The 72,089-nt window shown below is 43.2% G+C and overlaps 3 protein-coding genes across 4 annotated transcripts in view; 1 reads left to right on the top strand and 2 right to left on the bottom strand.

Annotated features, from left to right (window-relative positions):
* Positions 1-22,561: 22,561 nt before the first annotated feature.
* On the bottom strand, positions 22,562-23,374 carry LOC148139332 (putative G protein-coupled receptor 139). The gene has a single exon (XM_087980844.1). The coding sequence runs from the start codon at positions 23,372-23,374 to the stop codon at positions 22,562-22,564; it is 813 nt and encodes a 270-aa protein (XP_087836970.1).
* Positions 23,375-35,698: 12,324 nt separating this feature from the next.
* On the bottom strand, positions 35,699-45,194 carry LOC148139331 (putative G protein-coupled receptor 139). The gene is made up of 3 exons (XM_087980843.1): positions 45,125-45,194; positions 39,836-40,726; positions 35,699-35,733 (listed from the first exon to the last, which is right to left on the bottom strand). The coding sequence occupies exons 1-3, from the start codon at positions 45,192-45,194 to the stop codon at positions 35,699-35,701; spliced, it is 996 nt and encodes a 331-aa protein (XP_087836969.1).
* A 22,370-nt stretch (positions 45,195-67,564) lies between these two features.
* The window catches only part of LOC122544185 (urokinase plasminogen activator surface receptor-like), a 16,523-nt gene continuing 11,998 nt past the window's right edge, over positions 67,565-72,089 (top strand). The window contains exons 1-2 of one of the 2 annotated variants that reach the window (XM_043683235.2): positions 67,565-67,711; positions 70,830-71,042. In XM_043683235.2, the coding sequence (XP_043539170.2) occupies positions 70,976-71,042 (67 nt within the window). In that variant the 5' untranslated portion in view covers positions 67,565-67,711; positions 70,830-70,975. Of the gene's footprint in view, positions 67,712-70,826; positions 71,043-72,089 lie in introns of both variants that reach the window. The other variant, XM_087981051.1, reaches the window with a different exon arrangement.

Below are 72,089 nucleotides of genomic sequence, written 5' to 3'. Positions count from 1 at the left end.
AGTATAGTACAGGCCCTTCAGCCCTCCATGTTGTGCTAATCTTTCATCCTACTCTAAGATCTGACTAACCCACATATCCTTCATTGCACTATCTTCCAAGCACCTATCAAAGAGTCACTTAAATGTCAACCTACATCTGGTTTGGAACAGGTAAATTGCTTAGCAACATGCAAATCAGAACCATTCCAAATAAATATGTTTAAATGGTCACCAGTTCTAATTGAGTTTGAGACTGGCAAGGTTGTATCAGTGAGTGCAGAACCAGTCTTTAACAAAATTTGCTCTGAACTCCAAACCTTAAGTGTGAAAGACTTCAGTAAGAACCTATACCAGGGAACCTTTCCAGATTAAAGATACAACTTCTGTTTCTGTCTCAAAAGAGAATCAGCCAGTTCAGTTACTGCTGATTGGAGTAAAAGGTCTGGGCCCAAGCTTGATGGGGCGAAATTGTTTGAAATAGATTCGGCTTGATTGCCTCCACATTTTCTGGTTAGACGATGGTTGTCTGAGTGAAGTCCTAATTAAATATCTGGATGTTTTGCAGGAATGTTTAGGGAGAAAGAGTAACTGGGAGAGAATAGGGACCACTTAAGATCAACAAGGCAGTTGCTGTGAAAACTGCATGAGATGGGTGAGATACTAAACAAGTATTTTGCATTTGTATTTACTGTGGAGAACGATATGGAAGCAAGAGAACTTGGAGAACTAAACAGTGATTTCTTGAAGAATGCTCATATTACAGAGGAGGAGGTGCCAGACATCGTAAAACACATAGATCACTGAGACCTGATCAGGGTGTTCCAGAACATTGTGGGAAGCTAGGGAAGTGATTGCTGGGCCTCTTGCTGAGATATTTGCAGCATCAATAGTCACAGATGAGTTTCCATGAGACTGGAGAATGTCAAACGTACCGCTTTTGTTTCAGAAAAGTGGTAAGGAAAAGCTAGGGAACTACAGACCGGTGTGAGCCTGACGATAGTGTTGGGTAAGGTGTTTGAAGGGATTCTGAGGGTCGGGATTTGGAAAGGCAGGGATCGATTTGAGATTTTCAACATGGCTTTGTGCATGGGAAATTGTGTCTTACTAACTTGAAGAAATGACAAAGAAGATTGATGAAGGCACAGTAATGGATGTTGTCTCCATGGACTTTAGCAAGTTGTTCGGCAAGATTCCGCATGGTGGACTAGTTAGCATGTTTAGAGCTATCCATTTGGATACAAAAGTGGTTTGTAGGTAGGAAACAGAGGGTGATGGTGGAGGGTTGTTTTTTGGACTGGAGAACTGTGACCAGCGATGTGAGACAAGGATCAGTGCTGGACCCACTGCTTTTTGTCATTGGTATAAATGATTTGGATTTGAATATAGGAGGAATAGTTAGTAAGTTTGCAGATGAAATCAAAATGGTCGGTGTATTGAATCGTGAAGGAGGTTACCTCAGAGTACAATAGGACCTTGATCAGAGGGGCTGATGGGCCAAAAAGAGGCAAACAGAGTTTAATTTGGATAAATGTGAGGTATTGCATTTTGGTAAGGCAAATCAGCACAGGATTTCCAGTTAATGTGCAGGTCCTGGGGAGTGTTGCCAAACAAAGAGGCCTTCGGGTGGAGGTTCACAGTTCCTTGGAGGTGGAGTCAGAGGTAGACAGGGTGGTGAAGAAAGCATGTGGTGCACTTGTTTTTCTCTGGTTTGATTAGATGCTTTGGCAGTCTGGCCATTCACAGAAAGCAGTCAGGGAGTTTTAAAGCTGCTGGACCCAAAGAAGCAGGTCCATGTTGGTACTCTCTCTTTGACATCTCTCCTGTTTCAACTGGTGACTTTGTGACCTCTTTACCACACAGTCAAGAAACATCCCAGGATATGTGTCCCACATTAGTTCAGTTACCTGAGTTTTCACTGACTTTGCAACAACAGGACGCAGCACTCCTACCTGTGCACCAGCTAGATCGTCAGCAAGGGCAAATTGTTTTCCTGGAGATGAGAGTTTTTCTAGTAGTCCTACCACAACACCTCCACTCTTCACCAGGCACTCCAACTTCACTCGACATAATTGAGCAGTTCTTGTCTCACTGTGAATTCCTGTTACTCATACCTTTTCGAGCAGTAGTCCTTCAGAGGTACACATCTCCTCATTTTTCAACATCACAGATTGAGAGGATCCTGTTTCTCTTAATACTGTAACCTCTTTACCTGCTGCTCCTGGCCTATGTGAGTAAACTTTACCTTCGCAGTATATGGTTTAAGAAGATCAGGCACATCCTCCTTAACCAACCTCCAACCAGCTTGTATATTCTGGTGCAGCTATCTAGCCTCCACTGTGCTTTCTGTTACCACTCCAACAAAATTCACTGGCTTATCCTGTTTTCCTTCATCTGGCTTCCCAGTGATTTTCCCAGCCTATCAACACTGTGATTTCATGTGGCCCACTTTATTGCAGTGAAAACACGGGGGCGTTTTAACTTCTCTGTCCCCTTCAAGGGTTTCATTTTTACCCTGTGGTAAGTTATCCTTACAATCTTCACCGAGATCTACATTTACCTTTCCACGTGAGGATTGCTCTTTTCCCCAATTTCTATCCCTTGCAGATGGAAACTGATGTCGGAAGCCTATCTTTGAGCTATGGACCATCTCATAACCAGCAGCCATTTCAGCTGCTAATCTTGCTGGTTTAACTCTCTGCTCTTCCACATGAGTTCTCATTACATCAGAAAGTGAGTTTTTGAATTCCTATGTGCCAATTTCTGAAGTTCATACTCTCTTTTTCTATGTCTACTGCTTTTGAAGTCTGTAATTCAAACCCTTTTGTTTCTGTTGCCCTTTCCTCGTCTTTTGCCTCTCACTCAAGCTGCTTCATTTCCAATTGAATTTTAGCCACGTCTAAAGATTCTGATGGCATTTCCCGCAAATTTAAATGTTGAACTATTGCTGTAATTATCTCTCCTTTCCTCACGGAAGGAGGCAGCTCCAACTCCAGCTTGTCTGCTAATCCCTGCAGCTTGGCCTTAATCACCTTTTGTAAAACCCCCAAAGTCACTTCTTCCACCCCCAGGAAGACATTTGGTGACTTCAAGAGCCATTGCTATCCCAAGCACTGTTTAAACCAAGTGAATTCAACACTCAGAACAAGAGACCTAACACTCACTGCCTTCAAATCCAACAACGTTAATCCCAAATAGGTAATATAGAACAAATCCCACAAAGAGCCCCCATCCTGTAATGGACCAGGCCAGATCCCCTAAAAATGCTTCAAGAAAGTGGCCCAGACCCTAACTTTGCTCGTTGTTTTAAGCCAATGTAAAGTGGATATTCCAGGAGAGGTCAAAGAGCACATATAGGAAGGTTGACGTGGAATTAGCAGAGATACTGCTTGATCAAATGGTTGAGACAAACCAGGAGCAGATAAATGACATAGCGGACCTCTTTACCTCTGACAAGTTAACTGAGTTACAGCAGAAAGATGAAAACTTACAGCAATCGTATCAAAAGGCATACACAGAATCTGGATATATCCCTGAATGTTATTATGTTAAAAATGATATTTTAATGAGAAAATGGAGACCATCACATGTTCAGGCATATGAGAAATGGACAGAAGTTCATCAAGTCATATTGCCAGTGTGTTATAGAAAGGAGGTGTTGTGAGTAGCACACGAGCTTCCACTCGGGGGTCATTCAGGCGTGAGAAAAACTCAAAACAAAAATACAATAACATTTTTACTGCTCTGGATTGCACAATGATACATTTGAATTTGGCCAGATGTGTTATACATGTCAGGTAACTGAAAAACCACAGGCAGCAATAAAACCCACACCTTTACTACCGATTCCTGCATTTGAGTAACCTTTTACTATGGTCTTAAAATAGATTGTGTAGAACACTTACATCAAACATAAAGCACAAATCAATATTTGTTAACAGTAATGGATGTGTACACTAGATATCCAGAATCCATTCCGTTACACCATGTCACAACTAAAAGGATTGTAGAAGAATTACTCAAATTTTTCACTAGATATAGACTACCCACAGAAATACAATCAAACAAGGGTGAAACTTCACATCAAAATTATTCAAGGACGTTATGGACAGCTGAGGAATAAAACCATGCAGAATCGCAGGGTGCACTAGAACAGGGCCATCAGACATTAAAGACCATGTTGATGGCTTATAGTCAAGACTACCCACATGATTGGGATAATGGAATTCCACTTGCACTTTTTGCATTCAGAGGTGGACCAAATGAATCGACCAAATTCAGTCCATTTGAATTAACTTTTGGGCATGATGTGACAGCACTGTTAAAATTGTTTAAGGAGAATTGATAAGTCCGAATTCAGAAACCACATATTTGGAGTATGCGTCAAATTTTCGGGAACAATTAAATAGAGTGGAGGAGTTGGCTCGACAGCATTTGAAAGTATCACAGCATACAATGAAAAAAATCCAAAACTCACAATTTTGCTACCGGGGATAATGTGTTAGTGTTACTTCCAGTAATAGGTGAACTTTTAACAGCGGGGTTCAGTCGACCTATCAAGTCAAAAGGAAATTGAATGAGGTATACTGTTTGATAAGGACTCCAGAGAGAATGAAATGTCATAAAGTGTGTCGTGTGTATATGCTCAAATGGTATTTTGACAGTGAAGGAAAGCAAGAGGAGACTGTGTTATTGCTAACAACACAGAGGGCAGAACCAAGTTCAGAGGATTCTGAATTGGACATTCCTCAAACTGAATTGGACAGTGAGGAAATTGTAAAAAATAATGGTGTAAACTATTGAGCTGGCTTCCAGAGGAAAATCAAAATGACCTGTAAGATTTATTACTATCACAAGGGGAGATTTGTGGAAATAAGCTGGAAAGTACTAACCTAAGTATGCATGATGTAGATGTGGGAAATGCTGTTTCGATTAAGCAACATCTTACGGGCACAGTTTTGACAGGAGATTGAATGCATCGTCCAAGATGACATAAACAAAGTGAGTTACAGTGACTGGAGCTTACTCATAGCAAAGGTGCCAAAACCAAAGAGTACCCAAGGTTAGGTGTGGACTATTGCAAAGTCACAGGAGAAAGTGAGGACTGCAGATGCTGGGGATCAGAGCTTAAAAATGTGTTGCTGGAAAAGCGCAGCAGGTCAGGCAGCAACAAAGGAGAAGGAGAATCGACGTTTCGGGCATAAGCCCTTCTTCAGGAATGAGGAGGGTGTGCCAAGCAGGCTAAGATAAAAGGTAGGGAGGAGGGACTTGGGAGAGGGGCATTGGGAATGTGATAGGTGGAAGGAGGTTAAGGTGAGGGTGATAATCCAGAGAGGGGGTGGGGGCGGAGAGGTCGTGAAGAAGATTGCAAGTCAAGAAGGCAGTGCAGCGCATGCATCGGGCGCAGCGGATGCAGTAAATGATGTGTGTGGAGGTGCAGGTGAATTTCTGATGGATATTGAAGGATCCCTTGGGGCCTTGGAGGGAAGTGAGGGGGGAAGGTGTGGGTGCAAGAAAGACCACTCCCTCCGCGACTCACTTGTCAGATCCACACCGCAACCGCAACCGCAAAAAATGCAAAACTTGCACCCACTGCACCCGCTGCACCCGATGTGGCCTCCTATACATTGGGGAGACAGCCGCCTACTTGCGAAACGTTTCAGAGAACACCTCTGGGACACCCGCACCAACCAACCCAACCGCCCCGTGGCTGAACACTTTAACTCCCCCTCCCACTCCACCAAGGACATGCAGGTCCTTGGCCTCCTCCATCGCCAGACCATGGAAACACGACGCCTGGAGGAAGAGCGCCTCATCTTCCGCCTAGGAACCCTCCAACCACAAGGGATGAATGCAGATTTCTCCAGCTTCCTCATTTCCCCTCCCCCCACCTTTTCTCAGTCCCAACCCTCATACTCAGCACCGCCTTCTTGACCTGCAATCTTCTTCATGACCTCTCCGCCCCCACCCCCACTCCGGCCTATCACCCTCACCTTAACCTCCTTCCACCTATCGCATTCCAAACGCCCCTCCCCTAAGTCCCTCCTCCCTACATTTTATCTTAGCCTGCTTGGCACACCTTCCTCATTCCTGAAGAAGGGCTTATGCCCGAAATGTCGATTCTCCTTCTCCTTTGATGCTGCCTGACCTGCTGCGCTTTTCCAGCAACACATTTTTAAGCTATTGCAAAGTCATTGCAGTTACAAAGACTGATGCATATCCGATCCTGCATTTGAAAGACTGTTTCGAAAAGGCACAACAAGCAACTTATATTTCTAAGTTGGACTTTCTCAGAGGACACTTTCAGGTACATTTGTCAGAAAGAGCGAAGACAATTTCGGCTTTCGTAACGCTGAATGCACTGTATCTGTTTAAAGTCATGTCGTTTGGTATAAAAATGTTGTAGCCACATTACAGAGACTAACCAATAAGACCATTGCTGGATTACCCAACTGTCTCATGTATAGAGATGACCTGGTGATTTTTAGTCACACATGGAAGAAACATTTGCAGCGTTTATCAGTCTTGCTCGACCGACTTCGGCAGGCAGGCTTGGTGGTAAATGCGGCTAAAAGTGAATTTGACAAAGCCCAAGTCACCTTCCTTAGCCATGTTATTGGACATGGACAAATGGCTCCACGGGATTCAAAACCAAGGTAACTGGGGAGTTTCCCATAGCATCATCAATAAAAAAGCAGTACTACGGTTCCTGGGATTGAGTGGATTTTATCAAACATTTGTACCAAGTGATGTGGGAGCCGGTGCTGTGCTCTTGAGGAAGACATCAAGAAGATAGAAAGACCAATTGGGTATTTCTCCAGGAAACTGAACATTCATCAACAGAAGTATTCGACAGTTGAGAAGGACACTTTGAGCTTGGTGTTGGCGTTGCAACACTTCAATGTTTATGTTGCCAGTGACATATCTGAGACAATCATATACACCAACCATAATAGATTGACGTTTGGAGAAATTTAAGGACAAAATTCCAGGCTGTTTAGATGGAGTTTGTTGTTACAGCCAATCAGTTTGAAAACTGTGCGTTTGGCAGGATGAGAGAATGTGATTGTTGACTCATTGTCGAGACCTGAATGGGAAATGGAGGTGTTTGGTGGCAGGAGTAAAACAGAATTAGCAGTGAATGTTTGCATGATTATTGTCAATATAGTGTATATGTGTGGTGTGGAGTACTAACAACTTAGGATTAAGGGGTTTTAAAATGAAGCCATCTTTGAATATTGATGGTTCATCTTTTTTTAAGGAGGGAAGTGTGATGGTGCTGCTCCTTTAACAAGGTTATGTTTTCCTTGGATATTTTTTCATTTTGTGAAAGACACAGGTCTGAAAGTTTGGGTTGAGATGTGTTTTATGGTCAATTTGATGACAGCTAACAGATATTGCCTCAGGGAAAAGGCTTTTAAGTTAAATAAAATCTTGTAAAATGAAAGGGGAGTGTCCAGTTCTCCCAGCTCAGCTTTCCTCTGGTTTGATGTTTTTTGGGCAGTCTGGCTGTTTACTGACGGCAATCTGGCAATTTTGAAGCTGGACACAAAGAAACAGGTCCAGTTGAGTCCTCTCTCTCTGACTTCTGTTCTGGAAAACCCTGGATTTGATTCTACCTTATGTTCCAAAGGATGTTTATGGGGATTTTGTAAGGATTTGGAATGGCATCATTAAATTGGGATAATCTGTTGAGTCTTTGGATAGGGTTAAGTTATTCTGTTTTCTGATCTCTTTTGTTTGTGTTTCATTTGGTAATCTTATTAATAAATGCTGTTTTGTTTAAAAGTATTGATAATGTTGCAGCTGTGTGGAGTATTCCCAGTCAAATGGGAAATATTCCATTACACTCCTGATTTGTGCCGTGTGGGTGGTAGACAGGTTTTGCGAGTCAGGAATCGGTTTTGTCGCTGTAGACGTCTGAAATTCTGACCTCCAGTCCCAGCTGCTCCAGAGGTGTGCCATTACACATCTGCACAGGTTGGTTTTAAAGAGAATGTTGAAATGATCTGTGCTATCCAAATGATTCATTGCACTGTGCAGAGCAAAGTGTCATGTCAGCTCCTTCAAACCTATTATAGACCCAGCGAGGCAGGCTGATTTGGGATGGACAAACTTTACTGTATACCTGAAACTGAATTAATCTCAGGAGAGGAGTTGAAGGGATGGGTGATGGTGTGATCAATTGTGTCCGCGGCTCTCCTTGTAATTTGCTCAAAGGACTGGAACTACAATTAACCAGGCAGGGCTCCTGTGTCACAATGGGACTATCCCAGAGCCTCTGAGATGGAAGGGTCCAACTGCTCCAGAGGCAGATCATACCATCTCTGAACAGGTTCCTCACCATGGCTTCACAAAATCTGTCTTTTAACAGAGGGAATCAGATATGTGACTTTGAGTGTGGGGCTAACCTGGGAATTAAACTTTGCAGTCTCATGATTACCCAGTTGCCACAGTTACAAAGAAGTTGTTGAGGAACAGTTGTTTTAATCAGGTGGAAGTGTTGGGTTATGACTCCTTATCGGATAGGAAAAATCAATCTGCGATTATTGGTGAGTAACTTGTTTGTTCCTTTTACTTTGCTGACAGGACTGACACTCCCTCATCGCAGTCACTTAACTTTGGTTCCCAGCAGCCCCATGGTATGAGTCATGGATCATGTTCGGAATTGAAATGAGTCAGTTATTGGAGCTGTAAATAAAGTAGATATTGTAGTGCATTGCAATGGGATTTCATAAAACAGAGATGGACAGAGTATATTTAAGCTGTATCCATTTATCATCAAATGGCCTTTGAATGTGTGAAGACACATTAGAAGTACGACTGGTTTCCTTACCTGGTTGTAACATTTACCATCCTTGGTATCAACCAATGTGCGACCTGCCTGGCCTGCAGTTTCTCCTGTTTGGCTGGTTTTGGTTTGGTTGCACTGATTAATGCAGGGCTGCAGCTTTGCACAGATGAACATGCTTCAGGGAAAGCTCAGAGCTGTCAGTGTTCATGGCTGTTGTTAGTAATTGTGGATCAACAAAAGCTCCCAATCCTTAGAAGGGAGCATGCTCCAGAGAGCTGTGAAAAAGGAGCGACTGGGAAAGGGAACTTTTGGATGAGAATGTACAAGGCATGGTTAATAAGTTTGCAGATGACACTAAAATAGGTGGTATCATGGACAGTGAGGAAGGTTAGTAGAAATTGCAACAAGATCTTGATCAGCTGAGTTAAAAATCAAAGTTGAAACTTTATTGCTGGAACAGCACAGCAGGTCAGGCAGCATCCAGGGAACAGGAGATTCGACGTTTCGGGCACAGGCCCTTCCTCAGGAATGAGCAGAGAGTGTTCAGCAGGAGAAGATAAAAGGTAGGGAGGAGGGACTTGGAGGAGGGGCGTTGGAAATGTGATAGGTGGAAAGAGGTCAAGGTGAGGGTGATAGGTCGGAGTAGGGTGGAGGCGGAGAGGTCAAGAAGAAGACTGCAGGTCAGGAAGGCGGTGCCGGGCTGGAGGGATCCGGCTGAGACAAGGTGGGGGGAGGGGGGATGAAGAAACTGGTGAAGTCCAAGTTCATCCCCTGCGGTTGGAGGGTTCCCAGTCGGAAGATAAGACGCTCCTCCTCCGACCGTCGCGTTGTTGTGGTTTGGCGGTGGATGAGTCCAATGACCTGCATATCCTCGGTGGAGTGGGAGGGGGAGTTGAAATGCTGTGCTACAGGTTGGTTGGGTTGGTTCGTCCGGGTGGCCCAGAGGTGCTCTCTAAATCGCTCCGCAAGTAGGCGGCCTGTCTCCCCAATATAGAGGAGGCCACACCGGCTGCAGCGGATGCAGTAGATGATGTGGGTGGAGGTGCAGGTGAATCTGTGGCGGATATGGAAGTTTCCTTTGGGGCCTTGGAGAGAAGTGAGGGGGGAGGTGTGGGCGCAAGTGTTGCACCTCCTGCGGTTGCAAGGGAAGGTGCCGGGAGTGGAGGTTGGGTCGGTGGGGGGTGTGGATCTGACAAGGGAGTCGCGGAGGGAGTGGTCTCTACGGAAAGCTGATAGGGGAGGGGAGGGAAATATATCCTTGGTGCTGGGGTCTGTTTGGAGGTGGCGGAAGTGACGGCGGATGATGCGCTGTACATGGAGATTGGTGGGTGGTAGGTGAGGACCAGTGGGGTTCTGTCCTGGTGGCGGTTGGAGGGGCGGGGCTCAAGGGCGGAGGAGCGGGAAGTGGAGGAGATGCGGTGGAGGGCACCGTCGACCACGTCGGGGGGGAATCTGCAGACCTCACTTTCTCCTCTGAGTTAAAAATCACACAACACCAGGTTATAGTCCAACAGGTTTAATTGGAAGCACACTAGCTTTCGGAGCGAAGCTCCTTCATCAGGTGATTGTGGAGGACTCGATCGTAACACAGAATTTATAGCAAAAATTTGCAGTGTGATGTAACTGAAATTATACATTGAAAAATTGATTGTCTGTTAAGCCTTTCATCTGTTAGAATACAGTGATAGTTTCACTTCTTTCATGTGTAAATCACAAAACCCTTTTTTTAAAGTTGCATTCTCGGGTTGGCTGTTAACAATGGTGATAGCTGGACAATCTGTTGAAGGTGTTAGCCCCCTGTGTTCTCTGTCTATGACCTGATGTTTAGATTGATTCAGCTGAGGAAGTGGACCGAAAAATGGCAAATGGAGTTTAATGTAGATTAGTGTGAGGTGTTGCATTTTGGAAAGTCAAAGCAAGGATGAGTGTCATAGTGAATATTCAGGCCTTAAGGAGTATAGTGTAACAGAGGGACCTTGGAGTTCAGGTGCATGGTTCACTGAAATTGGAGTCACAGGTAGACAAGGCAGTGAAGAAGCCTTTTGCCACACTGACCTTCATCAGTCAGGGAAGATTAGTTGCAGTTGTACAGGACATTGATGAGGCTGCACTTAGAGAATGATGTTTAGTTTTGGTCACCTTGCTGAAGGGAGGAAGTTATTAAACTGGAAAGAATACAGAAGAAATTTTCAAGCATGTTGCCAGCACTGAAGAGTCTGAGTGATCGGAAGTGTTTGGACAAGCTCGGGCATTTTTCTTTAGAGTGGAGGAAATTGAGGGGAATATTATAGAAGTGTATAAGATTATAAGAAGCATGGAGAGAGTGAATGCACTGAGTCATTTTCCCAGGCTTGGGGAATTAAGGACTGGAGGATATCGATTCAAGGTTGGAGGGGAAAGACTAAAAGGGAACCTGAGGGGTAAATGTTTTACATGGAAAATTGTACGAATAAGGAACGAGCTGCCAGCAGACGTAGTTGTAGCAGATACATTGACAACATTTAAAAGGCATTTGGACAAAAACATGGATTGGAAAGGTTTAGAAGGATATGGGCCAAGTGTGGATGGACAATTGGTTGGCATGGAGTATTTTGGATTGGTGGGCCTTTTTCCATGCTATCAGACGCTACGCCTCTATTACACAATCTTGTGTTAACCCATCACTGCATGGTTTAAATGAAGCTCGCCTTAAATTTGTTACTTTGACAAGCTGTTACTATGTGTCTGGAGCGAAATACATTCAATTTAAGGTCTTTTTGTTAAAGGTAATTTATTGACAATTATCATTCTTGCCCGAGGGAGATGTGGGCTCAATAAATGTATCATGAGCTATATCATAACGATGGCAGCATCAGATCTCCTGGTGGTCTTCTTCAGTGTGGTAATGTTGTTCATCTTTGCTGCATTGTACACCTTGATGCCCCACACTGTCCCTTGCACTGTCCGGGAGGTGATGATATGTGTGGCCCTAGGCTGTTCCATCTGGTTTACAGTCACTTTCACTTTTGATCACTTTGTTTCTATTTGTTGCCAGCAATTCAAACTCAAATATTCCAACACTACAACTGTGAGGGTGGTGATAAATACTGTGTGTATGTTGAGTTTAGCAACTAATATACCCTACTACTTCTCCTTTGAATCCTATGAATCGTACATACCTGTTGGTTGTGTACAAAGTCCCGAGGGTTACACTCTTCCTGGGTGGCTGGCATTCTTCTGGTTCCACAATAATTCAACCCCACTGCTGGCTGTCTGTCTGATTTTGGTGCTTAATGTGCTGACCATCAGACATGTTTTAACATCAAGTAAAGTCAGGAGGAAGGTCTGTGGTCACGGCAAGGCTGAGAAACATGGAAATCCAGAGATGGAGAGTCGGAGGAAATCAATGATTTTACTTTGCTGTCGGTGGGGGATCTTCATCCTTTTGTGGCTGACAGAACTGATTATGATTCTGGATTAGTGGTGCTGGAAGAGCACAGCAGTTCAGGCAGTATCCGAGGAGCAGCAAAATCGACATTTTGGGCAAAAGCCCTTCATCAGGAATAAAGGCAGAGAGCCTGAAGCGTGGAGAGATTAGCTAGAGGAGGGTGGGGGTGGGGAGAAAGTAGCATGGAGTACAATAGGTGAGTGGGGGTGGGGATGAACGTGATAGGGCAGGGAGGAGGGTGGAGTGGATAGGTGGAAAAGAAGATCGGTAGGACAAGTCATGGGGACAGTGCTGAGCTGGAAGTTTGGAACTAGGGTGAGGTGGGGGAAGGGGAAATGAGGAAACTGTTGAAGTCCACATTGATGCTCTGGGGTTGAAGTGTTCCAAGCCAGAAGATGAGGCGTCCTTCCTCCAGGCGTCGGGTGGTGAGGGAGCGGCGGTGAAGGAGGCCCAGGACCTCCATGTCCTCAGCTGAGTGGGAGGGGGAGGGGGAGTTGAAATGTTGGGCCACAGGGCGGTGTGGTTGAATGGTGGTTTTTACCTAGAACTGATTATGATGATGTCCTTCAATATCACCAGTTCCAATATCGTGGTAAATTGGGGCCACCCTCTCAACTACACCTCAGTTTCCATCCTCCTACTGAGCTAGTTTAAACCTACCCAAATAGCACCAGCAAATTTCCCACCCAGGGTATTAGTAACCTCTGGTTCAAGTGAAGACCATCCTGTTTGTAGAGGTCCCACCTTCCCCAGAATGAGCTCCAATTATCCATGTACCTGAAACCCTCCCTCCTGTACCATCCCTGCAGCCATGTGTTCAGCTGATATCTCTCCCTATTCCTTGCCTCGCTATCACGTGGCATGGGTAACAAACCGGAGATAACAACTCTGTTTGTTTTAGCTCTCAGCTTCCACCCCAGATCCTGAAATCCTGGCTTACATTCCTTTCCCTCTTTCTACCTATGTTGTTACCCACATGAATCACGACTTGGGGCTGGTCACCCTCTCCCTTCACGACCCCAGAGACATGATCCGAGACATGGGGAGTGGCACGGTGGCACGGTGGTTCGCACTGCTGCCTCACAGCGCCAGAGACCCGGGCGACTGACTGTGTGGAGTTTGCACATTCTCTCTGTGTCTGCGTGGGTTTCCTCCGGGTGCTCCGGTTTCCTCCCACAGTCCAAAGATGTGCAGGTCAGGTGAATTGGCCATGCTACATTGTCTGTAGTGTTAGGTAAGGGGTAAATGTAGGGGTATGTGTGGTTTGCGCATCGGCGGGTCAGTGTGGACTCATTGGGTCGAAGGGCCTGTATCCACACTGTAAAGTAATCTAAAGTAATCTAATCTAAAAAACATCACCGACCCTGGCACCTGGGCGGCAACACACCAACCGCGAGTGTTATTTGTTCCTAACAAACCTTCGATCTGACCCTCTAACTATTGAGTCTCCAGTGACTAACACCTCCTTCTTTCCTTCCTTCCATTCTGTGCAACAGGAACAGACTCTGTGCCAGAGACCAGCATGCCATTGCATGCACCTGTAAGGTCCCCCCCCCCCCCCCCAACAGTATCTATCATGGTATACTTGTCTTTCAGGGGAACAACCACAGGGAATCCCTGCACTGATTGCTATTCCCCCTTCGAACAGTCACCCAGCTTTCATCGTGCCTAGGAGTAACTGCTTCCCTGTAACTCTTATCTATCACAGCCTCTGCCTCCTGAATGTTCCAAAGTTCATCCAGGTCCTGCTCCAGTTCCCTAACACAGTCTTGAAGGAGCGAGACTTGGGTGCACTTCCTGCAGATGTACTTGGATGGGACAATAACGGCATCCCTCACCTCAAACAGCATGCAGGAGGAACATTCCTCTCCCTGTACTGCCCCCCCCCCCCCCCCCCCCCACTCATCACCTTATTAGAACATAAAAAAGGGAAGAGAAGCTTACCACATGGAAACATAAATACTTTACATTAACAATGAGAAGGATAAATGGCAGGAAGGTGAGATAATATGGATCTGAAGTAATGGTGGAGCATAACTGTGGAAGAACAGTTTGTACTGTATGATAATAACTATCCAAAAACAAAAGAAATGATAGCACTTTCAAAAAAAATAATATTAATGGGTAATTTTTTGACCAGAGGGACAGAATAAATAAAAAGAAAATAATGTATGTCCAAATAGCTGTGAATCATCAATGGTTTTGCCTTATTTAAGTGACATACAGGCAGTGAGAGAACACAGCTAAATGAATAAAAAGCACAATGCCAACTCTATGAGCCTGAGAGTAAAGTGAAGACTTTTAGAACGGAGATAAGGAAAAGCCTCTTCAGCCAGAGAGTGGTGAATCTATGGAATTCTGGACTTTGTACACAACCAACAGGTATGTATGATTCATAGGATTCAAAGGAGAAGTGATATGTGATGTTAGTTGCTAAACTCAATGTTAACTTCTACCTATCACCATCCTTGCATTTTTAATAGTGGAATATTTAAGTTTGAACTGCTGGGAACAAACAGAAACAAAGCGATCAAAAGTGAAAGCGACTCTTAACCGTGCAGAACAGTCTTGGGTCACATTCAGCATCGCTTCCTGAAGAGTACAAGGGACAATGTGGGGCATGTAGGTGTACACAACAGTGAAGATGAATGACATTATCACACTGAAGAAGATGACCACTAGATCTGCTGCTGCCATTGCAATGAGATAGCTGGTGGTACGTTTATTGAGCCCACATCTTCCTCAGGGAAGAATGATAATTGACAATGAATTACCTTTAACAATAAACATGAAAATAGAATGTATTTGTGTCCAGACACATAACAATACCTTGTCAATATAACAGATACAAGACTAGCTTAGTTGAAGAAAGGAGTGATGGATTAAAACAGGATTGTATTTCCTTTACCAGTTGCTCCTTTTCACAGCTCTCTGGAGTATGCTCTGTTCCAAGGAGTGGGAAGGGAGTTGATCCACAATCACTAACAACAGCAATGAACTTTGACAGCTTTGAGCATTTCCTGAAGCTTGATCATCTGTGTAAAGCTGCAGCCCTGCATTAATCAGTGCAGCCAAAACAAAACCAACCAACCAGGAAAAACTGCAGGCCAGGCAGGTCGCGCATTGTTTGATACTAAGGTTGGTAAATGATACAACCAAGTAAGGAGATTACAGTTGCATTTCTAATGTACATTCACACATTCAAATACCATTTGATGATAAATGGATACAGCTTAAATATACTCTGTCCATCTCTGTTTTATGAAATCCCATTGCAATGTGATGAACCTGTTCAGAGTTGGTATGATCTGCCTCTGGAGCAGTTGGACCCTCCCACCTCAGAGCCACTGGGACAGTCCCATTGTGCCACAGCAGCCCTCCCCAGTTAATTGTAGTTCCAGTCCTTTGAGCAAATTGCATGAAGAGCTGCTGACCCAATTGATCACACCATCACCCACCTCTTTAACTCCTTTCCTGAGATTAATTCAGTTTAAGGTATACAGTCAAGTTTGTCAATGCCACATCAGCCTGTCTTGCTGGGTCTGTAATAGGTTCGAAGGAGCTGAAAGGATACTTTGCTCTGCACAGTGCAATGAATCATTTCGATAGCACAGGTCATTACTACATTCTCTTTTAAACCAACCTGTGCAGATGTGTAATGGCACACCTCTGGAGCAGCTGGGATTGGATTCACTGTTAAAATATAATGGCTACAACAGCAGGTCAGAACCTCAGAAAACTATAGCGACAATTCAATTTCTGACTCTTAAAAGCCTGCCCACCATCTACCAGGCACAAATCATTAGTATGATAGAATTTTCCCCAATTGCCTGGGCATACTCCCCACAGTTGCGACAACACTCAAGAAGCTGGCCATCATCCAGGACAAAGCAGTACGCTTGATCGGCACCCCATACACAAACATCCACTCCCTACACCACCAACATTCAGCAGCAGCAGTGTTCACTATCTACAAGATGTACTGCTGAAATTCACCAAAGCCCCTCAGACAGCACCTGAGAAACCCACAAACATGGGCAGCAGATATGTGGAAACGTCACCCCTGCAAACTTCTTCCCAAACCACTCACTATCCTGATGTGGAAATATTGCAATGTTCCTTCATTGTTGCTGGGTCAAAAACCTGGTTCTCCCTCTCTAAAGCTATTGTAGCTTCACCTACAACACGTGGTCTGTAACGGTCCAAGAAGGCAAGTTACCATTACCTTCTCAAAGGGGCAATTAGGGACAAGCAATAATTGTTGTCTCAGCCACTGACACCCGCATTCATGAGCGAGTGAAAAATGATGAAATAAAGTCGTAAAATAGAGTCATAGAGCAGTACAGTACAGAAATACACCCTTTGGTCCAACTCACTCATGCTGACCAGATATCCAAAAATAATGTAGTCCCATATACCAGCATTAAGGTCATATCCCTCTATACGCTTTCTATTCATATATCTATCCAGATACCTTTTAAATGTTGTAATTGGACCAGCCTCCACCACTTCCTTTGGCAGCTCATTCCATGCACGCAGCACCTTCTGTGTGAAAACATTGTCCCTTAGGTCCCTTTTAAATCGTTCCCCTCTCACCCTAAATCAATGCCTTCTAGTTCTGGACTCCCTCAGCCCTGGGAAAAAGACTTTGTCTATTTAGCCTATCCATGTCCCTCATGATGTTATAAGACTCTATAAGGTCACCCCTCAGCCTCTGACGCTCAGGGGAAAACAGCCCCAGCCTATTCAGCCTTTCCCTATAACTCAAACCCTCCAACCCTGGCACCATCCTTGTAAATCTTTTCTGAACCTTTTCAAGTTTCATAACATTCTTTTTAGAGCAGTGAGACTGGAACTGAATGCAGTATTCCAAAAGTGGCCTAACCAACTGCAACATGACCTCCCAATTCTGAAAATTAATCACTGACCAATAAAGGCAAGATACCAAATGCATTCTACACCATCCTATCTACCTGCGACTCCATTTTCAAGGAACTATGTACCTTCACTCTAAGGTCTCTTTGCTTAGCAACTCCCCCGGACCTTACCATTAAGTTATAAGTCCTGCTCTGAGTTGCCTTCCCAAAATACAGCACCTCACAGTTTTCTAAGTTCAACTCTATCCACCACTCCTCAGCCCATTGACCCATCGGATCAAAGTCCTCTTAAACTCTGAGATAACCTTCTTTGCTTTCCACGACAATACCAATTTTGGTGTCATCTGCAAACTTACTAAACATCCCTGTGATGTTCATGTCCAAATCATTTATATAAATGATGAAAAGCTGTGGACCCAGCACCCATCCTTGTGGCACACCACTGGCCATAGGCCTCCAGTCTGAAAAGCAAGCCGCCACCACCACCCTCTGTCTCCTACCTTTGAGCCAGTTCCTTATCCAAATGGCTAGTTCTCCCTGTATTCCACATGATCCAACTTTGCTGGCTAGTCTCACGCAGAACCTTGTCAAACGCATTACAGAAGCCTATATTGACAACGTCCACCATTCTGCCATCACCAATGCTCTTCGTTGCTCCTTCAAAAAACTCAGTCCAGCCGTGCTGATTATTCTTAATCAGTCCTTGCCTTTCCAAATAGATGTAATTCCTGTCCCTCAGTGTCCCCTCCAACAACTTGCCTACTACTGATGTCAGTCTCACCCGTCTATATTGGGAGAAAGTGAGGATTGCAGGTGCTGGAGATCAGAGTGAAGCCTCAATCCTGATGAAGGGCATATACCCAAAAGGTTGATTCTCCTGCTCCTCGGATGCCACCTCACCTGATGTGCTTTTCCAGTACCTCATCTGTGATGACCGATGATACAAATACCTCAGTAAGGGGCCCAGCAATCACTTCACTCGCTTCCCACAGAGTTCTTGTGTACACTTGGTCAGGTCCTGTGGATGTATCCACCTTTATGTATTTTAAGATCTCTGCTGTCAGGAATTATACCACTGCTGCACACACCTCCCCATTGGTAACACAAGTCACAGTCCCTCTGACCTATCATGCTGGCAAACACAATTTGTCTGATCTACCAGTGAAGGGGACAGAGGCTCAGATATCCCAGTTCCCAGACAGCATGCTAGTCCTCTTGCCTTGATATTCCTCGGATGCCCATAGACATTCTGACAGGTCACAGACACACATTAGACTGCACACTAACTGTGCATTTGAGCAGAAGGCAGTGATGTCTGTGACAATGCTATGGCCTTACATTTTTGTCAATTTTGTCAATTCTTTCTTAATGAAGAAAGGTTGAGAGAGAGGTGTTGAGCAGTCTACTCAGGACCACTAGAGTAAACAGCTTGTGAGGCCTTGGAGTTTTCCCTAAAGTTGAAACAATAGAAGCACCCTGAATGGGTGGGGCCATCTCCCACAGAACCAGGATGTTTAGTTTTAATTTTTCAGCAGCAGTTGTTGGGGTTTTACAGCTGGATGTGAAAGCTATAGTCCCCCTCTCGGTTATAGCTGAAAGCTGGGGAATATATTCTGCTGCTAGAATGGTATGTGAAATAAACTGTATTACTGAATTTGCCTTTGTGAAGGGTGTCTTCATAAGATATTACTGAAATCAGAACAGTTACTGTTTCATAGTTCAATAATCTAGTTTTCTCTTAGGTCTTCCAGTAGAGTTAAGTTATTTGAATTTCTTCTGTCTTTTGTTGTATTTGAACAATAATGTATGAAGAAGGTGTGTGTTGCTTCAAATCTGATAGTTTGATCAAATTGCATCAAGAATGTAATGCCTGGCACGTGCCTTCAAAATAAGAAAATGTCAGAGTCTATGCTATCTTCTTAATATATTTTGAGGGGTCTTAGTGTGGTTCATAACAAATTAAAGCTGTTTTTGAAATCAAACGTCGAGCTCTATGTTGTGCTTAGGATTGCTGGACTCAAAGGTGGTGGGTGGTAAGTGTTGGCATTCATTTTGTTTCAGTCTGACAATTGGTTGAACAGGATGTGTCTTGTGTAATAATAGCTCTTTCAGACACTAAGAGGTTTTTGGGTGTAGAAGAAGTCACTTTGGGAATTTTACAGAAAGTAAACAAGGCAAAATATTCGGAGTTGGCAAACAAGTTGGAGTTGGAGTTTCCTCTGTCCGTGAGGAAAGGGGAGGCAATTGTGGCAAGCACACAGCATTCCCAATTGTCAAGGATGCCATTGGAATGTATGGAAATGGATAAAATTCAGTTGAAAATGAAGCAGGTGGTGACCTTGCATAGGGTGTGTTTATGGGATGTTACTGTATTGGAACAATTACTGTTTTATAGTTAATCTACTATTATGTTCAGTTTTCTAACAGAGTTAAAGTGTTACTAATTCTTATTCTTTTTGTTTGTATTTTCAACTGCAGGATAAGAATAACATGAAATATATTTAACTATACAGAATTCTTGAAGGGTTGAACAGGTGAAATGTTAGGAGGATGCTACCCTTCATGGGAGAGCTGAGGAGTAGCGGGCATAGGCTCAGAATAAAGGGGAGCCAATTACAGACTGAGATGAGGAAGAATTTCTTTTCTCAGAGCATTGAGAGTGGTTGGAACTCCTTGCCTCAAAGAGCTGTGGGCTCAGTATCCTTGTGTATATTTAAGACTGAGACAGGTAGATTCTTGATCAGTCGGAGTATCAAAGGTCACAGGGAAAGGACAGGAATGTGGACGTAAGAGATGTTGGGTCAAGCATGGTCTTACTGAATAGGTGAGCTAGCTCAAGGGGCTGAATGGTCTACTCCTGTTCCTGTTTCTTCTGGTCTAACTTAGTGCCATCAGATATTTTGGAGGCGTTGCAATTGGTCACTTCATTCAATTCATTGATGTAGATTGCGAAGGGTTGTGGCCCTAACCCTAACCTTTCCCAATCCCCATTAGGAGCAGTACGCCATCCAGAGAATGATTCATTTCTTCCTATTCCCTGCTTTCTGTCTGGACACCAACTTGAAGGGGTCTGGCAGGGGGAGGGGTTGGGGTTGGTGGGTGGTGTTTAAAATTAGGACCTGCTTTCAAATATAAAGATGAACAGTTTCTGTTACCTGAAAAGTCCATAGTCACTGTGTCTGAATCTAATTTTATTTCAATTCATTTCAGACCGCTGACCCTACTGTGCACATTTGGAGTTCTTCCTGATAAGTTAGAATTGAGTGATGTCCTTTAACCAGTTTAGGGCATCAGGAGACCCTGTTACCAATGTCTGGACAAGCAGGACTGACTTTCCTTAACCTCCCATCAAATTTCCTATCCTTCAATTTAACTGTGTATAGATAGGAAAGGATGAGAAGGATATGGAGCAAGTGCAAGAAAATAGGGTTAGCATGGATGGACATTTTGGTTGATGTGGATCAGTTTAGACCAAAGGGCGTGTCTCCATGCTGTTGGACTCTATGACTTGTTCCCCATCAGACTGTTTGTGTGTGTATGTGTCTGCATGCATCATGGAATTTGAGAATATGCTTTTTAGCGCCTTAAATAAATTTTGTCCTTTCCTTGGGACAAGTGTCATTAAGTGTCATGAAACTCACTGATGTAGTTCTGATAAACTCAATGAGATCTGTGTGGCATGTGCTTCAAGGCTTTATTGAAAAATATTGAAGTCACTGCAACTGGCAAAAAAAACACTTACAATAAAAATGAAGTTAAAAGTCATGCAACATCAGGTTCAAGTCGAATAGGTTTATCTGGAAGGAGAAGTTTTCAGAGCACGCCTCCCTGAGGCGTTGGGTTGGTTGGTCCGGGTGTCCCAGAGGTGACACCCAACCACCCTGTAGCTCAACATTTCAATTCCACCTCCCACTCCATCAAGGATATGCAGGTCTTTGGACTCCTCCATCGTCAGACCACAGCGAAACGACGATTGGAGGAAGAACGCCTCATCTTCCGGCTAGGAACCCTCCAACCACAAGGGATGAACTCGGATTTCACCAGTTTCCTCATTTCCCCTCCCCCCAGCCTGTCTCAGTCAAATCCATCAAATTCAGCACCGCCTTCCTAACCTGCAATCTTCTTCCCGACCTCTCCGCCCCCACCCCAGTCTGACCTATCACCCTCACCTTGACCTCTTTCCACCTATCACATTTCCGACGCCCCTCCCCCAAGTCCCTCCTCCCTATCTTTTATCTTAGCCTGCTGGACCAATTTTCCTCATTCCTGAAGAAGGGCTAATGCCCGAAACGTCGATTCTCCTGTTCCCTAGATGCTGCCTGACCTGCTGCGCTTTTCCAGCAACACATTTCCCACATGGATTCAATTCCCACCTTGGACGACTGTCTGTGTGGAGTTTGCACATGCTCCCTGTGTCTGTGTGGATTTCCTCCAGGTGTCCCGGTCTCCTCCCACAATCCAATGCTGTGCAGGTTAAGTGAATTGGCCATACTAAATTGCCCATAGTGTTAGATACATTAGTCAGAGGTGAATATAGGGGAATGGGTCTGGGTGGATTGCTCTTTGGAGGGTCGGTGTGGACTTGTTGGGCCGAATGGCCTGTTTCCATTCTGTAGGAAATCTAATCTATAACATTTAAAGAACGGTTCATATATTTAGTTTTTCCATTGGTAGGCACATTAGCATGGAAATATAAATACTTCACATTAACAATGAGGATAATAAATGACAAAAATACCAAATATTCTGGATCTACTGCAAAATTATGGCATATCTGTTAATGAATAGAACACACAGTCATGAGGATAAATTAATGTCTTCAAAAAGCATTGACATGACTTTAAAAGGTGACAAAAAATGATAGTTATTCAGGATGAATTTTGGTAAAGGGAGAGAATGAATAAAAAGTAATGAATTTATGTGAAAATGGCTGTGAGACGTACATGGCTTTGCACAGTTCTGCCTGTATTGTTTCAGGATATGGAGGCGGTGAGAGGGCACAATAAAAAGAGTTAAAACACAATCCCCGCTCTGGGAGGTTATATTCTTCACTTTGTCATGTTTACATATGTGCTGGGAACATGAAGGTTTCCAAAATTAGAACAGGTTTTGATAAAATTGGTTCATATCTTCCATTTGCAGAAAGGAACAAAATGTGAAGCCTTCAATATTAGAGAATCACAAGCTCAGTGAATTGTAATTTCAGCTGAAGTGTCTTCAGGCAGAGAATCCAGAGCTGAATGTCACGGGGACATGTCAAAATCAGTGGGACATATATATTTGAGGGGAAGCTCAATAATCAAAGATTGGAGGAAGGAGTGGAAGGGTAGCTCGATAGTTTTGAGTATCAGACACTGTCAGTGATAGACTGGAATGTAAAAGGTTAGATTCTCTGTATATGTCTCTGTAGGTGTCTCTAAATTCCATCATGTTTACCCACGTACATTAATTGGTGAGCAGAAACAACACAAAATTTGATGATAAGATTTACTTAATCAGCTTCAGAATTACTGTAAATGGATACTTGACTCCGTTTTTTATTTCCTGTCGGATCCTACTTTGAGTCACAGCATAGATAAACGTGTTTGTGCAGGAACTGAGAAGTTTCAACATGGTCCCTGCGTTACTAGCCACATTTACTGGGTCAGCCCAACTTGTCACAATAATTGAGTTGTTGATATTGAAGTACATCATCATAATCAGTTCTGTCAGCCACAAAAGGATAAAGTTCCCTGACAAACAGAAAAGTAAAATCATTGATTTCCTCCGACTCTCCATCTCTGGATCTTCATGTTTCTCAGCCTTGCCGTGACCACGGAGCTTCCTCCGGGCTCTACTCGATATTAAAACATGTCTGATGGTCAGCACATTAAGCACCAAAATCAGACAGAAAGCCAGCAGTGGGGTTGAAATATTGTGGAACCAGAAGAATACCAGCCACCCAACAAGAGTGTAAAATTCTTGACTTTGTGTACAACCAACAGGCATATATAATTCATAGGATTCATAAGTGAAGTAGTAGGGGATGTTAGTCACCAAACTCAATATACACACGGTTCCTATCACCACCCTTGCAGTTGTGACAGTGGAATATTTGAGTTTGAACTGCTGGCAACAAATAGAAACAAAGCGATCAAAAGTGAAAGCGACTGTTAACCAGACAGAGCAATCAAGGGTCACATATGTCATCACTTCTTGAAGGATACAAGGGACAGTGTGGGGCATGTAGGTGTATAATGCATCAAAGATGAATGACATTACCACACTAAAGAAGATGACAAGTAAATCTGTTGCTGCCATTGCTACAAGATAGCTGGTGATACATTTGTTCAGCCCACATCTTCCTCGGGCAAGAATGATAACCGTCACTAAATTTCCTTGGAGAAACAAACATCAAAAAAACATATGGACAGGTTATTATCTGAATAATAATTACAGTATGCCAATATAACAAATATTAGGCAAGCATCATTGAAAGAGAGTAGTGATGTGTTAATTTTTCTAGGTACTAATCTTTCCAGTTCTCTGCACCAAATTGGAGTGTAAAGAGAGTGTGAGTCTTTGTTATTTCCCATCACAAATAAGATAAAAGAGCATTGATCACTTTCAGCATTCAGGAGGCTCTTTGTTCATTTTGGAGAGCTGAGTTCCTTCTTTAATCAGTACAATTGCAAAGAATGCATTTAGGAAATACGAAGGGACAATTGTTAGGCCAGAACGAGCAATTTGATCATGATAATAAAAATTGCAATTAAATAAAGCACAAGTGCATTTCTTTGTGACTTTGACACATTTAAAGGTAATCTGTGGGGAAATAAACCTATCCACTCCACCCTCCTCTCTGACCTATTGCTCTATCAGCTACCTTCCCCCAGCCCCACCTCCTTCCCATTTATCTCTCCACCCCGAGGCTCCCAGCCTCATTCCTGATGAATGGCTTATGCCCGAAACTTCGATTTTCCTGCTCCTTGGGTGCTGCCTGACCTGCTGTGCTTTTCCAGCACCATCCTAATCTTGACTCTAATCTCCAGCATCTGCAGTCCTTACTTTCACCATTTAAGTTTGATCAATTTGTCTCATTTATAAAAAAAGAAATGTTATTTGAAATGTGAGAATGTGTTACTCCAGGATGCAAGCACTCAATGTCTGACCCGTGTCAGTTATAATGTGATCAATTTCTCATGCAATGGAAACCCAATTGTAAAACACAGAGGAAGAGTTGGGGAGTATGAGTCCTGTCAGTGATGCTGTAGAATGGCCAAGTAACTCATAAATCACTCATTATTAAACATCAATTCCTTCAGAGTTACAAACTGATCAACGATGCTCCTTTCAAAGAAGCATCACACTGAGATATGTGATGACAGGGAGGTGAACACCTCTGTTACTTAAACCCAAACACCCTGAAAAGCTCATCTTGCCTCGTAATCTGTTAAAATATGAGTGACAGAGAACTTCCAAATTCCACTATTTTAAGAAAATAGCATCTTTTTTTAACTCTAGGAGTGAACAGTAAACAACAACTATTCACAACAATAAGCCTCCTTTCTCTTAACTTCTTACCCCAAATGGCCTCCAACTCTTTAACAGTATGTTGTTCCAATAAGACATTTATTAAAATTACATCAATTGAATTTCAAAACCACACAGCCGCTGTCTTCTTCTGTCTTCCCTCTTCCAGCTGATAATCTTTGCGAGTCATCTTCCCTCTTTTTAGTGTGAGCATGTTTCATATGAAAAGTTACCTTTGATAGAGAGGGTTTCCTAATTTCTTGGAGAGCATGACGTTCAATCTCCAGGTGTTCCTGTCTCGATGGCAGTTGCTCTCTCTCCCATTTTCAAACTGTCCACACTTTTATACAGCCCCCTCAAACATCGTCTCATCTCATTGCTTCGACATTGGCAAAACAATAAATTCAATTGGATTTTAGAACCTGGGGGCATAATTTAAACTGATTGCTTAAATTTGAATTATTGTCCAAACAGCAACCAAAACTCAGGGGTGTCTTTCACAGCCAAATGTTACATATATTCAATTTCCTAGTGTGCTCTGGGACTGCCATCTAGTCATGTACACAGTTGCTTGCAATCTCTCAGTTCATAACAACAGTCACACTCTCTTAAAGGTACAGGACACACCTTCAACTTCATAACACCTCCCCTGTTCAGAATAAAAAATGAAAAGATGATTGTTTTTCTAACTTTAGTTCCACTACAATGAAATACATAGGTCATTCGTCTAAGTTATACCTTTCAGATTAATTTCTGTACATTGGAAATTATCTACACTCTCTTTAAATCCACAATAATGCATCTGCTGTCACAATTTTATGAACTGCAACATGTACGATTTGCACGTGTCTGTTTCTCTGATACACGTAAGTGCTTGAATAACTCCATGACAATTTCAGCTTTCCTTTTGTCCCGCGTTAAACCCAATGCTAACCTATTTCCTAATTCTGAAAGTATGTCTTTCCTCTGTCTTTCTTAACTTTCTTGGCAAATTTGGGAAGCGTCCTCAAACCCCAGAACCTCTTGAGCAATCTTAAGAGCCATTTCCCTCACTTTTATTTTAACCAAACACAAGCAACTGAAATTAAACAATTTATAACCTACATTTTATTTGAAGATTTTATTTGAGGACACCAATTCACAAATGTTTAAATCTTCTGGGACATTTCATATCTCAAACCTGTTCAAATCTCAGACAGGATCTGTCTCAACCTGTCCAAATTTATCCAAATATTTGACCGGAGCCCCAAACTGTTATGACACAGTGGTGAACCTCTTTGTTAATTAAACCCAAACACCCTGGAGAGCTCATCTTGCCTCGTAATCTGTTAAAATCTGAGTGATAGAGAACTCCCAAATTCCACAATTTCAAGAAAATGAAATCAATTTATTATTCAACTCTAAAAGTGAACTTTAAATGCAGACAGTTTCAACTTTAAATCACAATTATTCACAACTATAAGTCCCCCACCATTCTCTTCATTGCTCACCCCTATCAGCCTCCAACTCTGTAACAATATGCTGTTTTAATAAGACACATAAAAATTGCATCAATTTAATTTCAAAACCGCACAGCCACTGTCTTTTGTCTTCCGGTCTAGTATCTCTCTCGGTTATCTTCTTTCTATTTACTGCGAGTATGTTTCATACTAAAAGGTACCTTAGACAGAAGGTTTTCTAATTTCTTGGAGAGCAAGATGTTAGACCTCCAGGCATTCTTGTCTCGATGGCAGTTGCTCTCTCTCCCATTTTCAAACAGTCCACACTTTTATATATACCCCGCACCACACATCAGATCATCTCATTGCTTTGAGGTTGGCAAAACAATAAATTCAATTTGTTTTAGAATCTGGTGGTATAATTTAAACTGATTGATTAAATTTGAATTATTGTCCAATAGCATCCAAAACTCAGGTATGTATTTCACAGCCAAATGTTACATATTTTCTATTTTCCAGTATGTCCTGGGACTGCCATCTAGTCTTATACACAGGTGCTTGTAATCTCTCAGTTCATAACCACATTCACTCTCTCTTAAAGATACAGTACACACCTTCAAATTCATAACATCTCCCCCTTTAAGAAAATAATGGACCATCATAATGAAAAGTCGGCTTCTGTTTTGCTAATGTTAATTCCATTACAATGAAATACATAGGTCATTAATCTAAGTTTACCTTTCAGACTAATTTGTGCACATATAAATGACATTGGAATTTACCTACACTCTCTTTAAATCCACAATAACGCATCTGCTGTCACAATTTTATGAACTGCAACATGTACGATTTGCACGTGTCTGTTTCTCTGATACACGTAAGTGCTTGAACAACTCCATTACAATTTCAGCTTTCCTTTTGTCCCAGGTTAAACCCACTGCTAACCTATTTACTAATTCTATGTCCTTCCCCTGTCTTTCTAAACTTTCTTGGCAAATTTGGGAAGCAACTTCAAATCCCAGAACCTCCACCCTCTTGAGCAATCTTAAGAGCAACTTCCCTCACTTTTATTTGAACCAAACACAAGTAACTAAAATTAAACAAAGTTTTCACCTACATTTTAATTAAAGATCTAGGGCTCTGATGCGCAAATGTTTAACTCTTATGGGACATTTCGTATCTCAAATCTGTTCAAATCTGATAAGTCTCAGACTGGATCTGTCTAAACCTGTTCAAATCTATCCAGATGTTCAACCTGATCCTCCAAACTGTTATGACACGGAGGTGAATCCCTCGGTTAATTGAACCCAACACCCAGGAAATCTCGCCTCATCTCGTAATCTTTTAAAATCCGAGTGATAGAGAACTCCCAAATTCCACAATTTCAAGAAAATGAAATCAAATTATTTTTCAACTCTAAAAGTGAACTTTAAATAACAACTATTTGCAACTATAAGCCCCCCACTCTCTGAGTTACTCACCCCCATCGGCCTCCAACTCTGCAACAGTATGCTGTTCCAAGAAGACACTTACAAAAATTATATCAATTTAATATCAAAATGACACAGTCTCTGTATTCTTCTGTCTTCTCTCTTCCAGCTGAAGATGTCTCTGGGTCATCATCTTTCTATTTACTGCGAATATGTTTCATACTAAAATGTATCTTTGATTGAGAGTTTTTCCTAATTTCTTGGAGAGCAAGTTGTTACATCTCCAGCTGTTTCTGCCTTGGTGGCAGTTGCTCTCTCTCCAAAGTTGAAACTGTCTGCATTTTTATACCCCCAACATCGCATTGTCTCATTGGTTTGATATTAGAAAATCAATAAATACAGACACGAAAAGGTTTTAGTATACTGGGGCATAATTTAAACTGATGGGTTAAGTTGGAAATGTGGTCAAAGCAGCAACCAAAACTCAGGTATCTCTTTCATGGCCAAATGTTAGATATTTTTGATTTTCCAGTGCAGTTTGGGACTGCCATCTAGTCATACACACAATTGCTTGTAATCTCTCAGTTCAGAACAGCGTTACCTCTCTCTTAAAAGTACAATACACACCTCCAACTTCATAACATTTGTATCCAGCTAATTCTCAAAATAATTTGATCGAGAATTACACTCTAATTCTGAGCATTCACCAAGTATAACACTGTAGAGTTTTAGCTCTCCGTGGTGCACCATGTGACAAATGGCACATTTATTTTCCCTGTTATAAGTTGTGTGTTATAGAGTCATAGAGTCCTACATTACGGAGAAAGGCCCTTTGGCCCAAACTGGCCCATGCTGACCAAAATGTCTATCCAGGCTAACCACATGGCCCATATCCTTCTACACCTTTCCTATCCATGTATGCGTCCAAATGCCTTTTCAATGTTGTTAATGAAACAGCCTCAATCACTTCTGCGGGCAGCTCATTCCACATGCGTTCCACCCTCTGTTAGAAAGTTGTTCTGACTGCTCTTACGATTTCTTTACCTTCACTTGTAGGAAGTGACTCTCCAGTCCATATCCGACATTACAGCAATATTGCTCTCAGAACACTCTCACTTAATGAACTGGAGATACTAGCAATGTGAGCAGCAATAAAACGTAAATTGTCATTGGAAGTTAATTTGCTGGAGCTATGAAAGAAAGATGTAATAAATAACATGGAGAGAACACCTTTAATGAATCTACAAACACCGCTGTGTTCTTCCTGTACACAGTGAGGCTCAATTTTAAATGTATGAGAACTCACCAAGAATTCCGAGGGGTGCAATGATACAACGGAATATGTATGTAGTGGCAAATAGAACTCTTATCCTCTCCACGTTTGACATTGTCGTTTTCTAAGAAAGCTGATGGCTGATCCCTGTTGGAATTAAAGGCTCCAATTCACCGGTAACTGCTGACTGTTCTGAATCTTATATACCTCTTCATACTTTATGAAACTGCATTTGTTTTGATCTCAATTCCCAGGACAAATTTAGCTCCAGTCCTTTTAGCAAATTGCCTACAGAACTACACCAGACTCTCTTCATCCCATGGGATGCACTCCCGAGATTAATTCAGTCCAAGGTGTACGCTGATGCTTGCCATTCCCAGATGGCTATCTCCTGCTCATCCTGTAATGGAGTTGGAGGAGCTGAAACTGCACTGCATCATGTAATAGTCACTTGGATGCCAGAATTCATTTCACCTTGACATTATCACAGATCTCACTGTGTAAGCAGTTCCAAAGACTCACAGCACTCTGAGAGAAGGAATGCTTTCTCATTACAATCCGAAATCAGCACCCCACAATTCTGCTGCTCTTTCTGATTTGAGACACTCCCATGTGGGAAACATCCTCTCAAGCAGTTACCCTCCCAAGACCCTAAAGAAAACATGATGTCTCAATGAGATCACCTCTCATACTGAGAGTAGTGATGTGTTAATTTCATACTGATCTCACCGTAGGTGGCAGAAATGGCGGAGGTTAATGCACTATATCTACTTGGGGTTTGAGGAAATGGAGGAGATGTTCTGAAGGGCATTGTTGATAATGTGAGAGTGGAAATTGTGGTCCTTGAAATAGGAGGCCATCTGGGATGTCCTGGAGTGGAATTGCTCCTCCTGTGAGCAGATATAGCTGAGGCGGAGAAATTAGAAGTAAGGGATGGCATTTTTACAGGAGGGAGGGTGGGAGGAGGTGTAGTCAAGATCGCTTGGGAGGCAGTGTGTTTGAATAGATGCCTGTGTTGATTCGATTGCCAAAGTCAGAGATGGAGTGGTCCAGGAAAGTGAGGGAGGTGTCGAAGATGGTTCAGGTGAACTTGAGGTCAGGGTTAAAGGTGTTGGTGAAGTTGATGAACTGTTTAACCTCCTCGTGGGAGAATGAGGTAGTGCCAACACAGTCATTGATGTAGGGGCAGAAATGGTGGGTGATGGTAATGGTTTTAAGTGAGGGAGACAGAGAGCCAGGCATAGCTGGGGCCCCTGCTGGTGCCAGTAGCTATGCCTCTGGTTTGGAGGAAGTGGAAGGATTCAATAGATCCTGAGGGTCAGGATCAGTTCCGCAAACCGATATGGGTGTGTCGGTGAAGTGGGACTGGTTGGGTTGGCAGGGGAGGAGCAACGCCACTCCAGGACATCACAGATGGCCTCCTATTTCAAGGACCACAATTTTCCATCCCACGTGATCAACAATGCACTCCACTACATCTCCTCCACTTCCTGCACCTCCGCCCTGGAACCACACCCCTCCAACCACAACAAGGACAGAACCCCTCTGGTCCTCACCTTCCAACCCACGAATTTCCAGATACAGCGCATGATTCTCTGCCATTTCGGTGACCTACAGTCAGACCCCACAACCAGAGATATATTTCTCTCCCCACTCCTATCTGCGTTCCAACAAGAACATTCCCTCTGCGACTGCCCCGTTCGGTCCACACTCCCCACCAATCCACTCTCCACACACAGCACCTTCCTTGCCACTGCACGAGGTGTAACACCTGTGTAAACTTCTCCCCTCTCACCTCTGTCCAAGGCCCGAAGGGATCGTTTCACATCTGGCAGGGATTTCCTTGCATATCCACCTACCTCATCTACAGTGTCCGTTACTCTCCATGTGGTTCCCTCTACATCGGGGAGACAGAATGCAGAACCAGCTCCACTGCACAATCCAAACCACTCGACACCTGGAGGAAGAACGCCTTGGGACACTTCATCCGCATGACATCAACATCGACGTCACCAGTTTCCAAATCTCCCCTCCCCCCACCTCATCCCAAATCAACCCTCCAAACCAGCATCGCCCTTTTGTTCTGTCTTACCTGGCCATCTTCCTTCCCACCTATTCACTGCACTCTCCCAACTGACCAATCACAATCATAATCCACCAATCTCGTTCCCAGCTACCTTCCCTCTGCCCCACCCCTACCCTCCTGTTTATCTCTCTGCCCTCTTTCACCCCCCCCCCCCGACTTTCCTGATGAAGGGTTCTTGCCCGAAACATCAATTCTCCTGCTCCTCGGATGCTGCTTGACCTGCAGTGCTTTTCCAGCTCCACTCTCTCAACTCTGACCTCCAGCACCTGCAGTCCTCACTTTATCCTCGTGCTCAAAACAATGACTCTCCTGCTCCTCGGATGCTGCCTGACCTGCTGTGCTTTTCCAGCGCTACCCTTTTTGGCTTTGAGTTAAAACATTTCCTCCCCCAATGACTATTGTACAGAATAGAGACATCTCCCTTCTCATAATCTAATGCTTTGTGCATTGGTCACGTTATGGGATCTCTCTATCCAAGGCTCGGATGCCCTTTCCAGAGTCTGGGCCCCAGGAGCACACGCACTGTGTTCCAAAATGGTTGAACCAGGGTTTTTTTATTGCTGCAGCAAACTCTCCTCCTCATCTTGATCTTAATAACTTCAGACCATTTAGTTACCATTTCTTTTGAACTTTCTCTTTCTGCCTGAGTATTTGGCGTTAGTAATCTGAGGACACAGAATCCTGCACCTCTTGGAATTGACAAAGTTCTCAGCTTTTCAGTATCTCGGGTACCACAGATCAATCAGGTTTGTTCCAAATTTGGTGTCTTCACCCTTCACAGTTTGGAAATATGTTTGATCCTGTCTCTTCACTCAGTGAAGCAACCTCCCTCCCTATGAGAAAGAATAATTCCAATGTCTCCATACTTTCCACATCAACTGAAGTCCCTCATCCCTGGTATCACTCAGTCAAGTCACTCTAATGGCAAGTCACAGGGTAAATTGCAATGCACTGTTTTGAATTATAAACTGAAATGACAGTTGGACTGATAACAATGGAAATAGAAGTTTTGTGCAACTATGCTCATGTCCTTTTAGAAACAGTGAGGGGGAGAATCTGAGACTGTGGAGAGACAATCCAATTTTCTTCAAATGGTTCCACTCAAACCATAACCATTTTAAGAGAATAAGGGAAGTACAGAAAGACCTTTGCTGGAGCAGTGCACACTTTTCTCAACAGAGGTCGCAGTGATTGCTCCCATGTGAATAAATGGTGGGTATGTCCCAGTTGTAGTATTTAATGTCAAAGAGATTGTGACTTATTTTTTGGAAAAGTGTGTTCTGATCCTAACTGTGTTGCCATTAAATCCCGTCTGAAACCTGAGAATCAGAGAGAATGAATGATGTTTAAAATTGCATTTTACACTATTTATTTATTTATTTGGTAATGAAATGCGTTTTTAAAACTTTGTCATTCATTTTCATTAATGATGGAGGAATGTAGACTACCACAAATTTTCCGTTTTTAGGAAAGGATATCTGAAGTTGGAATGTAGTAACTGAAACAGAAGTCCAAGGATGTTTTCACCTTGAAAATAAAGTGCTCCTCAATGTTTGAGCCGTGTGAGACAATGTGGCTTTTTGAGGCGGGAAAATGGAGAATTAAAGACAGAGTGCACAAAGCATATTTGGATATGAGGAAATGGTCTAAGTTCCTAAACAGAAGCAGAAAATGCATCTCTCCCTGTCTCGTTCACTGTCCCCATGGTGAATGATGTAAAAATTTTAAATATGCTTAAATTAAAAAAAACTAAAGCCAAACTTCCAGTCCTCTTGATCAATTCTCATCCTCAATGATCATCAATTGAGAAATAGCAGCATGCCATCATTGCAATAAAATAAATGTGCTATGGGAAATTACAATTTCATTTCCATTTTTTGGTCTGGACCTTTGATCATTTTAATTCTGTTTACTCACTGTACACCCATCTACCTCTCATACCATGTGGCTTTAACCCCTTTTGTGATTATGACCATCTTCCTCATGATTGACTCTGCGTGTTTTAGGTGGACAGTTTACGCTGCACAGAAACAGATGAGAAAGCCTTTTCTTCTCAGCGTTTCTTTCTAAAAGTAATTGTGTTCCATTCAACAGATTTATTTCTGTTGCTGATGCAACTTGGTGTGAATTGCTGTGGCCTTGAGCAGCAGTCCATCAGGTAAAGTGGGAGGTTGGTTGCCTCATTGGAATTTTATAAGTTTATACATTCTGTGGTGGCATGTATAAAACTGAGACATGATAATTTGTGCTACCTTTACAGTTAAGTTTTGACAGTGTCCTTGTAATTAAAACAGACTCAGTTGTTCTTCAAACAGACATCTCATCATTGCTGTGATTATGTAAAATTGTCAAATTAATGATACCATTAACTGAGGAGTGAGCAATGTTTGTTTTATATCTGTGTCCTGTGTGGTATCTAGTGGACTTAAGAAATGAGTAATGTACAATCCTATGGTTTTGGACAAGCAACAATAGATTTTTCTTTGTTTGGAAACTAATAAAATGAACAAAACATGTACACCACGAATTGAGTATTAAAATAGAGGGATAATCAGGTAGTAAATGTGATTATGATACATCTCACATGTCTCCGAATTTAACTTCAAAATCTTCACGGGATCTACATATTTCATTTATCTCAGTGAGAGTTAGAAATTCTTCACTTCTCCCAACCTGCCCATGAAACAACCTCCAAAGAGATCCTTCTTCATTCTGCACCTCATTGACATTGTTGGATTGGGGTGTACAAAGTTAAAAATCACACAACACCAGGTTATAGTCCAACAGGTTTAATTGGAAGCACACTAGCTTTCAGAATGACGTTCCTTCATCAGGTGGTAGTGGAAGGCTCAATCCTAACACACAGAATTTTTGGAAAAAATTTACAGTGTGATATAACTGAAATTATATATTGAAAAATTGATTGTCTGTTAAGCCTTTCATCTGTTGGAATACAGTGATAGCTTCACTTCTTTCATGTGTAAATCACAAAACCTTTTTTTAAAAAAGTTGCATTCTCGGGTTAGCTGTTAACAATGGTGATAGCTAGACATATGTTGAAGGTGTTGGCCTCCTGTGTTCTCTGTCTATGCCATGATTGATTCTAATCTAAAAAGTGAGATAACGGAGTTTTACATGAATTCATGCAGTTTTTGAGCAAAGTACAATGTAACCCTGCAAGTACAAATTCACCCCATAAAATATATGTGTGCAAAATATAGGGTAGAACATTTAGGATTGAGCTGAGGAGAAATGTCTTTGTCTGTCTGTGTGTGTACGTATCTGTCTGGGTTGGGGGTTGTGAGTGTGAGAAAGTGTATGTGTGTATGTATAGTGAGTGCAGAGTGTCTTAAGTCTGTGATGGGGTGCATGTGTAAGTGTGTGTCTGTAAGGGTGTGTGTGGGTGTCTGTGTGCGGTAATGTGTGTCCGAGTGTATGTGTGTATGAGAGAGTGTGTGTGTGTAGGAGTATCTGTGTGTGTGTGTGTATAGTGCAATGGTGGTCACCTGTAATGTGACATGAACCCAAGGTCCTGGTTGAGGCCCTCCCTATGGGTACCAAATTTGCATTGGCACATAGCCTGGTGAGAGGTGGGTGGGTGAACTGTGGGACGATGCAGAGAAAATCCAGTGTGAATTGAACAGTTTGAGTGGGCTGTTACATGCATAGCAGATGCAGTACAATGTGAGGTTATCCATTTTGGGAGAAAAAACAGGAAAGCAGAATTTTAGCTGAATAATGATAGTTTGGAAAAGGGAAAGATGCAACAAGGCCTGGGTGTCCTTGTCCACCAGTTGCTGTGAGTAAGCATTGCAGGTGCAGCAAGTAAATGGTACGTTGGCCTTCAAAGTGGGAGGACAGGAGTACGGAGCTGTAATTGTACACGGTATTGGTGAGATCACCCCTGGAGTATTGTACGCAGTTTGAGTCGCCCTGTTTGAGGAAGGATGTTCTGGTGATGGAAAGAGTGCAGCAAAGCTTTCCCAGCCTGATTCGTGAATGGAAGGACTGATGTACGAGGAGAGGTTGGATCAGTGATGGGTACGTTTCCTGGAGTTTTGAAGAATGAGGGCAAATCTCACAGAAACCTTAGAAATACTAACCATTCTGCACATCGTAGAGGCTGGAAGGGCGTTCCTGAAAGCAGGGGATTGGAGAACTAGGGGTGATACTCCAAGGATATAGGGTAGAACACTTAGGAGTGAGCTGAGGAGAAATGTCTTCACCCTGAGTGCGGTGAGCCTGCAGAACTCTGCCACAGAAACAGCCAAAACATTGAATGTTTTCAAGAAAGAGTTGGAAGTAGGTCTTGGGCCGAAAGATATCGAAAGTCCCTTGGGGAAAGCAGGAGCAGGCTATTGAGGGGGATGAAGCAGCCATGATCCTACTGAATGGCAGAGCAGGATCGACAGGCTGAATGGCCAAATCCTGCTCCTATTTCTATGCTTTGTGGGTAATGGCAGTTTCCAGATGTGCAACTTGAGACTCTGGGAGAAGTAGCAGGGTGCCCCAGCGCTGGGCACGGGGAGGGGAGGGAAGTGCCAGGAGAGCACAGGAATGGTCCACCACTGGTGAACAGTGTGGGGGTATGGTGCCAAGGGCCTTCACTGGGAGCCAGCATCCTTTTCCCCTGGGGGTTGGTGAGGAAGGTTTTCGGAAAGACGGGAGGCCAGATTGAGAGGGGCAGAGAGAGGAAGAGTGATCACATTTTGCCATAAGTTGAAGTTACCTTGGGCTAGTATCCACTGGATACCCTCCCAGAAAATATATGCCATCTCTCTGGTCAATGGTTCCTGTCTTCAACCCCACCTCCATCTGATCGCTCCCGTGTTTTGTTGGGGAAAAAGACTGAGATAGTTAATGGGCTATTCAGTCGTGGAACCTTCACTGCTGGTTCAGATCCTGGATGTTATTCCACACGGAGACAGTCTCCTTTACCAGGAGGGAAAGCAGCTGGTTCAAGACAAGAGGAGGACCATCACTTTCTTAGGGGCAAGGGGAATGTTGGAGAGTAAACATGGGCCTTGCCTGTGGCATTCACTGAGGTTTCCATCCACACAGTGAACACAGGCTGGAACGGTGTGCCAAATGTTCATTCAGGATCTTTCAAAGCCCCAGCTGATGGGAGAAAGATTTTAAGGGGTTGGGGTGGGGTTCCCTGCAGTTTGTATTCACAGTCTAGTGGGTCTGGGTGTGTTATGAATGGCCTAACCTGTGATCTCAATCCCGATGTGTGTCATTACATGTGATTAATGTGAGAGTGATTAAAGGCTGTCTCCTCTCCACCTTCTGCATCTCTCATCCTGTTGCTTTCTTATCTCCAAACCTGATGGCATCCCATTGTCCAGTCTCTGTGAGATCCAGGGTCATTCAGCTCAATTCTTACTCCACCCAATGTGGAAGAAATAAGTGCTGCTCTAGGGTGGCCCTCAATCAATTTCCCTGTGGGTTTTCCAGAATCTTGGGGTGACTTAGGAATCCAAACTCTGTCTGATGGTCCAGCAGTTCCCACTCTCATATCTCCCTGTAGTGCCTCATTTCCCACTTCACATCACTTCATGGAGTAGTCATATTGCTAATCCTACAACGTTCGCAATCAGCCACACCCCTCACAATCTCTGAAACCTCCTCCAGTCCCTAGATCTCTCCAGATCTCTGTAACCTCCTCCAGCACCTACACACCTCCCTATCCCTGTAACCACCTCCAGCCCCAAAACCTCTACCTATTCTGTGTCCTCCTCCAAAGCCTACCTACCCCTGTAACCTCCTCAAGCCCCTTAACCTGTCCCTATCTCTGTAATCTCCTCCAGCCACTACATCCTTCCCTATCTCTGTAATCTCGCCAGCCCCTACACGGCTCGCTATCCCTGTAACCTCCACCAGCCCCACATCCCTCCCTATCACAGTAACCCCCTCAAGCCCCTACACCCTCCCTATCTCTGTAACCTCCTCCAGCCCCTACACCCCCTCCCTATCGCTGTAAACCCCCTACAGCCACTACACCCCTCCCTATCTCTATAAACCCCTCCAGCCCCTACACCCCCTCCCTATCTCTGTAATCCGCTCCAGCACCTACACCCCCTCCCTATCTCTGTAACCCCCTCCAGCCCCTACACCCCTCCCTATATCTGTGTCCCCCTCCAGCTCCTACACCCCTCCCTATCTCTGTGATCCGCTCCAGCCCCTACACCCCCTCCCTATCTCTGTGATCCGCTCCAGCCCCTACACCCCCTCCCTATCTCTGTAACCCCCTCCTGCCCCTACATCCCTCCCTATCTCTGTAAACCCCTCCAGCCCCTACACCCCCTCCCTATCTCTGTAAGCCCCTCCAGCCCCTACACCCCCTCCCTATCTCTGTAACCCCCTCCAGCCCCTACACCCCCTCCCTATCTCTGTAACCCCCTCCAGCCCCTACACCCCCTCCCTATCTCTGTAACCTCCTCCAGCCTCTACACCCCTCTCTATCTCTGAAACCTCCTCCAACGGCTACATCCCATCACTGTACCTTCCGACAGCCCCTGCTGCCGTCCCTGTCTCTGTAAACTCCTCCAGCCCCTGCACCTATCCATATTTCAGTAACATCCTCCAGCCCCAACATCCCTCCCTATCTCTGTGACCTCCTCCAACCCCAACACTGCTACCTATCTTTGTAACCTCTTCCAGCCCCTACACCCTTCCTTATCCAAGTAACCTTCTCCAGCTCATACACCCCTTCGTATCCCCATAACCTCCTCCAGCCCCTACACCCCTCCATATCTCTGTAACCTCCTCCAGCCCCGACACTCCACCCGATCTCTGTAACCCCCTCCAGGCCCCTACACCCCTCTCTATCTCTGTGACCTCTTCCAGCCCCTACACCCCTTGCTATTCATGTAACCTCCTCCAGCTCCTACATTCCTCCCTATCTCTGTAACCTCCTACAGCCCCTTGACCCCCCCCATCTCTACAACCTTCTCCAGCCTCTGTCCTCTCCCCATCTCTGTAACATCTTTCAGCACCTACACTCTTCCCTCTCTCTGTAACTTCCTCCAGCTGCTGCTCCCCTTCCTATCTCTGTAACCTCCTCCAGCCCCTGCATCCCTCCTTATCTCAGTAACCTCCTCCAGCCCCTGCTCCCCTCCCTGGCTTTGTAACATACTCAAGCCTTTACTATGCTCATTTCGCTCTAATATGCTGCAGCCCCTGAATCACTCCACATTTCGTAAACTTCCTATAACCTCCTGGAACCCTCTTTATCTTACATTTTGAGATGTTCCCTCTGAAGAGAGACTAGTAATTTATTGGATTTGAAGATAAGTTCAGGATATGGCTGCGATGTTTGCTCAGTGCCTGGTGACAGAGGCAGATGGGGTTTGGGGTTCTGAATGGCTAATACCAGACTGTATCAGCCTCCGACTGACCATAACCACAAACTGCCCACTGTGCACCATTTCAGACGCACAGGTGACTGGTAAGTGCTGACACAGCAGACAGAGGTAACTAAGTAGCACATTAACACAGGCCACATGAGGAGGGCCAAATGCTGTAGATGTGAGCACTTGCTGTAGTATGTGAATCTGTACCTGGAGAGACACTTCATGATACCTTGATGCCAAGAGGTAGGCTATGAAGCGAGGTTATACAAATTAAGTCAGTTTTTTCTGAAGTTTCGAGGGTTCATGAGTGATTTGATCAAAGTGTTCAAGATATTAAAGAGAAAAGACAGGATAGCTGAAGATAAATGATTTTAACAGATTGGGGGATTCTTATCTAACTGGATATAGTCTATGGATTAGGGTTAGAGCATTCAGGTGAGATTTTAGGAAGGACATCCACACACAAAGGGTTCGAAGATGTTTGGAACTTCCTTTGACAAACAGCTGTGGATCTAGGATTATTTGTCAATTTCAAATTTGAGGCACAGAAATATTTGTTCAGCAAACGGTCAAATTCAGGTCGATGGAGTTAGGCTACAAATTAGTCGTGAACTCATTGAATGGTGGAACAGGCTCAAGGGGGTGAATGGCCTCCTCCTATTCCTGTACGGTTATGTTCCTGTCATGGCCACACCGACTATATAGTGTTCGAGGGCTTTCACTAAATATATAGTGAAGGACATGTGCCAGTCTGTGAATATTCCCTGACGAACACTCATATTGTCAGTCGAACTCTCATTGCCAAGCCCCATCCCTCACTGAGACAGAAGCATGTTCCACACAAGGACACTCAATACACACGTGATTCAGGACTGTGTAATACACATGTCACATTTAAGTGTATTATACATTGGACAAAGTACAAACTGTTCACAAGGCCTTGAGTTACAGAGTCCAACGCATCAAGAAATGTTCTTGGAACACAGTTCAGGTTCGAATCCTCACTGGGAGGAGTATATTCTGTTCATAGGGAAACTTTATACACTGTCTGACTCCTCAGTGGGAGCCAAACATTCTGTACATCAGGGGCAGCTCGTGCAGAGGCAGACCTGAACATGGGATACATAGACACACACGCAGACACAGTCTGTGGAAACATGCTGACGTAAGGGGAACCTTGTTACCCGACACTGGGAGGGACACACATTTTATGGAATGAGACATGTCAGGATGTCCAATTCTTCTCAGCGAGAGATGGATAAAGGTGAAATCACCATCATCCCACCAGATCACAGGGCTGCTCTCTCCCAAGAGAGAGATGATGGGTAGTGGTTTAAACTGAGGGTCACTACACCTCAGGTGAGAGGGGAGGTGGAGAAAGACAGTCCTTCATGGTAACCTCAGCTGATGCAGGAGTTGATACGATACATTGGCACAGTTTATCAGAGACTGAGACCACTGGAGAGACAGAGAAATGGTGCAGACAAAGTTAAAAGGCAGTACAACTTCAGAGTTGGCATAATGTCATCATCAGATTAATGATCATAGACCTCTGTCCCATGAATAGAAAATGTACTTTCCTGACTATGGGGAGAATCGGTGTTGGAATGTGAAGTGGGATTGGATACCAGTTTATGAAATTGCAGATTTTTCTATGATTTAGCTGGTTTGAGAATGAATTTGAATGAGTATTTCAGTGCATTCCTCAGTTCCTCTCTGAATTTAGTCTGAGTTACCACGTAAATACATGTGTTGGTGCAGGTGCTGAGAATCTGCAGCATTTCTCCCAATGATTCAATGCTGTATCCTGTCTTTGTGTAGGAGGAATCATAATGATCAGGAGCAATTCTCCGATAAAGGTTAAACACAACATATATCATCCATAACAGCATGAAATTGGCAGATAGACTGAAGAGTAAAATGATGGATTTTCTCCGGTTCTCCATCTCTGGGTCCTTGTGATTTTCTCCACTGCTGGTACCCCGAAGTGCCATGTGGACTCGACTGGTCACTAAAATAGATCTCACTGTCAGAGCGTTAAGCAGCAGAATCAGAACAAATGGGAGACATGGAGTTAAAGTCAGGTGAAGCAGTTCATATCCAGACCATATTGGGGAAGTGTAGAAGCTTGGTTTAAAATCACAATACCAAGGAACATTATCAATGATATAGTCAGGTTCATATGTGAAATACCAGGGCAACGCCTCTAAACAGCTCAGCATACTCACTGTTCCAACAACCACAGCTGCCATTTTCTGTGTGCAATATTTTGTTTTCAGCTTCTGACAACAAATGGCAAGAAATCGATCAAAGGTGAAAGCGACTGTGAGCCAAACAGAGGCACCAGTGGTTGCAAACATTAGGGAAAGGATGAGGCTACATATTGGAGTAATAGCTAGGAATGTTTCTCCAAAATACATTGGAATAGTCCAGTTCAATATGACATCAAAGATAACAACCAGGAGATCAGCCATTGCCATTCCCACCAGATAGTGAGTAATACATTTAGAGAGACCACATCTTCCTTGACTCAGGATGACAATTGCAACCAGGTTAACTGGAAAAGAGATAAAGCCAATAAATTCAAGTCTGGATTTGGAATAAATTCAGCAGTTTGACAAGATCAAGCATGAGACCTTTAGCATTGTTGCCTCATCAAATAGTGAAAACATATTCAAAAAACAAAATCAGGAATTGCTGGAAAGATGTAGCACATCTGGCATAATTTGTGGGGAGAAAACGGTATGACATTTTGGTCCAGTGACCCTTCTTCACAACAGACTTGAAACATTAGTCTGCTTTCTCTCCACAGATGCTGCCAGACCTACTGAGTTTTTCTAGCACTTTCTGATTTTGTTTCTGATTTTCAGCATCCACATTTCTTGGTTTTTCTGTTTAGTGAAAAGATATTCATTGACCTGTGCCGCTCTTTGTCACAAAGAAATGTTAAAAAAAATTTTGAATAATTCATTGACAGATCAGGAGAAAAATTGAATCAAGTCTGCACTGGATTCACTAAAAGTGTTGAGGGAAAGTGCCACATGAAAAGGGGTCATGACCTTTATAGAATGGGAATCTGCTGATATAACATCTATTTAAACTCTATAATGATGCTGCAGATGACTTGGGGACTTTGGGAATCACAAAAGTTTTGTTGCTCTGGGATAATGAAGTATCCAGAACCTGAGTAAAAACAAAACAAAAGGAAATAGCTGACGAAATAGAAGTGAGTTTGAGGTTTCAGTGTTGCAATAGGCATCCCAAAACTGAGCCAGTGATTGCAAATGTCAGGGAGACAAGAAAAAAGATCTGGACAAACTGCTGGAAGCAAGAGTAGATGATTTGTTAAAGTATCCAAACTGAAGCAACAGAAGATTCATTTCAGTTTGAAAGTTTGGCTGAGAATCAGCCATTTTTGAGAGAATGTAGGCTAATACAACCCAACTTTGATTGAGATGACTAGGACGGCAGAAAACCTTACTGGACACATCAGTGTTTGATCAATTTGCCGATTAGATTCCCTACAATGTGGAAACAGGCCCTTCGGCCCAACAAATCCATACCGACCCTCTGTAGAGTAACCTACCCAGACCCATTTCCCTCTGAATGATGCACCTAACACTATGGGCAATTTAGCATGGCCAATTCACCTGACCTGCACATTTTAGGACTGAGGGAGGAACCCCACGCAGACACGGGGAGAATGTGCAAACTCCACACAGACAGTCACCCGAGGCTGGAATCGAACCTGGGACCCTGTTGCTGTGAGGCAGCAGTGCTAACCACTGAGCCACCATGCCGCACTTCACAGACTTTTTAAATTTAAGTTAAAGATACTAATTAAATAATCAAATTTTTGTTAAATACATGGATTTTAAAGTAGAACATCTCATAATTTATTAAAGAAAACTCACCAAAGCATACTCAGCTCCTGATAATGAAAAATAGTCCCCTTATACAATAAATCTCTTAAAGTTTGCAAAACTTTTCGTTCTATCACCTTTGCATTTTCCCTTAATTATAATTATACTGAAAGTGTCACAATTTCATTTGGCCATGATTTTACTGATGGCAATACTGTACATATCAGATCTGAAAGGGAAACCTGACTTGATAGATCACAAGATTTATTTCTGCAGTTTTTCTTAGTGGTGCTCAGTTACAGAAAGTTTGTTGTTGAGATTGTAGCATTCTTTATCACAATAACATTACAGGAAAGGAGCAAACATCTCTATGCCAAAACAAACAGCAAAAAAGAATGTTTCGATCCATTTCCTTGCAATATCCTTAACAATACTCAATCCCAGTGATGTTTGATTTCAACCTTAAGTTTCTTATGAAAGTGACTTTTTACGGTTGGTCTGGAGATTTGTTTTCCAGTTCTGGGATCCCAGATTCATTTTCAGTTCTGAAATCTACTCTGACAAACTCAAAATTTGGAGATTTTACAAGTCAACAAATTTATTTTCCTCTCAGATGAAACTGTGCTTCTGGACCCAAATTGTATACTGCTGAAATCAAACTACTACAGGCCCCAATAATTTGATTTTTGTTTCTGCCTGTCAAAATAAAGTAAAGTCACCACAGTCCAAACAGACCATGGGGCTGCTCTCTCATGAGAGGGAGGTGACTGGTGGTGGTTTACACCACAGGCGAAGGGAGAGGAGAGAAGAATCCTTCATAGTAACCTCAGCCAGTGCAGGGGTTGATCTCATGTTGCCTGCATCACGATGCATCACAAACCAGGTATCCAGCCAACTGAGCTGGCAAATCCCAAAGTCAGAAAAATCAACATAGTAAATACTCTGAAAATTAACTCCATTGTGTCTTGCAAGGCACTCAGCCTAACTCTTAATGCTGCTGGAAATAAAGTATGTATTTCAATTTTCCAAGTGAACTTCTGACATTTAAAGAAAATAATCTTCTCAGACCAGAGACTACAAATCTATTTACTGCTACTTTAAATTCAGAATTCCCAAATGATGTTTCCATGCGATAAACACTCTGTCTCATTTGTAATACAGTTAGAACTCTCTCAGGCCTTGCATCTTTTTAAATTTAGATTACTTACAGTGTGGAAACAGGCCCTTCGGCCCAACAAGTCCACACTGACCCTCCAAAGAGCAACCCATCCTGAACAATTCCACCACACCTAACACTACGGGCAATTTAGCATGGCCAATTCACCTAACCAGCACATCTCTGGACTTTGGGAGGAAACCGGAGCATCCGGAGGAAACCCACGCAGACACGGGGAGAACGTGCAAACTCCACACAAACAGTTGCCCGAGATGGGAATTGAACCCAGGTCTCTGGCGCTGTGAGGTGGCAGTGCTAACCACTGTGCCACTGTGCCACCCCGCTGTTTGTTTATTTAAACCTCCCCTTTCATGACTATTTCACTGTTGCTCCTTACTAAATCTTTTTGGCACTGTCATTAATTGCTTCCTGCTGTCTCTGTACAAATTCAAGGCATTGTTAATCTGCTGCATTTTTATCTGTTCACTAGCTCTGTGTTCATTAATTACATTCTTGGTGTCAGTTTGTTCAAAGGTACAGCCTCTGTGAATATCAGAATGTTTCTACACATCGCTCAACACTCCACTTGTTCAGCGACCCTTTTGTGCGTGATGCTGTGATTGTACACAGTCTATTAGCTTGTACTCTGCGTTGTGGCCACAGCAATTTTGGTTTGAATCTGGGGTTGGCATGATGGCTCAGTGGTTAGCACTGCTGTCTCAGTACCAGGGGCCTGGGCTCAATTCCAGCCTCAGGCGATGGTCTGTGTGTGGTTTGCATATTCTCCCCGAGTCTAGTAGGTTCCTCTAGGTACAAGGCTACCCCCCACAGTGTAAAGATATGCAGGTTCGGTGGATTTGCCATGCTAAATTGTGCGTAGTGCTCAGCGATGTGTAAATTAGGTAGATTAACCGTGGCAAATGCAATGTAACAGGGATAGGGCAGGAGGGTCAGTCTGTATGGAGGCTGTTTTGAAAGTCGATGTGGACTTGTTGGGCTGACTGGCCTGTTTTTACTCTGCAGAGATTCTATGACACTGCTGCCATCATGGGTTGGACATATATGATTGTCTCCTCTACAGACAACTCAGAAGAGTGGAAAATCCTCCCGTGTGGGCAGGAATAAGTGCAATGCTCGATGATGCCGTTGTTCAATAAATGATACACCAACGTCACCACTGCCATTTATAGATGACAGATACACAGACTCATTTATAATTCCAGCAGCTGTGGTGCACACTGATGCAATGTCCCAAAAATGGACATCCAAGTTGTCACAATACAAACAGCAAATGAGTAGTGAAGGAAGAAAAGACTATTGGTTCAGTATAGGTGTTAATGGTAGAATAAAGGTCAGCTCTGACTGAAGACAAGAACATGAAATCAAGATGGAGATGGGGGCAAGAATGGTCATGAATGAGGCCAGATTATAGTCTGAAGATTCAACAGCTTTTGATGGTCTGGTTCCTCCTCTTGGCACAACGACCTGATTCCAATACATCCAGAACAGAGAATAATCCAGTAAATAACTGTTCCAGGATCAGGTCAACAATAACCATTACAAATGTGAGACAGTTATTGTGTCATGGAGGCCTCCAGCACAGAGACAGGCCCTGTGGCCCAAATTGGTCCATGCTGACCAAAATGTCCATGCACGCTAACCCCATTTCCCAGTACTTGACCCATATCCTTCCCAACCTTTCCTCTCCCATGTATTTGTTCAAAAGCCTTTTAAATGTTGTTAATGTAACTGCCTCAGCCACTTCCTCTGGCACCCATTCCATATGTTTATCGACCTCTGTGTAAACAAAGCTGTACTTCAGTCTCTTGCAAAGACAGAAACTGAGGAGATTCCACAAACAATTAAAAAACACAAAACAGTCTGAAATAATGTTAAGTACAGCAGCAAAACATTGACCATTGTACTAACGACTTACCAGTGATTCCAACAGCCGCACACACAGGGAAGTAAATAGCCTGTATATAAAAGATGACTAAATATCCCATTTCTGTGAAAAGCAGCTTCTGTGTTCCAAGGGCCCAATGCACTGACACACTCTCTAATTCAAGGGTTTATGGTGGGTTCTTATATACAGGGGACAGCTCTCCACTGACATGGTTATCCCCTGAGCATTGTTATTCATCACATTCATGTGAACAAACAGCACTCAGTTAAAGTCATAACTTGCTGAATACAAAGTAAACATTACAATGTCGAGGATATTTCCGTAATTAAATATCTGTTGGGAACAAACTCCAATACTGTGCTCTTATAGGAAGGGTTTCGCTTACAGTTTTGCCTCGATGTATTAACCATGGTCCTTTCTGTGCATTCCATTCTGATGTTACTGGTTTCTGTGCAGTTTACACTGAATCTGAGGACATAAGCAGGTGTATTTCACTCTGCTGCTGAAGTTTTCCCTGCTAAGATATGAACTTTGATTCTCCAACACGATGAATTTAGTGACCATGTGTAGGAATACAGCGCGCAATGTTCATGGTGCACAGAATGATTGAGTTTCAATGACATTCCGCTCTTCACTCTGACACTGCACATTTCCTTGTTCCATCCACACGTATGAAGCATAGGAACAGATGTAGCCCATTCGGCCGCTCATCCCTGTTCTGGTATCTAAAGAGATCACGGCTGATCGGCAACTTAACATCGCACATCTTTGGCATTTGGCCCCAGTCCCTTGATACCTTTGCTTCACAAAGATAATATCTCTCTCAGATGTAAAACAAACTACTGATCCAATATCCACCACTATCTGTGGAAAAGAATTCCAAATATCTTCCACCCTTTCTGCGTCAAAGTGCTCCTTAACATAGATGGACAGATAGGGTGATGTGTAACGCACAGTAGCTCACCTCCTGTGCCCAGAGCATCTTAGAAGAAATTTGTTCTCCTTGTCAAGTGGCAAAATCTGCCATTGTCATCTCAGATTCTGAGCTGCCTTCAAAGCTTGATGTAGAGGGAGATCCCACAGGTTCCAGAACAGTCAGAAAGGCTGTCGAGGAGCTGGGCACGTTTTGCTCACTCACTTGCTTGTGAGTTCGCCACTTTCATATGGTCGACATGCTTGATTAGGACCATCACACCTACCTGAACTTTACATGTCACGGGACCTGGCCTGACATTGACCATGTCCCTTACCATTGCAGGGCTATTCCTGTGGCTCCCACACTAGGTTTCACCCCCTGATGTGAACTGTCTCTGTCACTTTTCTGATGCTGTTTCACCCCTCCTGGTCCAGGATAACCTGGTACAGTGTCTTCTCCCCATTAACAACTTTGCTGGAGATATCTGTGTAGTTGTAGGAGGTTGGCCCTATAATCTAGATAGGAACCGGGACACTTTGGTTTCTCGTGAAGATGTGAAGATGTAGGCTGTTTCTTCAAGCTTGTTGTCAAATTTGGGACTGCTCTTTCTGCTAAACCATTGGATGATGGATGATATGGAACTGTCCTTTTATGTTGAATATTCTAATTACCAGCTGGTAAATAATGGCCCACTATCTGTGACCAACACTTCTGGAAATCCATATATTGCAAAAGATGCTCACAGCTTTTCTATTGTCATCCCCGTGTTTGATAATGAACTTCATGCATGTCCAGTCATTTTGTGTGGGTGCCCACAATGACCATCAAAGGACTGCATAGTTGGCATGTAACTGAGTCCAGGGTTTACCCAGCCATTCACACGAGATAGGGAGAGCTGTTGGCAGTAAATTCGCTCCCGATGGCCCTCTGGAAACTGCCCCACCAGAGCAGCTATGTTGGCAGTTCAGCCAGTTTCTGGGGATTTTTCTGAATCAAAAGTCTGATATTGTCAGCTGTGATTGGAAATGTGGCCAGAAAATGGAAAACCACCACAGCCTCTTCCAGTGGCGGTACCACCGGTGGTGAATCTGCCAGCGGGAGGTGGCTCGATGTCCCCTCATTTGCTACTTGGCCTCCCAGATGGTGTTCCAACTTGGAATTATTTGTACTTGGTGTGAGAGCCCGCTGTTAAACTTGGCCTGAAGCTATGGGCAGCACTGCTTTATCCTCTTCATGTAGACCTAGCAGGGATTTGTGGATGATTATTATTGTAAATTTATATCTGTAAAGGTATTGGTGAAACTTCCTGACTCCAAATATGACACCAAGCCTTCCTTGTCTATCTGGGCATCTTTATATTCTGCATTAATCAAAGTGCTGGGTGCATCATTTAATGGGCATTCCTCTCTTTTGGGCCAGTTATGAGCTAATTCTATCCCAATAGAGGGGGAATATCGCATGTCAATACCAGCTCTTGCTGGCGACCTGACAGAATGATATCTTTATTTTTATTCATTCAAGGGGTGAGGGCATCAGTAGCTGTGCCATTGCTAATTGCCGAGAGGGTAGTTATAAGTCATTGCTGTGGGTCTGGTGTCGAATGTAGGTCAGACCAGACGATAGATTCGTGGTCATTATTAGACTCTTAAATCCAAATTTTGGGAACTGAAACAAATTCCACCATGGTAAGATTCAAACCCCTGTCCCCACAAGATGAACAGTCCAGTGACAAGACCACGAGGCCATCATCTCCTCATCAAGTGAAGCTTCTTCACTGCCCTGAAGGTATAGACTTGGCTGTGCAACCACTCCCAATGCTGACCCTTTTTTAAGAGGAGATGGAAAGGTGCCAGGATGGAGACCAGGTTATATATAAAAATTCTGTAATAATTTACCAAGCCAAGTAAAGACCCAAGCTCCGGTACAGACATCAGAGCCGGGATTCTTTGATTGCCCACATCATTAATCCCACATACCAAGCAGTCTCTCAGCATCTCGTTGAGTGTGAAACCAAAGTCACATCCCTCTGCCAGTCATCTTAACTTCATTTAAAATCACATCCTTGTTGCCTTTGAAACAACTCCACAGAAGTCAATATCTCATCACCAATCACCCTTTACTTACACGTGGGAAGTCTTTGTCGCTGATCCAGCTCTCCCAGAATCAGCTCTCAGAGTGAAGAGCACCCTGAAAGCCCTGTTTATATCTGTCAGCCAGGGATCCCTGAGTGGGCCTGATTAACAGCCCCAATCAGGGAACTCCTATTCTATGAGGTCACACGGCAGACCTCGTTACAGTCACCTATAGATTGGATAGGCTGGGATTGTTTTCCTTGGAGCAGAGGAGTTAGAGGGTGGGATCTGATTGAGGTATTCAGCATGATGGAAGGCAGACATGGAGTAGATCATGAGAATCTTTTCCAAATGGCAGAAATGTCTAAGGGCAAACAGAACAGATTGAAGGTGAGGAGCAGGTGGCTCAGAGGAGACTTGTGATTTGCTTTTACCCAGAGGATGGTTGATATAGGGAACCTGATGCCTGAAAGTATGGTGGAGGCAGGTACTCTCCACTGTTTAAGAAATATGTGAATGAGCCAGGACATTGCAGGCTCTGGACCAAGTGCAGATGAATGGGATTTGTTATGGACCAGACCAGATCCCCTCAAACCATTTCAAGAAAGTAGCCCAGAACTTAACTTTGCTGGTTGTTTTGAGCAGGTGTACAGTGGATATTCCGGGAGTGATTCAGCTGGTCAAAACTCCTCAGTTGAAAACAAAATAGAATTGATTTACAAGGTATCGAAGGAAACACAAACAAAACAGAACTGAATACAGAATAACGTAACCGATTCGAAAACCCGGCAGAATATTCCAGCTTAATGATGCTGTTCCAAATTCCTGCAACAATCCCCATAAACACCTCTTGACGAAAAGGTAAAATCAAACACAGGGAGAGAGATGACAGAGAGATTCAGCATGGAACACCTTCTTCCACGTAGCCGTTTTTTTTTTGACCAGCACCTTCAAAAGCTGACTACTTGCTAAAACCAAATCAAATCAAAACAGGAAAAACTGAGCTGGGAGAACTGGCTACTCCCCTTTCATTGAACAAGTGCCTTTTTAAAATGTGAAAGCCTTTTCTCCGAGGCACGGTGAGCGATGATCAAATTGGTCATAAGACCCATCCAAACCAGACACATTGGAATTTTTGCAACTACAACCTCTCTGAAAGAAAACCGAACGACAACCTAACCTTGTGAAAGGAGCAGAAACACCACAGAATAGTGTAGTTTCGTTGGCATTGACATGGTGGGTTGAAGGGCCTGTTTCTATGTTGTAAAACTCTGTGATTCTAGAGATGATGGCTTTTGATAAATTTGACAACTACATATCCCTATGCTCTCATGCATTTTTGACTGTGAACTGAAATGAGAAAAAGGACTGGTATAAAAGGAAGCATTGTGTGGATCACTGCTGCAGTCTTTTGAAAGTCACTTAACACTCATTGTCAGTGCTGTTTGGTCAAGCAATTGGAGCAAGTCTTGTTGCAGATGAAATGGAGACAAGGATGTGCATCAATGGAAATTCAGCCAGCAATAAGTAGCTGATTGGTTTGAGGGACTGGTGACCAGTTATTGATGACTATGATGTAATTGGTTCCTAGGTTGCTGAGCAGCTTGTGGTTGGAAGTGATTGGATCAGAAACCATCAGACATCTGAAGGGAATGATTTGTGCTTTTTGAATACGGTAAAAATAACCGCAAAACCTGGAGAAAGCCAGATCACATTTCAGAATCATTTTAAAAAATTCAGTCATGGGTTGTGAAGATCGCTGGCTGGGCCAGTGTTTATGTTCTGTCCCTAATTGCCCTAAATAAGATGGTGGGGTGCTGCCTTCTTCAACTGTTGCAGTCAACGTGCTGTAAGTAGACCACAATTCCCTTACTGGGGAAATTCCAGGATTTTGACCCAGCGACAGTGAAGGAATGGTGATATATTTCCATGTCAAGATGGTGACAGCCTTAGATAGTCATGTTCCATGCATTTGCTGTCCTTGCCCTTCAAGATGGAAGTGGTCATGGGTTTGGAAGGTGCTGTCTATGGGTCCTTGGTAAATTTCCACAGTGCATCATGTAGACCATCCAATGCCCCTCTTGAATGGCTCCATTCATCCTGCCTCCACCACATTAGGCAGTGTATGCCACACCCTAACAAGTCAGTGTGTGAAAAAAAGGTTTCTTTTCGCACTTCACCTTTGCTTCATTTGCATCACATATTAAATCTCACGTTCTTGTTGCTTGTTTAAGCAGGAACATCTTCGCCCTCTCTACATTGTCCAGCCCCCACTAGTGATTTGTCAACCTCGATCAGATCTCCTCCAAGCCTTATCACAAATGACAGCAGTCCCAACTTCTTCAATTTGTTCCCATAGATCATCGCTTAATTGTGGATGATAACTCCTCATTATATTGGACAACATAACCACTGTAGGCAGTGGGTTAATGTTACAGGTATTTGTTCAATCAGTGTTCACGGATTGTATCCAAGAGAATACATTTACAACGTACATTCACTTTGACATTATATCTAAAACACATGTTGTGACCAGGTGGAGAAAAGATGAACAGATTCCCTGCTTTATATGATTTCAATAAGGTTTTTCTTTAAACATCTTTTCTTTAATGGGCGGCACAGTGGCACAGTGGTTAGCACTGCTGCCTCACAGCGCCAGAGACCTGGGTTCAATTCCCGACTCAGGCGACTGACTGTGTGGAGTTTGCACATTCTCCCCGTGTCTGCGTGGGTTTCCTCCGGGTGCTCCGGTTTCCTCCCACAGTCCAAAGATGTGCGGGTCAGGTGAATTGGCCATGCTAAATTGCCCGTAGTGTTAGGTTAAAGGAGTAATTGTATGGGTGGGTTGTGCTTTGGCCGGTCGGTGTGGACTTGTTGGGCCGAAGGGCCTGTTTCCACACTGTAAGTAATCTAATCTCTCCAGACGACATCAGTGAATACTTAACGATTTCTGCGAAGTGGTCATAATAGTGCCAACTGGACAAGTTTTCTTGAGTGGAACAAATAAATAAACTGCTTTCATTTTACTTAACTAAGTTAAAAAAAAAACATGCAGTTAGCACCAGCTCACACAGGGGCACCCACATTTGAAATCCACGCATGTGCACGACTCCAGATTGTTACAGAGAGGGAAAGGATAGCTGGGCCAGTTTAGAGAAATCACAAATTGGAAGAACAGAGTGAAGATTCACAGTTCGGTACTTCGAAGGTTAACAGGGTGATTCTGATAGTCCCCAGGGAGGGATAGGTAAACAGCAGGAGTCTGAAAAGGTCACGGTGCCATGATGGCACAAAGTCATGTGATGACAGAAGAATGGAAATGCGTAATGTAAAAGAAGTTGGAGCAGAGCAAGGAATCAAGATGTTTCCTACTCCTTGGAAATCCATTAGACAGCAGATTGTGAACCCATGACCACTTCCATTTCGAAGGACAAGGGCAGCAGAAATGTGGGAACGCCAGGCTGTGCAAGTTCCCCTCCAACCCACTCAACATCCTGACTTGGATCACTGTTCCTTCACTGTCGCTGGGTCAAAATCCTAGAGTTTGCTCCATCGGGGCATTGTTGATCAATCCACAGCAGATAGACTGTAGCGGTTCAAAAAGGTAGCTTACCACCACCACCTCAAGAGACAACTTGAGATGGGCAATAAATGCTGGTCCAGCCAGTGACATCTATGCCCCCTGATAGGGAGAGGTATTTCTTACCTGCAGGCTTCTGGATGTCTGGCTGACCTGTCTTTGAGGCCTGTGAAAATGTGGGCGGCACGGTAGCACAGTGGTTAGCACTGCTGCCTCACAGCGCCTGAGACCCGGGTTCAATTCCCGCCTCAGGCAACTCTCTGTGTGGAGTTTGCACATTCTCCCTGTGTCTGCGTGGGTTTCCTCCGGCTGCTCCGGTTTCCTCCCACAGTCCAAAAGATGTGCAGATTGGGTGAATTGGCCATGCTAAATTGCCCATAGTGTTAGGTGAAGGGGTAAATGTAGGAGAATGGGTCTGGGTGGGTTACACTTTGGCGGGTCGGTGTGGACTTGTTGGGCCAAAGGGCCTGTTTCCACACTGTAAGTAATCTAATCAAAAGAAAACCCAAAGGCTACTGCTAGACAGATTTTCCTTGGTTTGACGTCACGTAGTGCCTAACTGTCTTGCAAATAATCCACCTCACTTCCAGTAAGGGCCACCAACCTTATGTTGCTAAAACACATTAAACGTGCAGAAATAAACCTCTCTACATTTTGCAGTTCAACAGTATTTCACCTGTAGTTTATAGTCAATAAGGAAACTTATTTCTGTGTTTTCATTGTTTTAAAGCTACTGCAGAAAAGCAATATATTTTCTGGTACAGACTATCCCACCTTTCTTCTCACTCTCAGCACCTAGCTGCTGATGTCACTGTAATACCATAATACCCTTCTGGGAATATTTCCCCCCCACTTTTATAAACACGGTTAAACATTTGGGAACCCCAAAACTTGCTTCCTCTCCCATGTCCAAAGAAAATCGAGAGACTATGGTCAGTTTTATCAATCACTCCTTTGTCCTCTGTTTCATCTCATCCAGGGAAATGTTTTGATGTATTGTGCTGAGATAAGTATCAGTTTGAACTGAGTTAAGTGAAGTGACCAAGGTCTCTGCTTGGATTCGTGTGGCATGGAATATAACTCCAACATGGAGTGTTGCCCCTTGATGCTCGGATCAGGGCTGTCACAGAATGGCTGCAGGATGTCCTTCTAGGGGAAGGGGATCAGCCAGAACTCATGGTCCACACTGCGACTAATAACATAGAGAGCAAGAGAGATGAGATCCTGAAAGCTGAATTTGGGGAATTAGGAACAAACTTAAAAGGTAAGATCTCAAGAGCAGTAATCTTAGGTTTGCGCTTGGTATCACATGACAGACAGCATCAGAGTAGGATCATCGATGGACTGTACATGGAGAACTGGTGGAGGAGGGAAAGCATTAGCTTTCTACTGCATTGGGAACATTCTAAGGCAGATGGGACCTGTACAAGGGTGATAATGGGACGTGGCCTTCTATCCTCGCAGGGAGATTTGTGAGTGTTGCTGGGGATGGCTTTACCTGGCATGTCAGGCAGATAACTGACAGGCGTGTGAGGGGGAACACTAATGGGAAGGAATTAAAGTTGGGAAGAGACCCGAGAAAAGCTGGGACGGAAACTAGAAAACAGGAGAACAAAGTTGATCATTGAGTGTGCTTCGAAAACAGAATGAGGTCCAAAAGACAACATGAATGAATGCAGTATTTGCAATGAGCTAGTTGATCCAAAGCTACAAATGGATTCAGAATGGCGTGCAAACTTTCTCAGCTTGGAAGATCCAAAATCTAAAACACTTTGCAGCGACTGCTTCCCCTGAACCAAAATCCTGAATTTCCTGCCAGGGGAAACGGTTCTCCCTTCTGAAAACAAATCAAAAGCAAAAACTAAAAGCTGTCTGGTCTGTTGTCAACTCAGCAGCATCACATTCCATCCATTATCATTGAAGGCCTCCTGCTGGCACTTGTCTGCAGTCACATGGTCTCTTGGAATTGATGAACATAAGTCTGGATGCTTCTTTTTCTGTTCACTAACGGGATGTGGGCAGCACTAGTGAGGCCATCAGTTATTGTCCATTCCGAAGGTAAAGGTCTAGAATCACATTCAGACCAGACCAGGTGAGGATGGTAGTTTCCTTCCCTGATGGGCATTATTTATCCAGATGGCTTTTTTTCCTGATAATCAACAATGGATTCATGGTCATCACTTGAGCACAAATTCCAGACATTTTGTTGAATTCAAATCCTAACATCCGCCATGCGCAATTCAAACCCAAATCCCCAGATCATTACCTTGGTCTCTAGATTGCATTCTAGATTGCATTAATACCACCAGACCATTGCCTCCCCCAATTATTTGATGATGCTGTGGCTTTAAGAAGTGTATTTGAGCACTTTTTAAAGGGCGTTTTTAAGACAGAGGTAGTGAGCTGTCTATTTTCATCAAATAAATAGCTTGTGAGGCCTTGGGGTTTTTTCTTTTAAATTGGAACAGTAGAAGTGGCCTGAATGGGTTGGCTCAAGCTCCCCAGAACCAGGTTTTTCAGTTTGAGATGTTCAGGAGGAATTATTGGGATCTTGAAGCTGGGTTTGGAAGCTGCAGTACATCGCTCCCTGCTACTCTCTCCCTTGTCTCCTGATGTCTTTCCTCCAGACTGGAGAATTGCCTGAGAGACTTTTTTTTAACTGAATTTGCCTTTGCTCAGGGTGTGTTTATGGCATGTGGCTGTATTGGAACATTAATGTTCAGTAGTTAAGTAATGTATTATTCTGTTAAGTTTTCCAATGGAGTTATGTTATTCCAATTGCTTCTTTCTTTTGTTGTATTTTAATTATAGTGTATGAGTAAAGTGTGATTTGCTTAATGTCAAGTAGTTTGACCAATTAAATTGCAACTGGAATGCAATACCTTACACTTGCCTTTAAAAAGTTTGGATCTAGGCTATCTTTTTAATGTGTTTCAAGGGTTTTACTTTGGCCCATAACAAATTGGGGGCTCTAGTTGGCACCAAAATCATTAATTATTGGTTAGGCTTAGGATTGTTGGACTCAAAGGCAGTGAATGCTAAATGTTAATGCTGTTTTTTTCCTTTGCGTGTTGTATTGCATGGAGGTTGAGTTGGTGGGGGGTGTGGACCTGACGAGGGAGTCGTGGAGGGAAATGACGACTGATGATACGATGTATCTGGAGGTGGGTGGGGTGGTAGGTGAGGACCAGTGGGCTTCTGTCCTGGTGGCAATTGGAGGGGCGGGGTTCAAGGGCGGAGGAGCGGGAAGTGGAGAAGATACAGTGGAGAGCATCGTCAACCACACGGTCTTTGAAGAAGGAGGCCATCTGAGTCAGTCGCCCGAGATAGAAATGGACTCAACACGGACATTTACTATAAACCGACCGACTCCCACAGCTACCTAGACTACACCTCCTCCCACCCTGACCCCTGTAAAAATGCCATCCCATATTCCCCATTCTTCGCCTCCGCCGCATCTGCTCCCAGGAGGACCAATTCCAACACCGAACAACCCAGATGGCCTCCTTCTTCAAAGACTGCAATTTCCCCCCAGACGTGATCGGCAATGCTCTCCACTGCATCTCCTCCACTTCCCGCTCCTCCGCCCTTGAGCCCCGCCCCTCCAATCGCCACCAGGACAGAACCCCACTGGTCCTCACCTACCACCCCACCAACCTCCAGATACATCGTATCATCCTTCATCATTTGAGCCACCTCTAAACGGACCCCACCACCAGGGATATATTTCCCTTCCCTCCCCTATCAGTGTTCTGAAAAGACCACTCCCTCCGCAACTCCCTTGTCAGGTCCACACCCCCCACCAACCCAACCTCCCCTCCCGGCACCTTCCCCTGCAACCACGAGAAATGCAAACTTTGCGCCCACACCTCCCCCCTCACTTCCCTCCAAGGCCCCAAGGGATCCTTCCATATCCACCACAAATTCACCTGCACCTCCACACACATCATTTACTGCATCCGCTACACCTGATGTGGCCTCCTCTATATTGGGGAGACAGGCCGCCTACTTGCGGAACGTTTCAGAGAACACCTCTGGGACACCCGCACCAACCAACCCAACTGCCCTGTGGCTGAACACTTTAACTCCCCCTCCCACTCCGCCAAGGACATGCAGGTCCTTGGCCTCCTCCATCGCCAGACCATAGCAACACGATGCCTGGAGGAAGAGCGCCTCATCTTCCATCTAAGAACCCTCCAACCACAAGGGATGAATGCAGATTTCTCCAGTTTCCTCATTTCCCCTCCCCCCACCTTTTCTCAGTCCCAACCCTCGGACTCAGCACCGCCTTCTTGACCTGCAATCTTCTTCCTGACCTCTCCACCCCCACCCCCTCTCCGGCCTATCACCCTCACCTTAACCTCCTTCCACCTATTGCAATCCCAACGCCCCTCCCCCAAGTCCCTCCTCACTACCTTTTACCTTAGCCTGCTTGGCACACCCTCCTCATTCCTGAAGAAGGCCTTATGCCCGAAACATCGATTCTCCTGCTCCTTGGATGCTGCCTGACCTGCTGCGCTTTTCCAGCAACACCATTTTTAAGCTCTGATCTGCAGTCCTCACTTTCTCTGTAGTAATGGTTTTTTCAGTCACTAAGAGCTTCCTGGGGGTGGAAGAAGTCACTTCAGGCGCTTAACAGAAAGTGAGCAAGGAGAAGATTTTGGAATTGGCCAACAAGCTGGAAGTGTTGGGGAAAAGGGGAGATGATTATGGCTATTTTGCAGCATTTCCAATTGCCAGGAATGTCTCAGAGTCTTTGGAAATGATTAAAATTCAACTGCAAATGAAGCAGCTTGGATTAAAGACAGTGGCGAGGGAAAAAAAGAAATGGAAAGAACAGCCTTGGCAGAACAAAAAGAAAGAAAAAAGGAAATGAAACAGTTTGAATTGTGTTTAAAAACAGAGGAGAAAGCAAAGGAAGGGCCTAGCAGAATAAAAGGAGAAAGAGAGAAAAGAAAAGGAGAAAGACAACACTTTTGCACTTCAGAGGTTAGAACTGAAACTTAAAGTCAACTTAAAATGGTGGAGGTAGATGTGATGCCAACAGGGATGGAGGGTAGTCCTTTCATAGATAAAGGTCTGGTGGAGATCTGTTTAAATATGTCTGAGCTGTGCCTAAATTTGATGAGAAGGATGTCAAAAGTCTTTTTCCCTTTTGGTTTGAGATTGCAATGGCTGGTGACCACGTGAGTGGTGCTGATCCAAACAAAGTTGGTAAGTCGAGCTAGTGAGGCATTTGCGCACCATCAGAAGAGGTATCTGGGGAGTATAACGAGGTGAAAAATGTCATCTTAAGTGCATGTGAGCTAGAACCAGACAGTTATAGAAACCATTTAAGAATCTAAGGAGGGAACCTTGTCAAACATACAGAGCCACTGGTAAGGGTCATTAAGACACATTGCATGTGCTTTCTTAGGTACTGGGATGATGGTAATCTTCTTAAAGCAGGTGGGGACTTCGGCTTGTAGGTGAGGGTGTCTGAAGATGTCAGTGAATACCTTCACCAGCTGGTCCACACAGGATCTAAGTACACGGCCATGGACACTGTCCATACCCGTTGCTTTCCTTGGGTTATCTCTCAGGAAGACCAACCTGACATCTGCAGTGTTGAAGAAAGGAACAGGTTCATCTGGAGCTGTGGGGGTAGGTGACACTATGCCGCTGGCATTCTGCTCAAACCAAGCAGAGGCAGCATTGAGCACATCAGGGAGGGATGTGTGTTAGTCCACTATCTTGTTCTGCTACTTTTTGTATCCCGTTATGTTGTTTCGGCCTTACCAAAGGTGGCAGGTGTCCGTGTGGTAGCTTCGGGCCTCTAACTTGGTCCAGCATTGCCTTTTGGCATCTCTAATGGTTTTGCAGAGGGCATATTTAGATTTTCTGAATAGGTCTGGGTCAACCAATCTGAATGCTGCACGCCTGTAAACATTGGATTACTCAGTTCGTCCAAGGTGTTCGGTTGGGGAACACCCAGATTGATTCTTTTGCATGCAGTCCTCCACGCTCTTTCTAATGAAATCCGTGATGACGGTGGCATACTTGTCTAAGTTTTCCACTGAGTTCTTGAATATGGTCCAGTCCACCAATTCCAAGCAATCCCAGAGAGGCTCTTCCATTGCCTCAGACCAGGCTTGATAGGTGGACAAGGGCATTGAAAATAGATCAAACACATGGCAGTCTTAGATGAAAATTTTGGAGGAGTTCAAAAATTCACTTCTTGAAGTAGTGAGAACTCATGTTGAAGAGCAGAGAGTTAAGATTGCAAGGTTAGCAGTGGAAATGGCAGATAATTATGTGTTGTTTCTTAAGTCAAAGTTGGCTTCTGACGTAATTTCAGTCAGGATAGAAATTGAGGAAAAGAGGAAGTCTCAGACAATAAGAGAAAAGGAAATCTCATTGAAGATAGTAAAAATAGCTCACCACAAGGTAAAAAGGAAACCCATGAGGAGGAAAAAGCAGTTTAAAAAGCTCAGGTGTTTTGACTGTGATAAAGTAGGTGATATGAAGTAGCAGTGTTGGTTGTTTAGAAAAAACAATTGAAAGATGGTTTTGAGAATGCAAGATAAGCGAGTGAGTTTTGTTGAAGTGGTAAAGAAAAGGAGAGCAGAGGCTAAGAGAAGCAAGAGAATGTACAATCTCATCAAGGTTTGGTTGAGAAGAAAGTGCCATATCTCTTTAAAGAATTTACTTGTGGGTAACATTTACCCATGTGTGCCAGAAGTAGCTTGTAAACAAATTAAGATATTATGATATACAGTTGCAAGTCAATCATTGATGGCAACAGATGAGGAGGTATGTAATTCAGAATGAGTATTGCCAGGAAAGGTGATAATATATGAAATTCATGGTGAGACAATGTTCCATTATGTAAAGTGATTTTGGAGAGTCTGGTGAAAAGTAGTGAAGTGGTAGTCGCAGTAATAGAGAAGCTCTCATGGCAGGAATGCAGTTTATTCTTGATAATGATTTGGCTGGATCACAGGTGGGAATGATGCCTACAGTAGTTCAAAAGCCAGTGGAAAATCAGGCAACTGAGGAGTCTCTGGAAGTATATCTTGGAATGTATGGTGAGTCACAGATTAAAACCGGAGGAGAAATCAAAGAATAAAGATAAGGAAGTTAATGTTCAATTATCAGAGACCATGTTTGATCAAATGTTGAGAAAAAGAAACAAGAGGAAGTGAAGGACAAAGTGGATATTTTTCTTTCAGAGAATTTAGCTGAATTAGAACAGAAAGATAATGAACTAAAGCTGTGTCGTTGCTCCACGAACTGAATTATTGAAGAAATGCAGAAAATTTCAGTGAGTAGTGGACTGTCAGAAGGTATTTGAGCCCTGAGAGCTGTGTAAACCACTGCCCCAGTGTTAGCCAAAACTAATTGTGCAAAGCCATTCAAGGTAGCCATTGATGCAAGTGATGTGGGTGTCACTGTTGTACTCTTGTAGGAAGATGACAAGAAGACAGAAAGACCTATTGGGTATTTTCCTAGAAAATTGAATAAACATCAACAGAAATATTCCTCAATTGAGAAGGAGACCTTGACTTAGTGTTGAAGTTGCAGCATTTCACCATTTATATTATCAGTAATATATCTGAGACAATTGTATATGATAAAGTTAATTGAAAAATTTAAGCACAAAAATTCCAGATGTTTAGATATAGCTTATTATTGCAGCCATTCAATAAGAAAATTATACACGGAGCAGGATGATAAAACATAACTGTGACGAAGGAAGATGGAGCTTTGAGTAGTGTTCAATGGCAGGGAAAGAAAAAAGACTGAAGTGGACTGTATCACTAAATGTTTGTGTGCTTAGAGTCAATGTAATGTACATGTATTGTAGTGTACTAACTGAGCTAGATGAAGGTTTTTTTGTAATATGGGCCAGAAACCCAGAATAATAACCTAGGGAGCTGGGTTCAAATACCACCTTGGCAGATGGTAGAATTTGAATTCAATAAAAAACATCTGGAATTAAGAGTTGACTGATGACCGTGACACCATTGTCAATTGTCATAAAAACCCATCTGGTTCACTAATGTCCCTTAGGGAAGGAAATCTGTCATCTGTATCTGGTCTGGAGCCACAGCAATGTGGTTGACTCTCAACTGCCCTCTAAGATGGCCTAGCAAGCCAATCAGTCATATCAACCGCTAGAAAATCACAACAAAGAAATGAAACCCGACGGACCATGTGAAATCGTAAAAGACAGCAGCAAAATCCTGGAATTCCCTCCCTACCGGCATTGTGTGTCAACCTACAGCAAGTGGACTGCAGTCATTCATGAAAGCAGCATACCACCAACTTCTCAAGGGCAAAGAGAGATGGGCTATCAATGCTGGCCAGCCAGCATCACCCAAGTCCCATAAATTAATAAAAGGCATTGATGGTTTTCTTAAGGGGTGGTGGTTTGATGATACTGTGGCTTTAAGAGGTTATTTTGCCCCTTTTTGTTCGAAGAGCGGTTTTAACGCACAAGTATCAAAACCAATAAAGCAAACAGCTTGTGAGGACTTGTTTTTTTTATTATGTTGGAACAATACAAGCAAACTAAATGGATATGTTCAAGCTCTCTCAGAACTAGGATTTTTAACTTACATTTTCAACAGCAGTTATATCTAGGTCTGTTGCTGAAGTACATCTCTTCTTGCTATATTCCCTGTCTGACTTTTCTCTTGATATTTCTTCCTCCTGGACTGTTGGAGTTGAATGTGAGACAATCTGTTTTCTGAATTTGTTATTTGCCAAGGGTGTATGAATGGAACATTACTCTATTTGAACAGTTACTGTTTAATCGCTAACTAATCTACTCTTCTGATAAGTTTTCCAATGGAGTTGCATTTCAACTTAGTGTGTGAAGAAAGTGTATTTTGCGTAACATTAAGCAGTTTGACTAATCAAATTGTACCTGCAAAACAACACCTTACCTTTAATATAGGAAAACATTAGGGAAGAATCTACTTTCTTAATATATTTTAAGGGGGTTCAGTCTGGTATCATTAAGTATGGTAGTTATAATTTGTGTGTGAAGCTAGAGGATGTAGGTAGGGTTCTAAATGAATACTTTCAATTGGTATTCACTAGTTAGAGGGATAATGTGGGATAAAAACCAGGGAGAAGGTCTATAATACAATTAAAGAAATTAACATAGAGAGGAGGTTCTCACTGGCCCAAGAGGCTTATAAGTGGATTGCCAGGGGTCAGATGAAGTATTTCTCAGGTACTTCTCCAAATGAGGTGACAATGACATTGATTGAGTGCCAACTGTTCCAGTTCAGGGAATTGGTGCAGTCAGGGTGTGCATAAGAGCAATGTCCATGCAGCCAATATATATACCCCATAAAGCATGGGGAAGATTGCAATCTGGAGGAAACCTTGCCTTTGGCACAAGGAAATAAGAGAAGGATAATTATCTTTGTATAAACTTCCACTGTCACCTCCTTTATGTGCAGTGAACTTTCCCTGAAATGGCTCTAAGGAATTTATAGCGTCTCCTGTGAAAACAGGTCAAAACTGTACACAGTACTCCATAAGATATAGAATCAGAGTGAGGCCATTCGTCCATCGAGATGTGGTCTCATCAATGTCATATACCACTGCAGCAAAACTAACCCCACTTCATATTGCAATTAAAAAGTCATTCTTTTTAAAGCATTTTTGCCTGGCTAATCACTTGCCAGACGTGCACGATGACATTTTGAGATTTACAAACCACAAATGGAAGGAACTCAGTTCACCCAAATTTTCAAAGAGCCAAAAAAATGTCCTATAATATGTGAAAAGGGATACTGTTGAAACGTGAGGCAACAATTGGAGAATGTCAAAGAAGCATACCTAGAAGATATTTGGGAATGTAGGGAAGGGAGAAGTGCAGCAGTTCAAGGATTGAAAGTATATGCAACACCCACATCACTTGCAACAATAGCCACCTTGAACACATTTGCATAATTGGGTTTTGCTCATATTGAGGCGGTGGATAACCCAGCTTTCAGGCTGTCAATGTCTCCTGACATTTCTCCACCCATTGAAATTTTCTGTGCAGTCCTATCATAGACTATGGCCTGGTGGAGATCTGTTTAAATATGTCCAAGCATTACTTACATTTGATGAGAAAGATGTAGAAGTCTTTTCCAATTTTATTTGAGAAAGTGGCTAAACACATGCAATGGCTGGTGACTATGTGAGTGGTGTTGATGCAAACAAAGTTGGTGGTTCCAGCTAGTGAGGTATTTACATCAAACTGCTTGATGTTACGCAAAACACACTTTCTTCACACACTAAGTTAAAATACAACAAAAGAGAAAATAAAGAGAATTGGCTGAAATGCAACTCCATCGGAAAATTTATCAGAAGAGTAGATTAGTTAGCGATTAAACAGTAACTGTTCAAATATAGTAATGTTCCATTCATACCACCTTGTTCAGTTCTGGGGACAATACATTATATAAAACATGGCAAGGCCTTGGTTCAGCAGAGATACACAAAAACAGTACCAGCAGAGAGCAATCATTTATATATTTTGGGAGACTAAAGATGTTATCATGAGATAGGAGAGAGTTAATCAAAGTGCTCAACATCATTAATACATTAAATAGAAAGGATCATGTCTTCACTCACTGGGATCAGCACATTGGATAGAAAGCCCTGCTTTTTCTAGATCTGTCACAAAAGTTATCAAGACTTTAAAAGAAATATGAAAAATTCCCAAATAATTGATTTTTAGACCCCAGCTGATAAAACATAGGGACTAGATTTTGGTTTCACCTCGAATCATTATGTGTTGCCTGGGGCCGCTGTAAGAAGCAAGATCCAGAGTGAGGAATCGTTGGAGTGAGTGAAAACAGGAAGTAGCGCTTTGTGGTTTTTTTTTTCATAAGTTTAATGTCCCTTTTTCAGGGTTTGTCGCTTGTACAACTTTTTTTCTTCAGCTTCAACTGACCAGAGAGAAGGGAGGCTTAATTTCCTGACTGTATTTTCAAGGGTCTGCTGATTGGCAGAAAAAATCAAATTAGTGACACCACAGGAAACTGGTGCATTGATTCATCCGTGATTTGGGAAAAAAAATGTCAGCTTTTGGGAGAAAAGGATTAACAAGACTCAATAGGAATAAGTACAAGCCAGGACCAATGTAATGAAGCAAGGTAGTATAAGTAAGGTACAGTTAGTGTAAGGGAAGTTAATGACCTTGACCTTAGCATCATTGTTGTTTTCAAAAAGAGAGTTACTCAAGAGCATAACATGTCTCTGGTGTTGAAGGTGGTGCTATGGATCAGGCCAGAACCCTCAAAACATTTATACTTCTTTTAAGCAAATGTAAACTGGATATTCCAGGAGGAATGCCGCTGGTCAACCCACTTAGTTTTAAACAAAACAGAACTTATTTACACAATTACTGAATGAAAGACAAAGAACAGAAAACAGAAAACAGAATAACTTCTCCAAAAACCAAATAGATCATCCCAATTTAATGATGCTGATTCAAATATTTGCAACAATCCGCACAAACACCCCTTGGTAAAGGGAAAATCAAACACAGGGTCTTACAGGATAGAAGTCAGAGAAAGTACCAGCCTGGGCTTACTTCTTTGGGTGCAGCAGCATTTTTCAAACTACTGCTAAAAACCAAGCCAGAGAAAAGCTGAGCTGGGAGAATTGGCCACTTTCCTTTTATTGTACAAGTGTTCTTTCTTAAAACTCGAAAGCCTTCTGTCTGAGACAGTATTTGTTAGCTGTTATCAAATTGACCCTAAAACCCTTCAACTCTGGACCTTTTGGAGTCTGCATCATGTACGACCTCTCTGAAAAAAAAGCCAAGGACAGCATAACCTTGTTAAAGGAGCAGCTTCATCACAGTGGTGACAAACCACATTGTGGAGCTGGGGGTGAATTCACATAGTGGAACATCTGCAATGCTGAGCAAGTCTTGGGTAACAGGTTCGGTGAAGTGTTACAACTCGGCTATGCATTGAACAGGCAGACAGGACATGGATGACCACCAGGCAGTATTGGGTAAGACAGGTAGTGCAAGCCCCCCTTTGGCCATCCCCTTTTCTAACAGATAAATCATTCTCGATACTGTTGGGGGAGGTGACTATACAGGAGAAAGCTTCATGGCAGCTTGGGTGGGTCTATTGTGCTAGAGGGGAGGAAAACAAACAGCAGGGCCAGATTTGGAGAAAAGTCATTTGCAAGTGGACTGGACGGATGTTTCTGTGGCCATAAAAAAAAGAGACTCCAGGATGATATGTTGACTCCTGGGTACCATGGTCAGGAATATTAATGAATGGCTGCAGGGGAGAACAAACAGACAGAGGTCATGACACATATTGGTATCAATGAAGTAGGGAGATAAAGGAATGAGGTCCTGAAAGCAGAATTCAGGGAGCTAGGAAGTAGATGAAAGATCAGGACTCAAAATGTCATCATCTCTGGATTACTTCTGGTGTCACGTGGAAGCAAGTATTGGAATAGGTTAGTCCTGATGGATGTGTGGCTGGAGAGATTGTGCGGGAGGGAGGTCTATAGATTGCTGGGACATGGAGACTGTTTTTGGTGTGCATGTGTGTATGTGCGTATGTGATGTGTGTGTGTATATGCGTGTGTGTGTATGTGATGTGCGTGTGAGAGAGAGTGAGAGTGTGTGTTGGATCCAGCAAGGAAAACTGAATTGCCGCAATTAGAAGAGACAACAAGTGAGTCATGAAGGTGGAAACATTTTTGGCTTGTTAGGGCACAAAGGAGTTAGAACAATTGGATGATTTATTTTAGTATAAGAGTCTGAGGAACAAGGCAGATGTGTTGAGGGCATGAATTAAAACATGGGCGTAGAGTGTCATTGATGTCAATGAGAAAGTATTTCATGCTAGCGTTTACTGTGGAGAACTTGGAGAAATAAACAGGGAAATCTTGAGAAGTGTTCATATTGCAGAGGAAGAGGTGCTGCAAATCTTAAAATGCATAAAAGTGGATGAATCCCCAGAACTGTATCCCAGACCTCTGTAGGAAGCTAGGGAACTGATTGCTGACCCCCTTGCTGAGATATTAATATCATCAAAAGCCATGGCTGAGGTGCAAGAAGACTGGAGGGTGGCTAATGTGGTGCCATTACTTTAAAATGTGATAAGGATAATCCAGGGAACTATAGACTGTGAGCCTGATGTCAGAGGAAATTCCAAGGGACGGGATCTAAACATATTTGGAAAGCAAGGACTGATTAAGGATAGTCAACAGGGCTTTGTGCATGGGAAATCATGTCTCACTGACTTGATTTAGTATTTTAAACAATTGACACAGAAGATTGATTAAGGCAGAGCAGTAGACATCGTCTATATCGACTTCAGCAAGGCATTCGATGATGTTGGATTGGTTAACAAGGTTTGATTAGGGAGAGCTAGCCATTTGCATATAAGACTGGTTTGAAGGTAAGAGACAGGGGGTGGTGGTGGATTAGTTGCCTGTTACTGGCGAAGTGACACACGGTGATAGGTCCACTGCTTTTTCACACTGATAAAAATAACAGGGATTTGGATACAGGAGGAATGATTAGCAAGTTTGCAGATGACACCAAAATCGGTGGTGTAGTGGATGGTGAAAAATTTTATTTAAAGTATAATAGGTCCTTGATCAGGTGGTCTGATGGGCTTAAGTGTTGCAGTTGGAATAGCATGATTTGGATAAACATGAGTTGTTGCATTTTGGTGAGGCAAATCAGGTGGGATTGACACAGTTAATGAAAGGGTCCTGGCATGTATTACTGAACAAAGAGGCCTTGGGGCGCAGGTTCACAGTTCCTTGAAGGTGGAGTCACAGATGGACAGGTAGTGAAGGTGTTTGATACATTTGCCTTGACTGGTCAGTGCATTGAGTATAGGAGGTGGGATATCATGTTGCAGCTGTACAGGACGTTGGTTAGGCTACATTTGGAATACTGCCTTCAATTCTGGTCTCCCTGCTAGAGAGAATATGTTGTTAAACTTCAAGTCACAAAAAAGCCTTACAAGAATTATGCCATGGTTAGAGGATTTGAGCGACAGATAGAGGCTGAATAGGCTGGGGCTATTTTCCTGGAGCTTCAGAGATTGAGGAGTCACCTGTAGAAATTTATAAAATCATGAGGGATGTAGACAGGTTGAATAGACGAAGTCTTGTTCACAGGAGAGAAGACCCCAAAACTAGGGGGCATAGGTTTAAGGTGAGAGGGTAAAGATGTATATAAGGGGCAAAGTTTCATGCAGTGGGTGGTGTGTGTGTGGAATGAGCTGCCAGAGAAGTGGTGGTGGCTGGTACAATTACAACATTTAAAAGTCATCTGGATGGGTACATGAATATGAATGGTTCAGAGGGAAATGGGTCAAATGCTGGCAAATGGGACTAAATTAACTAAGTATATCTGATCAGCATGGATGATCAGCATGGGTCTGTTTCCATTCTGTATAGCTTTATGACTCTATGACTCCAATGAGAAATGATCAGTAACATCTTGATTATAATGTAAAACCGAACCATAAAACTTAAATTCTTTACTTGTTCAGACAACTTTGAGGTGGATTGTTTTATGAAATAATCTCAGGAATCTCAGGTTCAGGTTTAACAATCACTTGTTGAGCCTCTGCAGAGAGAATTCTGAGGTAGTACTCTGCTAACCAGTGAGAAACGCTGGATATTTATACCTATTGGAAGGTTACATGGACAGTACATTACCTTAATTCCAAAATGATCTGGTTCAGGCAAGTAACTTGTTTTTCATACCTTCCAGAGGTGTTAGTATATCTGTAACCCCCAGTTTCACCACCTGCCGAGGTGAGACCCTACTTCTGTCCAAAGCCTGTGTTCATTCCCAGCAACCTTTTCCTCTCTAGATGTATCAATCTATTCTGGTTCACAATCCATATGATTCAAACTGAATTCATGAAATTACCAAAATCATCCAATCATACAAAGCCTTACAATCCTGTGTTGAAGAATTGTTTCATTTGAACTGAAATGAAGAATTTTCAGACAAAGAGTGTACAAATTTTGAAACGCTTTGCAGAAAGCAGTTGCTGGTTTATCTTATTTGCTAACTTAATTCCAAAATGATAAACGTTTGGCAACAAAATTGTTAAGAAACATGGGGCAATAGTTGGTCATTGAAGTCAGGTCACTGATCAGTCGTCATTTTTTTTTAATAACAGAAAAAGCTCAAGGGTTTGAGTTGAATCCTTCTTTTCCAACGTTTCTATAAAAGGTAGAAACTTATCTCAGCCAATAGAGCAAACAGAGCAGTCGTACTGCTCAAGAAAAGTTTCTTCATAGAAAGCTTCAGAGACTGTGACTCATGAGGGAATATCAGGGCTTAGTTGATGAGGGGAATAAATGTCAGTGAAATACATATTAACCTTTTGGCAGTTACAGGTCAGAAATTAGCTTGATGCAAGCAACTGACACCAATCTGCAAAGCCAACAGGAAATAGCAACAAATAATTTTTAAAAATGAAAGTAATTTGATATTTATCACCTGCACTCTGGATAATTCAGAATGAAAGCAGTCGACAATTTTTTGCCACACAAATAAAGAGTATTTGTTGCTCTCCAATTCAATTTTAATTTAATCCCTATCCTTCCTCTTCACTTTCTTCAGGTAACCATTGCACTTCTCGGGTTTTGTTTGTTAATGGTACGTTGGCCACTTGGGCGTTTTTCCTGGTGGTGGAAATATTGATTGAAATTTTTACACAATGGAGTCTTTTTTATGGAGTCAGTATACACACACACACACACACTGACACAGGTAATAATGTGCATTACTACTGTACAGTGACAGTTTGGGGCTAAGAAAGAAAAAGAAACAAAATTTGTAATGACTGACAGAGTCATCTTGGCAAGGTATCAGGAAAGTAGGAGGGTTCTGGGTGTTGGAGGTGATTATCTATATTATATTTACATTGACTGATAGAAACAGTCTGTAGAGCTTTTAAAAGAGGTTTATTTCACTGACCTGCAAGAAGGAAACTGGAGATGAAACGTACTCTCTGGCATTTACATCGTTTGTGCTTTTATTAACGAAGGTGAGAGGTTTGTTTTTATTCAGTGTGTTGCTCATTACGTGTTACAGACTGACTTGTGTCTTCTAAAAATTAACCTTGAAATCTATACCTTCTCAACCTCTCCCCAGTGGTGATGCTCAATTTAAACCACCAGCAGTCGTTTTTCTCTCTCTGCAATGAGAGAGTAGCCTTATGGTCCTGTAGAATTTCAGTGACTTTACTCTTACTTTTCAATTGCTAAAGCTCTTAACTTGGGAACTGTTCCTTCAGGCTGGGAAAGTGTGCATGCCACTGTGAAACCAAGTCATTACAGACAAGTGAATCTCACATTTATTTCGTTTTCTATGCCAGAGTTGGGGGGGGGGAAAGAGGGGAAGGAGTGCGGTTGCTAGTCTATCATGAAAGAAAGGGTGTCCGGACAGAATTTCTGTTTAACTGCTCAGTCAAATTGTAACACACTTAATAGTGTTTCATTTGCACTCAGACCTTACTATGGGCTTGAATCCGGAACGTTATGACTCAAAGCAAAAGTGTTGTCAGAGAGCCATAGGATGTAACCAGTGTTGTTGTGTTTGGTACTGGGTTTAAGTCTCAAATTTTCACCATATTTGTTCACAATTTAGATGACACCACTAATCCAAATTTGCAAATTACACAAAGTGGTCAATATTGTAGCTGTATTAAAGGAAGCACTGAATTATGAAGAGATATTAGATTACTTACAGTGTGGAAATAGGCCCTTCGGCCCAACAAGTCCACACCGACCCACCACCCACCCATACATTTACCCCTTCACCTAACACTACAGGCAATTTAGCAAGGCCAATTCACCTAACCTGCACATCTTTGGACTGTGGGAGGAAACCTACGCAGACAAGGGGAGAATGTGCTAACTCCACACAGTCAGTTGCCTGAGGCGGGGATTGAACCCAGGTCTGCTGGCGGTGTGAGGCAGCAGTGATAACCACCGTGTCGCTTAATATTGACAGATTAAGTGAACAAATATAACTGTGGCATATAGATAAGTCATCAATGTACAAAGTCAATGATCTTCAGCACTGCATAGGTAATTTTTACCATTTTCTGTCTGTCTGCTCGCACTCACAGGGAAACACTCACTCCATTTCTGCTTCTGCGCATGCATCTCACCAATCCACATGATCTATAACTCGCTGGTCAGCGTGCATGATGCCCATTCAAGGGGTTAAACATAACGCTTCCTCATACAAAGATCACCCTCAATGTACTCTGTGTTGCCTACTCATTCACTCAGGATACATCACCATCTCTCTTGGTTATGAACCAGCCAAATGGTTAAAATTTTCTTCAGGATCCGGGCTGGTAAGCCATTGTAGTTGCTGCTGGGTTGTGGGGTTGAGACAGCAAAGAGTCCCACTACAGTAGTTCTTCTAGAATGTGATGGTTGCATTCTTGTGCAACCTTGCATTAGAGAAATATCGCGCTTAAAGTATTAACAATGTCATTGTGCTACAGCCAACACACATTTTAAAGGTTTGCGCTTTAGAAACAGTGTCCCCAGTTCATCAATCGCGTTATAATGAATTCATGTGAACAAGACACGCATTATAGCAGAACGACCTGCAGATCTAAATGGAGCAAGTGAACCCATAGGCCGATCTCCAGGGGAGTTCGCACCCTGGAAAGTCCACCATCATCTGGTTTGGAATAGTTCAATTGCTTCACAATATTCAAATCTGAACCAATCAAAATAAATGTCTGGTTAAATGGTCACGAGTTCTACAGGAGGTGAAGACTGGCGTGGCCATATTAGTGATTGCAGAATCAGTCTTTACAAAGTGCCATTATTTAAGAAAGATGGTCAGATAAAGCCAAGGAGCTACAGATCAGTGAGCTTGACGTTAGTGGTGGGTAAGTTGTTGGAGGGGATTCTGAAGGGCAGGATTTATAGGTATTTGGAAAAGGAGGGTCGGATTAGGGATATTTAACATAGCTTTCTGCATGGGAAATCATGTCTCACTAACTAGATTGAACTTTTGGAAGAAGTGTCAAAGATGATTGAGGAAGGCAGAGTGATGGATGTTGTCTATATGGACTTCAGCAAGGCATTCAGCAAGGTTCTCCATGTTGGATTGGTTGGCAAGGTTCTATCACTGGGGAGATCCATTTGGATAAAAACATTGGTTCGAAGGTAGGAGACAGAGGGTGGTGGTGGTGGGCTGTTTTTTGGATTGGAGGTATATGACTAGCGATGTGATGAAAGGATTGGTGCTGGGTCCACTGCTTTTTATCATTAATATACATTATATGCATTTGAATATCGGAGGAATGGTTAGTAAGCTTGCAGAGAACACCAACAGTTATCTCAGAGTACAACAGGACCTCAATCAGTCGGGTTAATGGGCCAAGGAGTGGCAGCTGGAGTTTGATTTGGATTTGGTATTGGATGTTGCATTTTGGTAAGGAGAATCAGGGCAGGATTTACAGTTAATGCTGGGTTACTGCCAAACGAAGAGACCTTAGAGTGCAGGTTCACAGTTCCTTGAAAGTGGGTTACATGTAGACAGGGGAGTGAAGAAGGCATTTGGTACACTTCCCTTTATTCATCAGTGCAATGAGTATAAGAATTGGGATGTCCTGTTGCAGCTGTATAGGACATTGGTTAGGGCACTTTTGGAATATAGCGTTCAACTCTGGCCTCCTGCTAGAGGAAAGGTGTTGTTTAATTTGAAAGAAATTACAAGTATGTTGTTGGGGTTGGAGTGTTTGAGCTGAATAGGCTGGGGCCATTTTGCCTGGATTGTTGGAGTTTTAGGGGTGATGTTTATAAGATCATGAGGAGCACAGATAGGGTGAATAATCAAGATCTTTTTCTCAGGGCAGGGTAATTCAAAATTAGAGGGCTCAGTACAGATTCGAACTGGGAATGCTCAATCACTAATCCTAGTGTTGACCTTCACTGGGGATCCTCACCCACTGATCCTCACTGGGGATCTTCACCCACTGATCCCAGTGTTGACCCTCACTGGGGATTCTCACTCACTGATCCTCACTCATGGATCTCAGTGCAAGAGGATGAAGTTGGTGTGGAATTGAGAGAAAGTTTTTCGGGGAGATATGAGCCATGAACACCCATCATATTAATTTTCTATTTCAGCAGAATTGAAACCGCTTTCACTGTAACTCAAGAACAGAAGAAATTCTAGATGTGCCTCCTCAACCTCATGTATATAATTATTGAGTGTCAGACACCAGCTACACAGCCCTGAAGAGAAGGGGTTTGACTCACTGATCTACACAAGGAACATGGACGATCAAAGCAAGATGAAGTTCCTCTTCAGTATTCTCAACGTTTTTGCTCTAGTTACTGGAGGTGAGATGTTTCTTCAATATTTCACTTGTTCATCTCTTTCAGGCTGATCATGTCAATGGAGATATTAGTGAGGAGCACTGTCATAGCAATACAGTTAGTGATGTCAGCAGTGTGGATTCAATTCCCACACTGGCTGAGGTTACATGAAGGACTCTCCTTTTCAACCTTTGCCCTCTCCTGAGGTGTGGGGAGCCACCAGCAGTCAACTCTTTCTCTTGAATGAGAGAGCAGTCCTATCATCTGACTTCATTCCAGACACAGGTGGTGAATTTTTTAACACATTCTTTGGAGATGATGACATACCTAACCCTCATGACTCTTGACAAGGTGATACTGGGTATTTTTCACAGAATCCCGACAGTGTGGAAATAGGTCATTTGGCCCAACAAGTCCACACTGACCCTCCGAAAAGCATCCCACCTAGACCCACCTCCCTACTTTTTTGTCTAACTCTAGATTTCCCATGGCTAACACACCTAATCTACACATCCCTGAACACTCTGGGCAGTTTAGTATGGTCAGTCCATGTAATCTGTACATCTTTGGACTGTAGCAGGAAACCCATGCAGACACGGGGAGAACATATAAACTCCACACAGGGAGTTGTCTGAGGGTGGAATTGAACCCAGCTCCCTGGCGCAGTGAGACAGAACTGCTAACCAATGAACCAATGTGCCATGGCCATATTGCAGTCTGTGTGGTGTGGATGCAACCACAGCGCTGCTAGGAAGGGAATGCCAGGATTTTGACCCAGCAGCAGTGAAGGAACGGCAATGTGAAGCATGGTTTAGAGAGTAACAAATTGGTGTTCCCACATATCTGTTGCTCTGGTCCTTTCCGTGATGGGGATCATTAAGAAGGTGCTGAGTAAAGAGCCTTGGTGAGTTGCTGCAGTGTACCTTGTGGATGGTTCACAGAACAGTCACTGTGTATTCATTGTGGAGGGAGTGAATGGTGAATGTTTGCGGATGCGGTGCCGATCAAGTGGATGGTGTCAAGCCTCTTGTGTGTTGTTGGAGCTGCACCCCTTCAGGCAAATGGGGCGTA

Source organism: Chiloscyllium plagiosum, unplaced genomic scaffold, assembly GCF_037043375.1.
Source record: "Chiloscyllium plagiosum isolate Xiang-an unplaced genomic scaffold, Cpla_swu_hap1 HiC_scaffold_38, whole genome shotgun sequence".
In the NCBI taxonomy this organism is placed as follows: Eukaryota; Metazoa; Chordata; class Chondrichthyes; order Orectolobiformes; family Hemiscylliidae; genus Chiloscyllium; species Chiloscyllium plagiosum.
Note: the sequence above shows the minus strand (reverse complement) of the source record. Positions and strands in the feature narration are given on the sequence as shown.

What these genes read in the sequence shown, in the direction of transcription:
- LOC148139332 (XM_087980844.1), bottom strand. Translation starts at nt 23,374, where the DNA reads ATGGCAGCAACAGATTTACTTGTCATCTTCTTTAGTGTGGTAATGTCA.
- LOC148139331 (XM_087980843.1), bottom strand. Translation starts at nt 45,194, where the DNA reads ATGGGATATTTAGTCATCTTTTATATACAGGCTATTTACTTCCCTGTG. An exon ending in TGCGGCTGTTGGAATCACTG is followed by an intron (nt 40,727 to 45,124) that starts GTAAGTCGTTAG and finishes TCTCTTTTCCAG; the next exon opens with TTAACCTGGTTGCAATTGTC. An exon ending in ATTCAAATTCATTCTCAAAC is followed by an intron (nt 35,734 to 39,835) that starts CAGCTAAATCAT and finishes AGACTGTCTCCG; the next exon opens with TGTGGAATAACATCCAGGAT.